This window comes from Hemitrygon akajei, chromosome 3, assembly GCF_048418815.1.
Source record: "Hemitrygon akajei chromosome 3, sHemAka1.3, whole genome shotgun sequence".
NCBI lineage: Eukaryota > Metazoa > Chordata > Chondrichthyes > Myliobatiformes > Dasyatidae > Hemitrygon > Hemitrygon akajei.
The window spans coordinates 208,893,989-208,960,586 of record NC_133126.1 but is presented as its reverse complement, the minus strand read 5'-3'; the positions used below and the strand labels follow the sequence as shown (position 1 = coordinate 208,960,586).

Below are 66,598 nucleotides of genomic sequence, written 5' to 3'. Positions count from 1 at the left end.
CCCTCTGTGGCAAAGCATTCAACAGATGAGCTACCAATTGGCTAAAGAAATTTTTCTTTCCCTCTCTTAAACGGACGGCCCTCTATTCTGACGTTGTGCTCTCTGGTTCTTGACTCACACCCCTCCAGAGACTTCTACCGAGACTTCTCAGCATTCGATATGTTTCAATGAAATTCGCTACCACATTATTCAGAACCATCCTGTATATTCGGGAACGATAAAGAGCTCCTAATGCGTTAACCCTTTCATTCCCGGAATCATTCTCATGAACCTCCTCTGTATCTTTTCCAATGCCAGTGCATCATATCTTAGATCAGCAGCCTAGAACTCCTCACAATACTCCGCACGGTCTGACTAATGCCTATAATACCCCACTATTATACACCATTATTGCCTTGTTCTTATATTAATGTCCTCTCACGAATGGTCACATTACGTTTGTCTTCCTCACCACCGACTCAACCCAGAGGTTAACCTTTACGGAATCCCACACAAGGCCTGTAAAATCCCTTTGCAACTCTGCTTTTCGAATTTTATTTCTGTTTGAAAATAGTCTACGCATATAAACCTTTGGGTAAGTGATTTTATCGATCTCTTTAGAAATGCTCTATCCCTTTTTCCGCATCAGGACGTTACTGTCAGGCCCATTCCGATTTGCGTTTCACAAGATAATGCTGAGACTTGGGGTTGTATCGCTCTCGTCCTGTCATGAAATCATGAACAAACTTCTGCTCTCAAACCTCTGCAATGGGGGTTCCCAAGCCCGACTGCGAAAGAAGGAGGGTTTGACATTGGTTTCACAAACCCATACTGAAAATTCCCAGAGCTAGAGAAACACCAACAGAAACTACAAAGTAAAAGGATCTATATAGAGAGAGGATATAGCTGGGGATTACCTGAAAGAGTGGCCCAGGACTTGAGAGCTCTTACAAACTTTGTCAGCAGCCTATATCCCAGCATGGCTGATGGGCTTAATTAACTAAGATGTTTCCAAGTACTTTCAAGACAGGATTTCACAGCAACTAGAAGGAAACTACAGTGGTGACAGTAGCTACGTCAGCAGCTTTTATGTTAGGTGATTTGATTGTTGTCTTACAGATTTTCTGTCGGAATAACTTTGGCAAGAGAAATCAATTGATTTAACAGCAATACTTGCATAATGCTCATGAAAGGTATCACTGTTGAGGGGGAGTTATTCAAACAAAGGAACTATTATATCGATGGTATCACCAGTCTCCATCATTGTTAGAGTAGCTCATATCCAGGCAAATAGAATGTATCCAATTAATGTATTCTAATACATTAAATTCTAATTAATGATATATATTGGGGACAAATCTTGGGGGTCTCTTCATCGCAGAGTTGTCAGCTCCTTACTGCTCTTGTAGTCACACTGCATATGTGTAAATCAGTATGTAGAGTCTAACTAAAGCAGGGACAATGCTGAACCTGATTTTGGGAATGAGACCAATCAGGTAACTAACTATTCAGTAGGAGACAATATATCGGGAAATGTCCATCATAAAGTTTAAGGTAGCCATGGGTAAAATGATCACTGACCTTGCCTGAGATCATTAAACAAGACGTAGCAAACTACAAAGTGTTTAAGCAAGAACTGGAGAGAATTAATCGAGAACAGCTATTTTAGGGCAAGTCCATATCGCAGATGTAGAGGGTGTTTAAAGGCAAACCGCAATGATAGCACCCCAGTAAGAGGGAATGACAGTATAGCAAGATAAAGGAACCTCGGATTTCGAGAGTGCTGGTATGTTTTGTCAAGCACAGAAAGGAAACTAAAATAAAATAGATCCCTTCAAGGCAATTAAGAAGATGGGTTCTATGATTTTATGGTTTTATATATTACCTCTATGTCTTTCTGTATTTTATGGCTATCTAGTGAAGACAATTCTTAGAGTTGTGTCTACTTACATTCTTTGATAATAAAATGAACCTTTGAATCTTTGAAGATAGGAAAGACCTAATGAACGGGATTTGGAGATCCATCAAGAGTCATGAAATGACATTGACAAGCAAAATTGAAAACAAAATTAAGACATTTTATATATAAACCAAGAGCAAAAGGATTGCCAGGGAGAGGTTTGAACCGCTCAAGGATACAGGAAGAAATATGTACTTGGAGGTGGAGGATGAGTAATTGATTGTGCGTTGGTATCTACAAAGGAGAAGGACGTGAAGGAAAACATGGTTTCTAATATGCTATAGCATTTGGATAGAAAAATAGACGTATTGTTGGATCTATTGAAGAAGATGAAGGTGGATAAGTTCCACCAAGACCATGACTTATTTTGCTCTCTTCTGATGAGACTATTGTGGAGTAAAGTTTTATGGAACTTACCTTCCATGTTTTCAGTTTGGTAGCCATGCAAATTACCGTCCAGAAAATATTCCAATTTATCGGCTGAGCTGATGGATTGCGAATCTACTGATGAAAGAAAGACCTGGATTTAATGCAAAATAATTCACTCATATTGAAAGATAAGTGATGCATCCTGTTTAAATATAATTACCGACTCCAGGCCCAGTCTCCTGAATGGCGATCTCCTCATAAAACGGCTCAGCAAACTTGTGCAGAGTAGGCCGTGACTTCTCATCGCCTGAAATACCAAAAAGGGATATTTATCCGGTGAACAAAACGGACAGAAATTTCATCTGTTATTGTCTTTTTTTTCTTTACATCCAGCAGAGGGAGAGAGGGGGAGAGCGAGAGAGAGAAAGAGAGAGAGAGAGAGAGAGAGAGAGAGAGAGAGAGAGAGAGAGAGAGAGAGAGAGAGAGAGAGAGAGAGAGAGAGAGAGAGAGAGAAACGTGCACCCTTGCAAGCACGTATAGCTACTTATCTATTAAGTATACATTACTTAATTAACATCCTTCCATGTTTCTTTGTGTGATTAGCATTAAAAATAAAACCAGCTGCATCGTCCGTGCCTTCATCAAAATCATCTGCAGAAGTTCCAAAGTCCGCTCTCAGTGAACCAACGATGCTTACATAATCTCAACCACACTGAAATATTTGTCTGTACTAACTGTTCTCTGTTAAGCAATCATCAACATGCAGCAGTATTCGGGATTGTCTGCTAAACATTGGGTAAGCGGACTAGTGTTTTCTCTCTGTAGTGAAAGGGTGATAAGAAGTGGCTTGGTGGAGGCATGTAGAATGATAAGAGGCATAGATCAAGTGGATATAATAAATATTTTTCCCAAGCCGGAAATGGGAAATACGAGGGAGCATAATTTTAAGATGATTGGAGGGAAGTATAGAGCAGAAGTTTTTTTTTACACAGAACGGCGAGTGATACGTCTTGATACGGGTTGTGGTGGAGGCAGATACATGAGGGATACTTACAAAACTCTCAGATAAACATACCGATGATGGAAAAAAATGGAGGGCTATATGGGCGGCATGGGGTTTATCGAAAGTAGAGTAGGTTAAATTGTCGGAACAACAACGGAGGAAGAAAGGCCTGTACTGCGCCGTAATGCTATGCGTTCAGTAAGTAATGTCACCCCAATTCCCAGAATGTGCTTCTTTCTGCAACAACCTCCGCATTACTTCAATGTGTTGTTTCTTCCGTCCATCTTGCGAGCAGATAAGCCTGACAGCATCCTTTCGCTTTACATGCGCTGCATGCAACAGTACCGCCCAAGCTGCGCTGTAGCACCATCTTGTACTTTCTAGCTCATCTTACCAAGGAAAAATACATTTACAATCCACGCCTAAATAGTCGAGACCTGAGTATTCCAGACTGCTATTTAGAGTCTGTTTATGCGTTTTCAGACTCTCAATTCATGAAAAATACCCTATGGCAGGGAATCAACATAATGAACGTTAAATTCGTTCACAGTTATTCATCACGGCTTATGAGAATACATTTACTAACCATTCTGGAGCTGTCTTCGTTGGCTTTTTATCAGGTAGAGAGAAACGATGACCAGAAGAGAACCAAGAATGAAAGGGATGGCGTAAATGAAGGATCTCAGATTACTGAAAGTAGGAGGATGTGGCTGGTGATCTGAAAGAAAGACGTTAATCGAATTTAAATATATTTTGTCAGGAGCAGCATAGAAGCGCCCAGCGCCAGAAACCTCGTTTCAATTCCACTGCCGTCTGAAAGTCGATTGTACCTACTCCCCCTGAAAGCGTGGGTTTTTTCAGACTTTCCAGAGACGTAGGGGTTATTAGGTGAATTGTTCACCTGACCGTAATTGGGCGGCGCGGATTTGCTGGGCCAGAAATACCTGTGACCTTGCAATATCTCATAGTAAATGAATATTACAAAACATGCCTTTCATTAAATCATGGATTCAGCTATCAGAGCAGACATAAATTGTCAGCCTGCACTAAGTGACATTTCCATGCGTCTGTCAAGATATGATATTAATTCTGAACATTATAATGTTAAACGTAAACTTAGAAATACTTCTCAGTGAGGATAAAGGTCTATAAATATCAACCTCACCCAGGCTTGTTCCGGGAAGTTCGAAGTACTGCGGAGATTTCAATTTGAACACCAGCGGCATCACAGGGGTGCAAATAAAGTGTAAAATTTTAAGAGGTAAGGAGATGCAAAGCCGGATTTAAAACATGGGCTTGAAGGGAATTAAATGCTCAAAGAAAATTACAGATATGCTGAGGAAGAAAATTGCGTTGAACATGGATGTGGAACGGCACCAGCTGCTGAGGACTAAACATAGAAACATTGAACACCTCCAGCACAATACACAGAGGATCCACAAAGCAAAGCAATGTCCCTGTGGACAACCAATGCTGGAAAGGTTAATTTTGTGATACCCATTCGAAGATATCAGGGTTTCTTCTAGGATTGTGTTACAGTGATATGACGAGAAAGTAAGTGGAATTGACGAAAGTAGAAATATAATTCGATTACCACCAGAACATATCACACCGACGGTTTCTTTGTGCCCACAGTCATGTCGATGCAATGTAGAAAATTGGCAATCCAACAGAAAATTCTCATTCCCTTTGCATTTGACCTCGTCCATCCAAATAGTGCTGTTGCCAAGGGGGAATAGCATCCCCACGGAAGCCTGGTCTGGATCCCCACAGTTTAATTGGCGACAGACGACAGCAGCATCGTATCTGTCCCATGAATCGTCACAGACCGTTCCCCACGTCCCACTGAAGAAAACTTCAATTCTTCCAGAGCAATTATCGAAACCCGCCACGAGCCGCAGGTCTGAAACAAAAATGCACAAGTTCTTATTTGAGAACTAACTTGTATTGGAAGTCCTATGTACCCACTTCTACCTCTCAACTTCTAGGGCTGAGTCATGTGTTTAATACTTTGGGATGCTAATTGTTCCTGGATGCAATCGGACAATAAAATCGAATAACAGGTTTGATAGAATATGTTGATCCACTCTGATGTTGTCAATAATTTCATTCGGTAATAAATGGAGTCAATATTATTGAAAACAAATAGGCATACAGGTATGTAATATCCTATATTGCCCTGTCACGCTGGAATTCAGAACTTAGCAAAAGATGCACCAGGATTTGTAATGACATCATTATATTCTTTGCATTTAACGCTGAAGTAATTTTTTGCCAACTGAGCTGCATGCCGGTAATGTCTGGCACAAAATTTTCAGTACTTCTGCAGATAAACTTCGAAATACTCTCTAAATTTAGTATATCTCGAACTTTCAATGACAAAGCGTTCAGCAAGATCTTCTATCGTTTTTGCTAAAGCAGCAAATTGGCCTATATTGTACTTAAATGTTCCCTTGCACTGACACGACAAGAAATGAAGTGAGGGCAGAAAAGTCAAATTGAGGGAGGAAAAGTCTGCATCCTTCTGAGATCAGGAACAGAGAAAACGCCTTAAAACAAGAAGCATGACAAAAAAAAACCACAGATGCATATATGTTAAAATATCAGTAATTACTGGAGGCTTTTGGAAATGGGTTGATAATCTTCTCCTTCTTGACCTCCTCAATTAGCGGTTTCGCTGGCCATATTTCTGTAAAATATTCAACTCATCATTTCAGTGAAATATTCCAAAAGCATGTCCTTACATTTAGAGATAAATAATATAATAAAGATATCAATAACTTAGTTAGAGTGCAGAGAAATTTGTCAGTTATGCTGCCAGGATTTGTGGATATGAGTTGTAGGGAAAGGGTGAATATGTTAGGCGGTTACACCCTAGAACGTAGAAGAATGAGATGAGATTTGTGAGAGATAACCGCCATTATGTGTGGCTTAGATAGGATCCATTCAAAGAGGCTTTTCCACTCAGGTTCAGGTAGACTAGAACTACAGCTCATGGTTTAAGGGTAAAAGGTGAAGTCTTTAAGGGAAATATGAAGGCATATTTCTTCATTCAGAACGTGGAACGACTAGTCTGTGGAACTGTTGGAAAGGGTTTATTTCAACGTTTTAGAGAAATTTGGATAGGTCTGTGGATGGGAGGGAAATGAAGAGCTATGGTCCGGGTACGAGCCGATGGGGCGAGGAAGATTAATCGTTCGGCACGGGTAGGTGGGCCGGGAGGCCTGTTTCGCAGTCTATAATGCTATGACAATATAATTACCTGAACAAGTGATTCCAACATCCTCCTCGTGTTTGCAGTTGTGCTGGCCCCATGCTGAAGATGGGCATTGCCATAAAAGTGAGTCGCCCAACCGACATCTCACGTCGTCCAGCCAGATCTGTCCAGTCCCTTCTCCAAATGCAGCACTGTTCTCGACTAATTTTGCCGATCCGCAGTTGAGCTGGGAGCAAACGACTTGTGCATTCTCAATGCCAAATGAATCAGAGCAAACTGTTCCCCATGTTCCGTTAAAGAAAACTTCAAGTCTGCCCTGGCAGGGATTTTTCCCATCTGCCAACCTTATCTTCCTGTGACCTGAAGAACAAAGAACAAACCTGATTATTGATTATATCTTCATGTTAATAATTAATTGTGATGTGGGTATATGATGATCAGGGACGTGCAGTACCTCTAACGATGGGGATTATGATGTCCGAACTCACCTTTGGACACTCAGCTCTCACCCTTGACCCGAAGTAGCTGTTTGCATGCGACACCGGCCACACAATGGTGCACCGCTACGACAGGCAAGCTAAACCAGGCGAGATGGGCCGGCGGGACCCGTATCGCAGTGAGATATTCACATGCCTGCGCTAGCATGCGAAGACAGCTCCGTGAGAGTAGACATATAATATCTACAGTGAGATCCAACGGCCAGGAAGGGTGCATTATTTCGATTCAAAACCAGTGTATTATGCCTGAACAATGGGATGAGGGAGGATTTGCTCGTGTAGACTGGGAACACAGGCTATATTGTGAGATGTTTAAGGGACAGTGGAAAGCTTCCAAAGAGATTTTCACGGTGCTCAACGAAAGTATATTCCGCTTAAAAGCAAGGACAGTAAGGGTGGGGAGAGTAAGCCTTGGATAACTAAGGAAATAAAAGAAGGCATCAAACCAGAAGCTTGTGCACATAAAGTTGTCAAGACTAGTGGGAAACTAGAAGATTGGAAAAACTGTAAAAAAACAACAAAGAATCAGGAAGCGATCAATGAATAAAGGGAAGCCAGATTATGAAAATAAACTAGCACAAAGTAAAAACGGACAGGAAAAGTTTTTCTAATTTTATAAAGCGGAAAGGAGTGGCTAAAATGAACGTAGGTCCCTTGGAGGACGAGAAAGAGGAATTTATGTTTTGAAATGACGGAATGGCAGAGGCTTTGAATAACTATTTTGTGTCAGTATTCATGGTGGAGGACACGTCTAACATGCCAAGAAGAGATGCTATAGATGCAAAGGGAGATGAGGACATCTGTACAATAGCTATCACTGAAGAGCTAGTGCTGAGTAAACTTTTGGGCCTGAAGATAGATAAGTCCCTTGGTCCTGATGGAATGCATTTTAGGACACTGAAAGAAATGACAGAAGTTAAAGTAAAAGCTTTCGTGAAAATTCTCTTGAATCTGGAGAACTCCCGGCGGATTGGAAGAAGCCGAATGTCGCGTCATTGTTCAAAAATGAATGTAGGCAAAATGCAGCTAACTATAGGCCAGTTAGGTTAGCATCTGTAGTTGGGAAAATGTTTGAAGATATCATTAAGGAAGAAATAGCGAGGCATCTGGAAGGAAATGGATCCATCAGGCAGACACAACATAGATTCAGAAAAGGTAGGTCCTCTTTGAGGATATAACGAACGCAGTGGATAGAGGGGAACAGATGGGCATTATTTACTTCGATTTCCAGAAGGCGTTTGATGAGGTGCCACATGAACGACTTAACCATAAGCTAAAGATACATAGAGTTGGAGGTAATGTATTACCAGGGTGGAGGATGGGTTAATTAATAGAAAACAGCGAGATGGGATACATGGGTGTTTCTCTGGTTGGTAAACAGTGGAACAGTGGAGAGCAGTGTACCTGAGGTGCAGTGGTCATGATATGCATTAACGATCCGGAAGAGGGGGCCGAGTGTATTGTATCTAAGTTTGCTGGTGATACCATATTGAACGGAAAAGCAAGTGTTTCAGAAGAAACAGAGCGTCTGCAGAAACAAATAGATAGGTTAAGTGAGTGGGCGAGGGTCTGGCAGATGGCGTACAATGTTGGTAAATACGAGCTCATCCACTTGAAAAAGGGAAGAGCAGATTATTATTTCTGGTCTTCCTTACATGAGGAAGGATACAGTGAATCTGGAGGTGTTGCAAAGGAGATTTACCAGGTTGATTCCAGAGGTGCAGGGGTTAGACAATGAGGAGATAATGAGGCACCCTGGACTGTACTCGCTGGAATTCAGAAGAGGAGATCTTATAGAAATATATAATGTTATGAAAGGGTTGATAAGATAGAGGCAGGAAAATTGTTTCCACTGCCAGGTGATACCAGAACTAGGGAACATAGTCTCAAGATTAGGGGGAGTAGATTTAGGACGGCGATGAGGAGGGACTGCTTTTCTCAGAGAGTGGTGTTACCGGCCCACTGAAGCAGTGGAGGCTCCCTCATTAAGTTTATTTAAGACAGGTGAGATAGATGTTAGCATAGCAGGGCAATTAAGGGTTTTGGGAAAAAAATGGTCGGTGAAGATGAATCCATAGCCTGATCAGCCATGATCTTACTGAATGTCGGAGCAATCTCGACGGGCCAGACGGCCTATTCCTGCTCCTATTTCTTATGTTCTTGTGCTCCTATGTTTAAAGGACACGACGAGGCACAGAACTGGTCATTTACTGCAACTACGGAAGACCAGTTTGTGCGAGTACTAATACCAGAGGACTCGGACTTTCAAGCTCGAGAGAATAGAGTTGTCCCAGTACAACGTCTTTTCAATTAAAATAATACTCTCCCGCACAGGTTTCCTATCATTGTTGACGACGACGGGTAAAGAACAACCTTAGGCCATAACGAGCTTTCATCCCAGAAGCGCAGAAAGGTTTATGTCTGTGACTCAAATTTGCAGTCCTTGCACCGTCAAGTTGTTGAGTGCAATCTTTCGGAAACAATGAATCTTAACTGCGTGATCTGATATAGTGCTGCGTTTTACTGGATATATTTCCATAAAGTCATAACCTATGCTAACAGAATTATAAATATGAGAAATTCTGTCGAAGCTGAAGTCCAAAGCAACACACACAGGTTGCTGGAAGAACTCAGCAGTTCAGGAAGTTTCAATGGAACCAGTAGACATTTCAGGCCGAGACCTTTCTTCAAGACATTTGCAATTTTCCAGTCTTCTGAAACCATTCCAGAATGCACTGATTCTGGAAAGATCATTGTTAATGCCTACATGATCTCTTTAACAACGTCTTTCAGAACACTGGGGTGAACGCCATTTGTCCAGGTGACATATACCTTCAGACCTTTTAGTTACACAAGAATCTTCTCTCAAGTTCTGGTAACTTCACCCACTTCATGACCCACGACACCTGTAACTTCCACCACAGCGCTAACGTCTTCCACCGTACGGACTGATGAAGAATATTTATTCAGTTCGTCTGCTATTTTGTTGTCGCCTGTTACAACTCTACAGCATCGTTTACCCGCGGTCTGGTATCTAGTCTCACCTCTTTTTTACACTTTATGCATCTGAAGAAACGGTTCCTAGCCTCTTTAAAGCTATTGGCTAGCTTGTGTTCTTATTCCATGTTTACCTTCTTAATCCAGTTTTGTGTTGGTAGCTTCCGACTACCTTTTGCTCTATTATATGCCCTCTCATTGTCTATCATCCGTTATAGTTTGTAGGCCACATCCTTGCTACTGTTTGCGGGTCTGAATACAATTCTTATCAGGGAATGTTTACCTTTGCAATTCCTTAGCTTTATCCACTATGATTCAACAGTTTCCGACTCGATGTCATCTCTTTCCAATAATTGGATTTCATTTTTTACCAACACAGTTATGCCACACCCTCCGCCTTCCTGCTTGTCCTTCAATGCAATGTGTATCCTTTGACATTATGTTCCAGCTGTAATCGTCTTTCAACCACGATTTAGTGATACCTAAAAAATCCTATCTGATAATCCGCAATTGTGCTGCAAGTTCATCTCCCTTATTCTGTGTACTGTGTGCATTCAAATACTCTATCTTCAGTTCTGTATTCACTCTTTTCGATTTTGTCCATCATTCACGTTGCAGCTCATCCTGGTGACTGCAATTTTGCTGTATCAACAGCGTCAGCTTCTCCTGACTACACATTGCCTCTATTTGCAAACCGGTGTCGACATCTCCAGCACTATTATCCACCTTGTTTCCGATACGTCTTGCACTGACGTACATGCTGCTCAGGACACCAGTCACACCTTGCTCAATCTTTTGATTCCTAGCTGTGTCTTCCAACATATGCCTCCACTTCCTCTCCACAAACTGTTCTGGTACATTGACTCCCATCCATTGACACCTCCAGTTTCAACGCCACCATGCAGGATCAACAAACTTTTGGGCTAGAATATTAATCCCCCTCCAGTTCCGGTGCAAGCTACGCCTTCTGTACAGGTCCCACCTTCCCAGAACACAATGATCCAGAAATCCTATGTCCTCCTCTTACACAAACTCCTTAGCCACCTATTAAATTGCATGGTCTTCCTAGTGGTGCCCTTACCTGCACCTGACACGGGTAGCAATCCTGAGATCACAACGCGAGAGGTTCTTCCCTTTAACTTAGCACATAACACCCTGACATCCCTATTCAGAATCTCGTCACTCGTCCTGCCAATGTCATTGGAAACTACGTTGACCACGTTCTCTGGCAGTTCACCTTCTCACTACATGATGCTGATATATCTTAGATCCTAGCACCTGGGAGGGAACGTACCATCCGAGAATCTTGTTCTCGCTCACGGTACCTCCTGACTGTTCCCCTAAATAACGAATTCCCTATCACCATAGCGTACGTCTTCTCCTTCCTTCTCTTCTGAGTGACAGGGCCAGACTCAGTGGCAGTAACCAAAAACCAGAAACGCATACAACTTGATCAGCAGAGATCTATAAAAAATAATCCAAACACCAATATGTGTCGATGAAATCTTGTCCCGAAACCTCGATTCCTCCAGCAAGAGCAAGTGAGAGGGAGAGGGGCCTCGCTCAAACGCTGACAGACAATGTCGAACATACCGCTCTTGTTTTCTCTCTCTCGAAAGGATAGAACAGTATCCTTTCCCTTTAGATTGCCACAGGAATCAGAACGAATAAAAAGAAAACATAGTATTATTTTTCGATTTGTTTGTAGTTCACTCATTGAACCTTTGTTGGTTTTATGGTAGTGTTGGGGGTTTTTCAATAAAATAAATAATGCCACTCTTATCGATTATCATCATGAAGTTATCTTACACCGGTATGTCAAAAATAGACTTCATCACAGTGAGAGAAACACATATCTCATGCATTAAGGAACTCCTCACCCGAACAGATAACTCCAGCATCTTCTTTGTGAATGCAATCGTTCTCGCCCCATGGTCTCGCCGGACATTGCCACAAGGCTGTATTATTCACTGAACACTTGAGGTTGTCCAACCAGATTGGACCTGAGCCTTGGCCAAACCAACTGGTCTTGGTGGCATTAACAGCATGTCCACAATTCATTTCCTTGCAGACAACATCTGCATCTGTTAAATCCCAAGCATCATCGCAGACGGTCCCCCAGATTCCGTTGTAATAAACTTCTACCCGTCCGGCACAACGACTTGAACCATTCAACAGCCTTACGGGAATATCATCTGCAGCACGAAATAATAACATTAAATGAATTGGCTTTCTGGAAACAACTTGACTAAGGCTTGTAATCAAGCAGGATGAACAGATAATTGTTAAGTGTAACTTCATTACTCTACTTAATATAAATTCACAAAGCATTGCTCAGTTATAAGAAAGGAGAGGGATGCGTTATGGGTGCTTGCGATCTTTAACCTGAAGGTCAAGCTCAAGATTGTTTAATTTCATTTCCAGTACACAATTCAATAATAATATTTTTCTGCGGTTCCGATGCAGCTGTTAAAAAAATCTCATAAGATAAAGAACACAATAATAAACCTGCAGAATAAATATAAAATAATGTCTATAATGTGACACAAGGCACAGGACTGTTTGTACATAGGTTACTCTGACAGGAAATGATAAAGCAGTGGAGGTTGGGTGTGCGAAGGGGTCTGTTGGTGACTGGAGTTGTTGATCAGCCTGACTGCTTGCGAAAAGTAACTATGTTTGTGTCTGATGTACCTGACGTGGATACTACGTAGCCTCCTCCTGATGGGAGTGGAGTAAAGAGTCAATGAGCAACCACCTTTCGCAAACTGTTCCTTGAGCAACTGAGGGTATTTGCGATGGATTACAGATTGATCACATCCATTCAACATTCCTCTGCACTTTTTTCGAAGTGCAATCCTTCTTGATTCCTTCCAGTCTGTGGGTCAATTTTTCACAGACTTGATCTGGCAGAACTGCATGACTTTTGTCTTCATTTAGCTGTGATTAACGTGATTGTGAACTTGAATTAGATCAGTTTGGGGCGATGCTCAATAGTAAAGATAACTGTAGATTGTGTATACATAAGAGGTTCTGCAGATGAGTAACACTCACAAGTTGCTGGAGGAACTCAGCAGGTCAGGAATAATCTTTCCAGGAATACAGCGTGTTCGTTTTGGGTCTAGACCCTTCATCACGACAGCATTGTGGAAAGGCTAACAGTAACAGTATTAGGCAGATATTTGCCTCTCTTACATAAATGGAAACAGGGGATCAAGAGGGCTAAAGTGGTAATAAATTATCCTTCGCTATCATAACTCGGTGCGGAAGACGTGTCTTTTAAACCTGATTTCATTGTTCAAAAGGCAAAAAAAGGTCACAATTGCAGTTTGATCCAGAAGACCACAGCAAAGGGATCCATGTGAATGACATATTAGCACGAAGAATACACACTCTATGACTGTGCAGTGTATATACTTTATGACGGAACAGAATGTTCTTACCAGAACAAAAGACACCAACATCACCACCGAGAGGTAAATGGTCCGTTTGTGTGAAAGTGCAGTTCCAGAGGTAGGATTCACCTCCAATACAACTGACGTTGCTCATGATCACAGGCCCTTTCCCGATTCCATACTTCCCGTGGTTGTAAACATTTACTGCGGAGCCGCACTTTAGCTGTCTGCATACCACATCTGCGTCTTTGAAATCCCACAAATCATCTGTTACTCTGCCCCAGACGCCGCTGTGATAAACCTCCACTCGGCCATCGCATCGGCCCTCTCCAGCAGCCAGCCGCAAATGCCAGTGATCCACTGTAAAATATAATTGGTTATCAATGTCCTTCGACCTTTAGCATCAGCATATTGTAAACAACAATTACACATTCACATGTGTCCAAGCTGGTCAAAATTAATTAAATTAGGAACTCTTGCAAATATGATATGCAACTGTTACTGGAAAGAAACAGAATAAAATGCTTAAGCTCTAACGTACTGTAAGACCATGTCCGAACTGCGGCGGCCAGACGACACCTGGAAGACTCAAGGATTGTGATGATTCAGATCATCCTGAAGGGACGGTTGGCCAGAGATTCGTGAATCTCAGATATGAATGTTACCAGAAATGTGCATCAAGATAGCAAGTTAGGTTACTGTGCTCCGTTCCTCAGAAAATAACTTCTAAAGACAAAACTGGATTTTAACAGTATCTGCTGTAGTCTTTCTACAACAACTTCAACCATCGAGGATAACCTGCTGCTGATGTTACTTGATTGGATGAATAAATCATCTGTCATTTTAGGCACATATGCTCAACAGAGATATTTACAAATTTTCAACGCTGCAGCTGCGCCGAAAACTCTTGGAAATGGCATTTTATTGCATGGGATTCAATTATTTAAATTAATTTGTGCATTATCTTGAAATTATTGTTAATTAACGGCCAAGAATGCAACTTGTATATGAGCCAATGTGGATTACAGATAATTAGTATTCAATAATTATCTTGTCGCGAAGTTTACGATGAGCTACATTATTATTTATATATTTTTGTATTTTTTAATATTTTTTTGTCAGGTTAACATAGATTGCACTAATTCATTAATTAATAGTGAATAACTGGTTCTCAATATTTGTAAATCATTGATGAACCACCGAGATATTCGGTTTTATTATAAATGCATATCAGCAGGTGCATTCTTAATCATTGCCGTAAATTGGTTAGTGAATTTCAGAATTGTTTCTCTGGCGCAGTGTCTTTGTTCTAGTGTATACACAGTCACAAGTGTATTAGTAACTTTAACAGCGTGTCACGTGAGAACACTGCAGTAGAAGTCTTCAGAGATGTGTTGTAAGCTACATCCTTGTAAGTATATAAAACCACGAAAGTGGAGAGGGATTGCTGTGAAATTCCATGTTTCACAGCTAGAAACCGGTTTGAGGTATGCCAAATGACAGAGTTCCACACTGCTATATCTGTTTCCGTGACTACTTTATGTCATGTACCAGTGATGATAAGGTATTTTCTGAACATCACAGAAATGAACTAGTCCACGTGACTTCAGACTGGGTGGACAAAGAAGAGGAAGTAGATGCATTTGACATGGACTTCCAGAAGGGCTTTGATCAGATGCCATACATGAAACTGCTTAAAATGATAAATTCCTTTAGCGTTCCGGAAATATTCTGGAATGGATGAGGAATGGCTGACAGGTAGGAGGTAGTGAGTGGGAATAAAAGGGGCCTTTTCTGGTTTGCAGCCGGTGACTAGCAGTGTCCCTCTGTGGTCTTTATTGGGACCGGTAGTTTTAATGTCAGAGAAATGTATACAAATACATCCTGCAGAGGATACGAAGAAAGGTGGAGGGATAGGTAGTACCGATGAAGATATACGATTGCAGCTGGACTTAGCCAAATTGGAGCAATGGACAAAATAGTGGCAGATGGAATACTGTGTTAGGAAATGTACGATAATACATTTTGATAAAAGGATCGATAGTGTGGACAATTATCTAAATGCGGAGAAGGTTCAAGCTTCAGAGGTGCAGAAAGACTTAGGACTCCTCGTGCAAAACCCTCAGAAGATTAATTTACGGGTTAAACCTATAGTAAAGAAGGCAAATACTACGTTTGCGTTTGTTTCAAGAGGAATAGTTTGCAAATACAAGGAGATAATGCTGAACCTTAATAAGGCACTAATTAGACCGCACGTTGAGTAATATTGGGCTCCGTATCTCAGAATGGATGTGTTGTCATTGGCGAGATTAGGGTATCCTGCACAAGGACTCCCAAGTCCCTTTACATCTCTGCATTTCGAATGCTTTTTCCATCTAAATAATAGCCTGCTCGTTTATTTCTTGCATCAAAGTGCATGACCATACACTTTCCAACATTGTATTTCATTTACCACTTCTTTGCCGGTTCCTCTAAACTATCGTAGTCTCTCTGCTGGCTCTCTGTTTCCTCAACACTACCCGCTCCCCCACCAATCTCTGTATCATCGGCAAATTTAGCCGCAAATCCATTAATCCCATAGTCCAAATCTCTTACATACATCGTAAAAAGCAGCGGTCACAACACCGATCCCCGTGGAACTCCACTGGTAACCGGCAGCCAGCCAGAGTAGGTTCCCTCTATTCCCCCTCTCTGTTTACTACGGATCAGCCAATGCTCCACCCATGCCAGTAACTTCCCTGTAATTCCATGGACTCTTATCCTGCTAAGCAGCCTCATGTACGGCGCCTTGTCAAAGGCCTTCTGAAAATCCAAGTACACCACGTCTACTGCATCTCCTTTGCCTATCCTACACGTGATCTCAAACAATTGCATTAGGTTAGCTAGGCAGGATTTTCCTTTCAGAAAACCGTGCTGGCTTTGGTCAATCTTGTTATCTGCCTCAAGGTGCTGCGTAATCTCACCCCCAGCAATCGATTCCAACAACTTCCCAACCACTGATGTCAGGCTAACAGGTCTATAATTTCCTTCCTGCTGCTCCCCACCCTTCTTAAATAGCCGATTAGCCTTTGGAATTTTCCAGTCATCCGGTACAATGCCAGAATCTAGGAATTCTTGACTGATCATTGTTAATGCCTCCACAATCTCTCCAGCTACTTCCTTCAGAACCCGAGGGTGCATTCCATCAGCTCCAGGAGATTTATCCATCCTGCAGACCATTAAGCACCCTGACCAGCTTCTCAGTCGTAATTTTCACTGCACGTACTTCACTTTCCCTGACCCTCTTGAATATATTGCAGATGTCTCTCACTGTGATGCAAAATACGCAGTCAGTTCCTCTGCCATCTCTGTGTCTCTCGTTACAATATCTGCAAAGTTAATTTTTATTGGTCTTATAGATACCTTCAACTCTCTTTTACCCTTTATATACCTAAAAAAAGCTTTTAGTATCTTCTTTGATATTAGTTGCCGGTTCCTTTCATATTTCATCTTTTCCTTGGTGATGACCTTCGGAATCCCCGTCTACAAGTTTTTAACAGCTCCCGAATCCTCTACCTTCACACTGGCTTTGGCCTCCTTCTATGCTCTCTCTTTTATTTTTACTTTGGCTCTGACTTCACTTAACAGCCACGGTACTGTCCTTCTTCCATTCGAAAATTTCTTCTTATTTAAGGCGAAATTCGATCATTTCCTGATCGTTCAAGGTATCAAACGATATGGCGAAAAGGCAGGTGCATCCGGATTCAGCCATGATTGAATAGCGGATCAGTCTAGATGGGCTGAATGGCCTATTGCTCCGCCTATAATCTTATGGTGTTATGGTTTTCCATTCGTTATCACACACACTGAAAGGACTCCAGGACAGACTGCCTTCGGGCGTTCAACATCCATTCCTGGGCATTGGAAATCAGGTCTCGGAGATATTGGGCCTTGAATCGCCAGTCTCGGGCTTGCCTATGCTCATAGTCTCAAAGACTCTTCGCCGTGAAAAGCAATTACAATCACGACACCATCGATGAAAGTAAACTTTCCACCCGGATAGTCAGGGCCTTCATTCTCATAGATATTCCCAGTGTCCGCTCCCGATCCTCTGCTTACTTTACCGTAACAGAAGCTATTTTTTCATGTTTCCAGAGCTGATGAAGGGACATTCACTACAAAGCCATATACTTTTTCAGCCTCTTCAGATGCTACAGGATGGGTTAACGATCAGCAGAATTCCTTTCTTCTATTTAAGATCTCCAGTATCTGCAGTTCTTTCCAATTTTCTACTTCTTATTCAGGGCAAAGCAGATTGACTCAGTATCCTGGAATTCCAGTTGCATAACCCTGTATTTAGCACATGGAGTTCCAGGATACTTAACATCATATAATTTTCTATCAGCGCGGACCACAATTAGGAGGAATTCATTCAGCCAGATGAAGTCGTGGAATTAATTTTTACAGACGGTCGTGGATGCAAAATCATTGAGTATATTTAATGCCTAGTTTAACTGATTCTTAGTTAGTAAGTGTGTCAACTGTTGTGAGGAGAAGACAGGAAAATCTGGCTTGGAGGGATAACGGAGAATCGGATTTGATGGGTCGAATGGCGTAGGTCTGCTCCATTGTCTTACGGTCTTATAACGCCAGCTGATTACACGCTTTGCAGCTCTCACGGTATTTGAATATACAGAGGAAACGGCAATTTCCATAGTGTAGCATTAATTACTGCAAGGCAGTTATTATTATATATTTTTATTATTTTTCTCAGCTCAAGCTAGTGAAACCTGATGTAGAGGCATAGCCAAGTATATTCATTTCTCAACGGCTAGCAACGTTCGGACTATTCAAGTGATGTTTAATATTGTATCTTTCTGGAGAACTATGCAGATTTTGCTGTGTAGTCCAAATGGTTAAATGTTATTGTGGATGCGTTTGGGATGATACTAGTTGTAGATATTACTATTGGGACAATGTATACCCTGCTTATGTCTTTAGGTTTCCTTATTTAATTCGGCAGATTTCTGGTGATTTTATCTTACTGATTTCTGTATGTGATGTGTGTTTGGAATGGCTCGACCTATTCTGTATCTTAGTCTTGCTTGTTTATCTGTATTACCATATCTTGATAGTTATTATGAATTGCCCTATCTGTAACAACGGATTTGTCGTAGTATAATTTGTGGAATTCTGACTCTAAAATCAGATCAGCATTATATTTATAATAAGGTATGACATATTTCATGAGTTTGTGTTTTAAAGCAAGAATTTGGAGAATGATGTTTGCCAGTTGATTGTGTTAACCTGCTGCATGATCCTGTAATGTGTTGGATTGTTTCTGGTTTCACTTGGCATGTTCTGCATTTATCATCATTAATTTGTTGTTCTTTTATTATGTATTATTGATAATACTTTTGTGTTTTTCAGCCTTGCCAGAAGCAACCCTTTGTTTCTGGAAAAAACCTCAGTATTCCTTGTTCATGTTCTATTGTGTTTCAATTTCCTCTTTTAGTCAGCATATTTCTTCTGTTTTTCATATATAATTGTTTATTATTATGATTATTATTATTTATATATTTAAAAATTGCTCAAGCTTGTAATCCCTGTGATATGGTCATAGCCAACCAGCTCAACGACAATTACGAGGCGCTTTCGGACTATTCTAGTGGTGTTTAGTATTGCGGCTGTCTGCAGATTTACATAGATATTACAGTGCAGCCAAAACGGTTTTATGGTATTGTGTAGTGAGGTTGGGATGACTCTAGTTGCTATTACTACCGGTACAATGTGTACCTTGCTCATCTTCCAAAGTCTTCCAATTTCTTCTTTTAATTCAGTAAATCTTTGGTGCTTTTCACTTTCTGATTTTCCAAAAAGATCGGAAAATCTGTTTTATTGTTGAACACATCTATCTATCCACCGACCTCACCAAACACCCCTAAATCTGGGTTCTTGCTTGTTTATCCTGTATTTTTACATTCGGACGGTAATTTTATATTGTCCTATCTCTAATAAGTGATCGATCATAATATAATTTGTAGTATTCTGACCCTAAAAATAGATCAGAGTTAAATTTTTTACTGAGGTGAGACTACATTTATGACTTTGTATTTTAAAGTAGGATTCTGATGACTGATGTTTGCTACTTGATTGCCCCTGTATAAATAAACAGATTGTGCTAAACTGCAACAGGATCCTGTAATGTGTTGGATTGTTTATGGTTTGCCCAGCATTTTCTACAATTATCACCTTTAATTTGTTGTTCTTCAGGTGTATATTCTGATCTTTTTTTTGTGTTAACAGCCCGGAACTGTATTGCCACAAGGAACTCCCTCCCACTGTTTTTGGGAAGCGGTCTCCAACACAGAGTCAGGCGTGGGACACTTCCTTGTCGACACCTGGTCTCTAAGATTGATGGGATGTCTTCCTAGAGGGTCATGCTCTGCAGTAGGTTAATATTTACTGCAACAGTTGTGATGTGTGATGAGCAAACCAGGTGGAGATGGGGTCCAGAGTTGACTCTCCTGTGAACTATGCTGATAATGAGAGAGAGAGATGATTTAGTATTTGGCTTCTTCGATAATTGTTACCTCTAAGACAACGGAAGGTTTGCCTGCAACTGCATCACCTCACCCCCCCCCCCTCTCTCTCTCTCTCTCTCTCTCTCTCTCTCTCTCTCTCTCTCTCTCTCTCTCCCCCCCCCTCTCTCTCTCCTCTCCCCCCCCTCTCTCTCTCTCTCTCTCTCTCTCTCTCTCTCTCTCTCTCTCTCTCTCTCTCTCTCTCTCTCTCTCTCTCTCTCTCTCCTCTCTCTCTCTCTCTCTCTCTCTCTCTCCCTCCATAGAACATAGAATAGTACAGAACATTACAGGCCCACAATGTTGTGCCGACCCTCAAACACTGCCTCCCATATAACTCCCCAACTTAAATTCCTCCATATACCTGTCTAGTAGTCTCTTAAACTTCTCTAGTGTATCTGCCTCCACCACTGACTCAGGCAGCGCATTCCACGCACCTACCACTCTCTGAGTTTTAAACCTTCCTCTAATATCCTCCTTGAACTTCCCTCCCCTTACCTTAAAGCCATGTCCTCTAGTACTGAGCAGTGGTGCCCTGGGGAAGAGGCGGTGGCTGTCCACCCTGTCTATTCCTCTTAATATCTTGTACACCTCTATCATGTCTCCTCTCATCCTCCTTCTCTCTAAGAGTAAAGTCCTAGCTCCCTTAATCTCTGATCATAATCCATCTCTCTAAACCAGGCAGCATCCTGGTAAATCTCCTCTGTCCCCTTTCCAATGCTTCCACATCCTTCCTATAGTAAGACGACCAGAGCTGGAGACAGTACTCCAAGTGTTGCCTAACTAGCTTTTTATAGAGGTGCATCATTACACCGCGTCTCTTAAACTCTATCCCTCGACTTATGAAAGCTAAACCCCATAAGCTTTCTTAACTGCACTACCTACCTGTGAGGCAACTTTCAGAGATCTGTGGACATGTACCCCAGATCCTTCTGCTCCTCCACACTAGCAAGTATCCTGCCATTTACTTTGTACTCTGCCTTGGAGTTTGTCCTTCCAAAGTGTACCACCTCACACTTCTCCGGGTCAAACTCCATCTGCCACTTCTCAGCCAACTTCTGCATCCTATCAATGTCTCCCTGCAATCTTTGACAATCATCTACACTATCTGCAACACCACTAACCTTCGTGGCGTCTGCAAACTTGCCTACCCACCCTTCTACCCCCACATCCAGGTCATTAAGAAAAATCACGAAAAGTAGAGGTCCCAGAACAGATCCTTGTGGGACACCACTGGTTACAACCCTCCAATTTGAATGTACCCCCCTCCACCACGACCCTCTGCCTTCTGCAGGCAAGCCAATTCTGAATCCACCTGTCCAAACTTCTCTGGATCCCATGCCTTCTGACTTTCTGAATAAGCCTACCGTTGGAACCTTGACAGATGCCTTACTAAAATCCATGTAGATGACATCCACTGCACTACCCTCATCTATATGCCTGGTCACCTTCCTCAAAGAACTCTATCAGGCTTGTTAGACACGATCTGCCCTTCACAAAGCCATGCTGACCGTCTCTGACCAGACCATGATTCTCTAAATGCCCTTAGATCCTATCTTTAAGAATCTTTTCCAACAGATTTCTCACCAGAGACGAAAGGCTCACTGGTCTATAATAATATATATATTTGCATTTTATAGTACTGTATTACTTAGTTTGTTAATAAACACTTTTAGTTACAGTAATAGAACATAGAACATAGAATAGTACAGCACATTACAGGCACAATGTTGTGCCGACCTTCAAACCCTGCCTCCCATATAACCCTCCACCTTAAATTCCTCCATATACCTGTCTAGTAGTCTCTTAAACTTCAGTAGTGTATCTGCCTCCACCACTGACTCAGGCAGTACATTCCACGCACCAACCACTCTCTGGGTGAAAAACCTTCCTCTAATATCCCCCTTGAACTTCCCTCCCCTTACCTTAAAGCCATGTCTTCTTGTACTGAGCAGTGGTGCCCTGGGGAAGAAGCGCTGGCTGTCCACTTTGTCTATTCCTCTTAATACCTGACTCCAACGTATTATTCAATTTCTGCTGGTTTGGTAACCCGGTCACGGGGTACCTAACATATTGGGGGCTCGTCGGGAATTTGATTATCAAATTGAGGGGGCTGTTGAATTGATTGGGGTAAATTCCCTTATCTGATTTGGTTGTGTGGAAAACCGCAGAAATGGAGTTTGAGGTTAATAAGTTTGTACGTATCCAACCCCTGAGGGGGTAGACGAGGCTAAGAGGGAGATACTGGTGTGAATTGCTCGGAAGTTAAAGGTTAAGCTGACCACTCGCATGAAGAAGGCTCAGGTACAGCTGTTACTAGCACATCATTACGTAGCCGAGGGGAAATTCGAAGAAGGGGAGTTGGAGATGTTTGTTGAGGGTAAAGGCTGAGGCTGAGGTTCAGCTTCAAGCAGAGAAAATAAAGTATGAACATGAGTTCCGGATAAGGAAGCTGGAGGCAGAGAAGGAAAGAGAAGAGGCTGAAAGACAAAGGGAAGGGGCCGAAAAGCAGAGAGAATAAAGGGCGAAAGAGAGGCAGTTTAAGCTGGAAAATTTAAAGGCAATGCAGGATGGGGGACAAGTGCTAGACCCAGCCAATGGGTTCAAGGTTAGTCAGGAGGTTAAGTTGGTACCTCCATTTGAGGAGATGGATGTGGATAGGTACTTCCTCCATTCTGAGAAAGTTGCTAAGAATCAGGACTGTCCGAAGGAGAAGTGGGCCGTTCTGTTACAGAGTGTTCTTAAGCGGAAGGCTCTGCAAGCCTATTCGACGTTGTCCACAGAGGAAGCAAAGAATTATGATGATGTAAATGGGGCTATATGAGGATTTACGAGTTGGTTCCTGAGGCATACCGGCAAAGGTTCCGGAATTTGACAAAACCATGGGACCACACATATTTAGAGTTTGCCCATGAAATGCACATGTACGTTGAGCGTTGGTGCGCCTCAAAAGGGGCCAGTAAGGATTTGGACAAATTAAAACAGTTGATGTTGATTGTGCAGTTTAAAAGCTGCGTCCCTGAGGGTATGCTGACGTACTTGGATGAGGAGGAGGCAGAAAATCTGTCTGCGACTGCCAAGTTAGCAGATGAGTATGCCTTAACCCACAAGGTAAAATTTCCTCCGAGTAAGAGCTACCAATGGGGTAGTAGGGATGGTAGAGAAGGACCACTGGTGAAGTCAGAGAATAAGTCAGGGACTAGGGGAAAGGGTAAGGAGGAGGAAAAGCAGACTGGAAGGAAGTTTCCTAGTTTTATGTGTTATAATTGTGGGAAAGGGTGTTCGGGTCGAGGAAAAGGAAAATAGAAATATGTCAAAGAAGTCCTGCTGTTCAGGAGGATTTAAACTAATGTGGCAGGGGGATGGGAACAAGTACAGAGAGACCGAGGGGTGTAAAATGCGGTTAGAAGCAAAAAGTAGTAAGGTGAAAAGTAAAAGTGGCAGGCAGGCAGGCAAAACCAGGGCAAAAATCAAAAAGGGCCACTTTTCAACAAAATTTTATAAGGGCTAAGAGCGTTGCACAAACGAGCCTGAAGGTTCTGTGTGTCAATGCAAGGAGCATTCGTAACAAAGTGGATGAATTGCATGTGCAGATATTTATTAATGAATATGATATAGTTGGGATCACAGAGACATGACTCCAGGGTGCTGAGGAACAGGAGTTCTTGGAATGTATGCGGGATGGTTTTCTGAACCAACATGTCGAGGAACCAACTAGAGAGCAGGCCATTCTAGATTGGGTATTGAGCAATGAGGAAGGGTTAGTTAGCAATCTTGTCGTGCGATACCCCTTGGGTAAGAGTGACCATAATATGGTGGAATTTTTCATTAAGATGGAGAGTGACATAGTTAATTCAGAAACAAAGGTTCTGAACTTAACGGAAGGTAACTTTGAAGGTATGAGACGTGAATTAGCTAAGATAGACTGGCAAATGATACTTAAAGGGTTGATGGTGGATATGCAATGACAAACATTTAAAGATCGCATGGATGAACTACAACAATTGTTCATCCCAGTTTGGCAAAAGAATAAACCAGGGAAGGCAGTGCACCCGTGGCTGACAAGGGAAATTAGGGATAGTATCAAGTCCAAAGAAGAAACATACAAATTAGCCAGAAAAAGTAGCACACCTGAGGACTGAGAGAAATTCAGAGTCCAGCAGAGGAGAACAAAGGGCTTAATTAGGAAAGGGAAAAAAGATTATGAGAGAAAGCTGGCTGGGAACATAAAAAACTGACTGTAAAAGCTTTTATAGATACGTGAAAAGAAAAAGATTAGTCAAGACAAATGCAGGTCCCTTACAGTCAGAAACAGGTGAATTGATCATGGGGAACAAGGACATGGCAGACCAATTGAATAACTACTTTGGTTCTGTCTTCACTAAAGAGGACATAAATAATCGTCTGGAAATAGTAGGAGACCGAGGGTTTAGTGAGATGGAGGAATTGAGGGAAATACATGTTAGTAGGGAAGTGATGTTAGGTAAATTGAAGGGATTAAAGGCAGATAAATCCCCAGGGCCAGATGGTCTGCATTCCAGAGTGCTTAAGGAAGTAGCCCAAGAAATAATGGATGCATTAGTGATAATTTTTCAAAACTCCTTAGATTCTGGATTAGTTCCTGAGGATTGGAGGGTGGCTAATGTTACCCCACTTTTTAAAAAAGGAGGGAGAGAGAAACCAGGGAATTATAGACCGGTTAGTCTGACACTGGTGGTGGGGAAAATGCTAGAGTCGGTTATCAAAGATGTGATAACAGCACATTTGGAAAGTGGTGAAATCATCGGAAAAAAGTCAGCATGGATTTGTGAAAGGAAAATCATATCTGACGAATATTATAGAATTTTTTGAGGATGTAACTAGTAGAGTGGATAGGGGAGAACTGGTGGATGTGGTATATTTGGATTTTCAAAAGGCTTTTGACAAGGTCCCACACAGGAGATTAGTGTGCAAACTTAAAGCACACGGTATTGGGGGTATGGTATTGATGTGGATAGAGAATTGGTTGGCAGACAGGCAGCAAAGAGTGGGAATAAACGGGAGCTTTTCAGAATGGCAGGCAGTGACTTGTGGGGTACGGCATGGCTCAGTGCTGGGACTCCAGTTGATTACAATATATATTAATGATTTAGACGAAGGAATTAAATGAAGCATCTCCAAGTTTGCGGATGACACGAAGCTGGGCGGCAGTGTTAGCTGTGAGGAGGATGCTAAGAGGATGCAGGGTGACTTGGATAGGTTAGGTGAGTGGGCAAATTCATGGCAGCTGAAATTTAATGTGGATAAATGTGAGGTTATCCACTTTGGTGGCAAGAACAGGAAAACAGATTATTATCTGAATGGTGCCCGATTAGGAAAAGGGGAGATGCAAAGAGATTTGGGTGTCATTGTACACCAGTCATTGAAAGTGGGCATGCAGGTACAGCAGGCGGTGAAAAAGGCGAATGGTATGTTGGCATTCATAGCAAGAGAATTCGAGTACAGGAGCAGGGAGTTTCTACTGTAGTTGTACAAGACCTTGGTGACACCACATCTGGATTATTGTGTGCAGTTTTGTTCCCCTAATCTGAGCAAAGACATTCTTGCCAGAGAGGGAGTACAAAGAAGGTTCACCAGGTTGATTCCTGGGATGGAAGGACTTTCATATGAAGAAAGACTGGATCGACTAGGCTTATACTCACTGGAATTTAGAAGATTGAGGGGGCATCTTATTGAAACGTATAAAATTCTAAAGGGATTGGATAGGCTAGATGCAGGAAGATTGTTCCCGATGTTGGGGAAGTCCAGAACGAGGGGTCACAGTTTAATGATAAAAGGGAAGCCTTTTAGGACCGAGATGAGGAAAAACTTCCTCACACAGAGAGTGGTGAATCTGTGGAATTCTCTGCCACAGGAAACAGTTGAGGCCGGTTCATTGGCTATATTTAAGAGGAAATTAGATATGGCCCTTGTGGTTAAAGGGATCAGGGGGTATGGAGAGAAAGCAGGTACAGGGTTCTGAGTTGGATGATCAGCCATGATCATACTGAATGGCGGTGCAGGCTCGAAGGGCCGAATGGCCTACCCCTGCACCTATTTTCTATGTTTCTATGAAAGCTGGCCACATAACATCTAAGTGTCTAGCTCCAAAGAAAGAGACAGGAAAGCGAAAGGGGCCAACCCCGACTGCCTGCATTAAGCCGGCTGAAATGTCGCTAAAGGAGGATGAGCCAAGCCGAGCTCAGGAGTGATGGGAGAAATTGCTTTTGACCGGGTTGGTATCTGTGAAGGACGGTTCAACCCCAGTGCCAGTGTGAATCTCGAGAGACATTGGGGCTTTTTAGTCCCTAATCCTAAGCAGTGTGTTGGACTTTAGTGCTGAGACCCAGACTCGTGACGTGGCGATAGAAGGGGTTGGAAAAGGGACCGAGGCAGTGCCGTTGCATAAAATATGTTTGAAGTGTGAGTTGGTATCCAGATCAGTCACGATCGGGGTGCGGTCTGCACTCCCGAAACGTGATGTGGATGTCTTACTCGGGAATGACCTGGCGGGGAGGACGTGCTCACAACAGTTCAGTTTACGAGTAAGCCTGTAGGTGCTGAGGACCCGCCCACAGATTCAGGAGTTTATCCCGCTTGCGCAGTAACCCGAAGCATGGCGAAAAGGGCTGTGGAGACAAACCCTGATGTAGTTGAGGCAGACGTTGATTCAGCTGAGACGTTTTTACCGTCCCTGTGTCAGAAGGGGTTAGAGGACAGTGAAGCTAAGGAGAGTAAGGGGGCCGAGGCAGATTTATCGTTGTTAAAGAAAGACTTTGTGGAGGACCAGAGTAAACATGAGAAACAGATAGATAGATAGATAGATAGATAGATACTTTATTCATCCCCATGGGGAAATTCAACTTTTTTCCAATGTCCCATACACTTGTTGTAGCAAAACTAATTACATACAATACTTAACTCAGTAAAAAAAATATGATATGCATCTAAATCACTATCTCAAAAAGCATTAATAATAGCTTTTAAAAAGTTCTTAAGTCCTGGCGGTAGAATTGTAAAGCCTAATGGCATTGGGGAGTATTGACCTCTTCATCCTGTCTGAGGAGCATTGCATCGATAGTAACCTGTCGCTGAAACTGCTTCTCTGTCTCTGGATGGTGCTATGTAGAGGATGTTCAGAGTTATCCATAATTGACCGTAGCCTACTCAGCGCCCTTCGCTCAGCTACCGATGTTAAACTCTCGAGTACTTTGCCCACGACAGAGCCCGCCTTCCTTACCAGCTTATTAAGACGTGAGGCGTCCCTCTTCTTAATGCTTCCTCCCCAACACGCCACCACAAAGAAGAGGGCGCTCTCCACAACTGACCTATAGAACATCTTCAGCATCTCACTACAGACATTGAATGACGCCAACCTTCTTAGGAAGTACAGTCGACTCTGTGCCTTCCTGCACAAGGCATCTGTGTTGGCAGTCCAGTCTAGCTTCTCGTCTAACTGTACTCCCAGATGTGGCAGCTGGAAGGTCCAGTGTTGGACACTGATGATTTCTGTAGCTTGGAAGAGCTGCTTGCAGTTGAAGAATTTAAGGAATGTGTTCCTGATGATATAATGGCATTCCGAGATGAAAAGGATGCCGCTACCTTGAGGAAGTCTGCTGGGTTAGCAGACGAGGTTGTTTTAACCCGCAATGTTTAGTTTACCTCGGATGGGAGTTGCCCAGAGAGCAGCTGGGAGGATCAGGGGAACTTGGAATTTGAGACTGGGACTGGTATTTAAAGACTAAAAGAGGCAGATGTTCCGTTTCCCTGTGTTCAGGTTGTTGAGGTACCTGTGGGTTCACAGGGTACTGAAACTTGTGTCGAGACTCAGGAAAGGTCTGTGGTATCTGACTTGGTTAAAAAGGAATGCAGTCCTTTTGTGTCAGATGGACTTGGTTCAGTGAGTAAGGGGTTAACCCTGCACCAGTGGAAAGTGAGGATTCTCAGTCACTTGTGTTAGAAGGTGTTCTAAAAGTTAGTGATAAGATAACAGCTGGTGATATGAATATTATTGTAGATATTCAGAAAAGTGTTACTGGACTTTTCAATAAGGTAAATTTAAAGTCTGGATCGGTTTCAGAAGCATTGACCATGCTGAAGGGTCAGTGATTAGGTAACAAGGTGCCTGCTAATCTGTTACAGCTTGTTTTGAAAATTAAATATAAACAATTTGGTGATGTTGTTCAAGTTTGTGATTTGGAGAGGCAAAACTTGAAGTGTTGTTTTGACCAAGAGGGATCACCTGCTGGTGTTAAACTGGAAACTAATAGACTTAAGGATCTTGAAGATAAAATTAATGACTTAAAATTAATAAGTTGTCTGGAAGTTCAGCAAATGGGCTTAGTTTGAAAAACATTAGTGATAAGCTAGCACCTGTGCAGGGGGTCTGTGAAATCCTTATCCAAACTGGTGAGCAAGCTAATCACATGATGGTTGAGTGTTCTGTGTCGAAGTGGAAAAGGGGCAATAGTTGACTAAACGCCACTTTGAATAACAGAATCTGGTTCTGCAGGAATCTGACTTTTTTTCCTGTGACAAAGCTTGTGAATGATAAAGACAATATCATGGTAGATTGACTGTTTGAATCTATTAAAAGTGAAATAGAGATTAGTATCTGCATACGCTTCTGTAATGTACTACATGATAATCACACATGTATTAGTTTAAACTCTGTAATATACACCTAAGTTAAAAATTATTCCACTGTAGAAAAAGAATTACTGTCACTTATTCTGGCGTTACAGCATTTTGAGGTTTATATTTGTCCGGCACAGAAGTATCCTGATCACAATGCATCGGTATTTTTCACTAACATAAGAATAAGAATAGGCGACTGCTAAGTTGGAGTCTGATGTTACAAAAATTTGATATAAAGATACCACATGTAAAGGAGACTGACAATATAATTGCCGATTGTTTATCTAGGTGTTAGATTTAAAATTATATCCGTGTTACTCTGTTGGTTAGTGACTACTTATGTATTATATTAGACTCTGTAACGTGCCTTACTATTGGATTTTCCCCCCCGTAAAAAATATTTTAAGGGTGGGGTGTGATGTGTGATGAGCAAACCAGGTGGAGATGGGGTCCAGAGTTGACCCCCTGTGAACTATGCTGATAATGAGAGACAGAGAGATGATTTAGTATTATGGCTTCTTCGATAATTGTTTACTCCACTCCAGGGACACTTTGCCTGCTTGTGTAGATTCCTGCTGAAACAGCAAGGCGGTACCAGGTGATGGACATGGACAGTTGATGGATGGATGGTACCCCAGCAGGGGAGATAAAAAGCGAGTCTGCTGAGACACAGGCAGGCACACCACGGGACACTGAAAGAGCATTGTGGACCCAGGCGAAGGTGGGAGTTTGGAGGATCGATTTGGAGGAATCGATCAGAGGCTCACAGTGTGTGAAGGCAGACCGGTGGGGGCTTGTGTGTGTGTCCACCCTCGCCTGGGTGACAGGCTCAACACTGAAGAACGGTCTGGCCTGGTTAGGAGGGGTCACAGTCGGTGACCACAACAACACAACAGGACAAGAAGACAACGGAAGGTTTGCCTGCAACTGTAACACCTCTCTCTCTCTCTCTCTCTCTCTTCAACGGTAGAACAGCAACTACCTCGACTTAAACTAAACTGAACTGAACTCTGCACCATCATAAGACTATTCATCTACCCCTAGACTTCGATAGAGCTTGGTTTTGATTCCTATTTCCACACCTGTATATATCATTGCTAACCTGTTTTATATATATATATTTGCCTTTTATAGCGCTGTATTACTTAGTTTGTTAATAAACACTTTTAGTTACAGTAATACCAGACTCCAAAGTATTATTCCATTTCTGCTGGTTTGGTAACCCGGTCACAGGGTACGTGGCACAATAATAACGTTTTTATTTTTATTGGCTGTGTTCTCATTTAGGTTTAGTGGTGTATACTTCTTATCGCAATTGAATATGCTCGCCTGGAGAGCTGATTCCTTTTTTCGTTGATGGAAGTATATCTTTACAAATTTTATGTGGATGATGTTGTAGATTTTTAATGTCATTTATTCCTGTTCACCCTTTTGCGCTGGATAGTGTCAACCTAAGAACATTCGATGTACATAATGTTTTCTGAAAGTTGTCACTTAAGTTATTATTTTTTCTTTGTAAATGTTCGAGATTAGTTTCAGACCAAGATATTATGCAAAAGAATATATTGAGATAGGTACAGCGGAAGTGTTTATTGCTTTTGTTATATTTTTACTGTTGGGCTCTGTCTGGTAGATTGTATTAACCACTGGGGTAAATTCTGTCAAAAAGTTTCTTTTTTGCACGGGGATGTATTTCCTTTCCTGATTGAAATCCCATGTACTTATTTTATATATTCATCCATCAGATTTATTGTATCGTGCTCCTCTGTTTTGGATTCTATTAGGTCTATTGCACCTATCTCTATTTGTAATATTCTGTATTTTTCCAGTCCAATTCCAAGTTTATATCTTTCCAAAATAGTTCTACTATTTGGATTAATTGTTTTAGCTTAACTGATGAAGAAGCATGAAATTTCAAATCCTCCATCGATAAAAGTTGTGTCAAATATAGCTCACTTCGTTGTTTCTGATTCGATATTATTATTATTATTATTATTATTATTATTATTATTATTATTATTATTATTATAAGCGTGGCCGATACTTAATTCCAAATCACCTACCGGAACAGATAACGCTGGCGTCATTTTTGTGTGTACACTGTTGTTCTCCCCATGATGAAATGCGGCAGTCATTCAAACGCATTTCATTACCGCGACATTCTGTGACGTCCTTCCAAATCGAGCCATTTCCTTCACCAAAGAATGCTCCCGCTTTCGCTGATAAAACCGGTCCACAATGGAGGTGATTGCAAACGACAGAGGCATCCTTTAAATCCCAGAAAAAGTCGCAGACCGTTCCCCATGTTTCGCCGCGTAATACTTCCACTCTCCCCGAACAGTTGTCCATGCCACCGATTAACCGCGGTCCTTTTTGACCTTTTGAGCAAAAACATCGGAAAAGCTGTTTTATTGTTGAACGCATCCATCTATCCACCGACCTCACCAAACACCCCACAACCACGACTTTATGATTCGAGTAGGACTATAAGGCGGTAAGTTATAGGGGCCGAACTACTCTATGTGGCCCATCGATTATGCTCTATTATTTCATCAGGGCTGATACAATTTTTCTCTCAGCACCAATCCCTTGCCTTCTCTCCGTATCCCTTCCTGCCCCGGAAAATCACGAATTTGTGAACCTCTGTCTTAAATATACACAATAACTTGCGCTCCACAGGCGCCTGTGGCAAAGAATTCCACAGATTCCCTGGCTAAAGAAATTCCTGCTCATCGCCTTTCGAAAGGCACGCCCCTCTCAGTGGCCACACCTTCTTCTCCCTCCCGTTTGGTAGATGGTTCCCTGGTCTATACTGTGCGGTGTATCAAGGCATCTTGCCGGATACCTAAGAAAATTCACGAGTGTGTGGATTTGGAGGCATCTGTGGCGCCTCAGGAGTTGCGCCTAGGGTGGGGTGCGCTAATACAACTAGAAACTCGGCAACGCAGCAGATTCGACAGTTGCGTTCGGGTATATGCACATGTCAGCTGGTTATTATTTATTATTGTGATATTTAACTCTTTTCTTTTTGCTGTTGTAGCGTGTGTGGGGACGTGAACAAAGTACAGCAACATTACACTGCCTGATTGCATTCGGCCTTGATTGAGAGAGTGGATAATGGAATGGACTGACATTGAAGACGAGCGGTATTCGCTTTATGTTTAGATATTTCCTTTCAGCGCGGTATTGGCATATAGTATCCCGTTTGAGAACACTAGTTAACGGCCCTGTTTTTCCCAGCGTTCTCAGAGTCGTCGACCTGCTGATAAAGTGCGTCGGTCTTTGTATTCTTGCTGCCCGGACGATTGATGAGGATAAAATTAACTTGGTGAAGAGGAGAGACATCTGGGATTAATGAGAATTGAGTTTCTTTGCGTCCTGAATGTAGGACAGTTTCTTGTCATTTGTACAGATCAAGAGTGACCTGTTGCTCCCTCCAACCATTGTCGGCATTCCCCAGGGCCTCCCTGACAGCAGAATTGTCGCGATTCCCAATATCGTCGTCACGCTCGACCGGAGTCAAGCGACAGGAGGTAAAACAAAGGGGTGCAGCAGGCTATCCGTAACAAAGATGACATTGGATGCATCCAACTCGACCATGCATGGCTGTGATGGATCAGAGTGTTGCAGCACAGAAGCTGTTGTAAAACGTCGCTTCAACTCCCAAGATGCTTGGTCGATACCATCTGTCGAAGGAATCCAGCCGAGTTCTTTCCAGTGAGTACATTTATGGGAGCCAAAATTTCCGATGTATTGGAGTAAAAGTTCGCAAGCCCTGTGAAGTCCCGTAGCTGTTTGACTGTAGATGATTTGAGCTACTTTGTAACGGCGTGAACTTTACTATTCTCCACCTGCGCAGTCAATGGGGTAAGACATAGCTCCGAAAGCATTTCTCGTGTTTGGAGTACAAGTTCCTTTCGAGGAGCCGTCTGTGAACCCTCCAGGAATGCTGGATGTGTTCCCGATGAGAACGGCTTTAGATAAGGTGTAGACTAAATATAGAAAAGCAAACTGTTTCAACATGTCTTTGAGCACATCGTTAATTAAGGCCTGGATAACAGCGGGAGCATTGGCAAAATCAAAAGGCAGCAAAAGGAGCTCATAGCGGCCATCAGAGGTGTTGAAAGCTGCCTTCCACTCATCTCTTCCTCTCATATTACAAGCATGGTGCAGATTAATTTTGGAGATTATTGTACTCTCTTGAGAAGTTCGAGTGTAGACACGAGCAGGAGAGAAGAGCGTAATGATTCTTCACAGTGATGTTATTCAAGGGCTGATAATCGATGTTGGGAGGGACCGTGATCCTGCCGGCGATGCTGATGGACCAATAAACCCCACGGCAGTTGCCTCCTTGAAGCACTGCTCCATACCACCGTTTCAGGACGAGAGAGAGGAAAAGGTGTCGTTCTTGAGGAGGGTTAGGGCCAGGTAGGAGGTCTAAGGTTAAGTCGTCTGTCGGGTATGAAGCAGGGAGGTGATTTTACTGAAACCTCAAGAAGATTCGCATATTAAGCCAGAATCCGAGGCAGGTCCATGTCCTTCGAGGGCACAGGACACGATTTAGCTGGAGCTGGACCCAGACTGGCAGATAACCACGCCGGTCCCCACTCTTTGAGTGCTTTAACAGACAGTGGGTTATGTTTAGATATTTAGTGAGTCCAAGCACATTTAGCAGTTCAAGCTAATCGACCCGATAGAAGAAGAGCTCTTCACTATGGTTGTCGTCGTTGCCGTTGATCATTTCTTTCAATTCCTGAGTTGGAAATCCCCACCTTTGAGCTACAGAGATGTCCAAGACATTCCCGGCTGCATCAGAGTCGATAAATTATTTAGTTTCATGGACTCGAGACCCCCACAACAGGGAAACTGAGAGCAAAACACAACTAGGGGAAACTGATTGCAGTGAGAGGCGACACAACAGGATTCTCCTCATTGCTGACGCACATCCATTTACCGGACGCATGGGAGATTCCGCCAGGAATTGTGATGTATAACTACAATAGAGGCAGGAAGCTGTTCAGTGCCTCTCTCAATTCTCCTGAAACAGGCGTCTACGCCTCACTTGCATTGGCTTCTCCGTGGACTGGGTACCTGGTGATCAGGGAGAGAGCGAGGATAGACGACGATTAGATGGCGTGTGGGAAGCTTAAGACATTCTTACCCTGCGCCAAAGTTTCCCGGTTGTCAACGTGAAAAGCCGGATTAATTAGATCATCCAGACAAACTTGCTCGTCACAGACAACGATCTTCTGTCGGATTTCTCGTTCATTCCACCTGGAAGGCATTGAGGAGAGATCACTCATTCCAACCTGCCTCTACTGCAAGCGTGCGGAATCTGACTGTAGAGGCCCACACCATCCCTCGACTTTCCGCAGATCCAGAAGTTAGTGGACAGACTGACCACGTAATGGAAGGGCAGAAACCCTTCTTAACTCTGCAACGAAATGCCAGAACGACTGGGCTGCAGTGTATCCTTGCTCCCGTAAGGCGTTGAACAGTTTGAGTGGACTAGGAGATTGACCACGTACGTCCATTTCTGTGTAGCATGACTAAAAAGTTACAGGCTGGTCTTGGAATGTCGGCTCGCATTGGGTAATGAAGTTTCGGTAGCCATCAAGATCCCCCGATGATGGGATATTGGGTTCTTCCACCGTCGCGTGATTCCGTGGTGGTCCGAAGGCAGGAGGCATCCCTCGACCAGGCGCGAATGTGGGAGCAGTAGTGTCAGAGGTTGTCGGGTAGCAGTAACCGAGAACCTGCTGGATGCTGGGAGTGGGACTGAGGCGGCCTGAGGCTGCTGAATTGCTTTGGCAAGAACGCTAATTGCTGTCAGCTGAAGCTGGCTGTCCGCAGCGACCTCGTGGACGGCAGTTGTGAGAGGGAAATCGCAGACACATCACTCCGATTGTTTGCGGTGAGTTTCCAAATAATTGCTGCGCGTGATGATTGCTGTTCCTCTACATGAGACTGGGCTTGGCGGCACGAGTCTATCTGCCTCAGTGCTTCAGTAACAGATTGCTCCATTCAGAACAGTTTCAATTTCCTGTAGCTTTTCTCCTACCTGACCAAAGAATCACAGGACCAAGATCAGCTGTTCTCCCTCTGCTGTGTCTGTCTTGTGTGTGCTTCGAGAATTGCAGTCACCACATTCGGATCTGGCCCAAGTGCGGAGAGAGAGAGACTGAAGCAGGTTGATAATTCATACATTTTAATGCGAGTAGTATTTTAAGGGAAAAGAGAACAATAAACGCTAGGCCAAACAGGGCAGTTATGTAAAACTCTCAAACAAGATGTCAACGCCGCGGCTGAAATAAAATATCTAAATTTAAATCGAATAGCACAGATCTTCAGCGTCAGTCGATTTGATAGACCACTTTCTCAGACAAGGTCGAGTGCAAGCATGCTGGTAACGTTGTTGTGTTTTGCTCAAGACTCGACAAGCGTTACAACGAAAAGAAGTGAATGAAGTACCGCAGTAATGAAATAATGACTACCTGATACGTGCATATTAAAGAGCGCAATTGCCGAATTCTTTTGCAACATTATTTTCTATTTGTTGTGAATACACACAAGAACATGAATTTTAGTGCATATATGGTGTCTTGAAAATAAATTTACTTTTGATCTTTGAAATCCAGAATTCCGATATACACCTTGTCCTCTGATATTTACTTCGTTGTTGAAGAGTTAGCATTTACCAATCAAATCGTCAGGACTAATGCATTATCGGTTATTTCTTCGGCAGTTTGAACGGGGCACAATTGCACACGCGCGTGAAGTCGGCCCCTGAGACAGCGAGCGACAGAGTTGTGGGAGACAGAGAAAGAAGGCTTTGGCTCGAGAGGCTTCGGCGAGCAGAGGCTGAGGACGAGCTTGCTCCCAGTGAGGTAAGGCCGGGTAAGTTCCTTTAATTAATTAATTTAGGATAGGTAATGGAGACAGCAGTTAGGGCAGACGAGTGCTCCGTCTGCAGTATGTGGGAATTCAGGGCGAGCACAATTGTCCCTGATGACTCCACCTGCAAAAGGTCTATCCAGCTGCAGCTCCTGACAAACCGTTTTAGGGAACTGGAGCTGGAGCTGGATGAACGTCGGATTATTCGAGAGGCAGAGGCAGAAACAGATAGGAGTTACAGGGAGATAGTCACCCCTAAGAGTCAGAAGACAGGTAGCTGGGTGACTGTCAGGAGAGGGAAAGGGAATAGACCGAATGAGCAGAGCATTCCTGTGGCCGCTCCCACTAATCATAAGTATATCATTTTGGATACTGTTGATGGGGACGACCTACCAGGGACAAGTTGTAGTGGTTGCGTCTCAGGCACCGAGACTGGACCCTCAGTTCAGAAGGGAAGGAGGCAAAAGAGGAGAGCAGTAGTGATAAGGGATTCGATAGTTAGGGGGACAGATAGGAGGGTCTGTGGATGAGATCGAGAATCCCAGAAGGTCTGTTGCCTCACTGGTGCCAGGGTCTCTTTTGTAGGGACCAATGACGTGCGTAGGAAGAGTGAGGAGGTCCTGAAACGTGAGTTCAGGGTGTTAGGCGCCAGGTTAAAGGTCGGACCTCCAGGATAGCAATCTCAGGAATACTACCAGTGCCACGTGCAGGCAGGTTTAGAAATAGTAAGAGAGCGCAGATCCACACGTGGGTGAAGACATAGTGCAGGAGGGAGGGCTTCAAATTTATAGATAATTGGGCAGTTTCCCAGGAAAGTTGGGACCTGTTCCGGCGGGACGGTTTACGTCTGAACTGGAAGGGGACAAATATTCTTGCAGCTAGGTTTGCTAGAGAGGCTCCAGTGGATTTAAAATAGATACAAAGGGGGAGGGGATCGAGAGTGTAGGAACAGATGTATGGGAGAAGGAAAAAAAAGAAGACAGTAAAGTTGTTTGCTCCGTTAGTGATAAACAGAGAGTAAGAGGTGGAGAATTTCTTAAATGCATTTAGTTTAATACTAGGAGCATTGTAAGAAAGGTGGATGAGCTTAGAGCATGGATTGATACCTGGAAATATGATGTTGTAGCTATCAGTGAAACATGGTTGCAGGAGGGGTGTGATTGGCAACTAAATATCCCTGGATTTCGTTGCTTCAGGTGTGATAGAATCGGAGGGACAAGAGGGGGAGGTGTTGCATTGCTTGTCAGAGAAAATGTTACAGTGGTGCACTGGCAGGATAGATTAGAGGGTTCGTGTAGGGAGCATATTTGGGTGGAATTGAGGAAAACTTGTAGGGGTGTATTATAGACCACCTAATGGGGAGCGAGAATTGGAGGAGCAAATATGTAAGGGAGATCAGATATTTGAAGCAAGCACAGGGTTGTGATTGTGGGAGATTTTAATTTTGCACACACAGGCAGGAAAGCCCATACTGTAAAAGTGCTGGATGGTTTGGTGCTTGTATAATATGTGCAGGATAGTTTTTTTTGCAGTAATGCATAGCGGTACCAACTAGAGAAGCGGCAGTGTTGGATCTCCTGTTAGGGAATGAGATAGGTCAGGTGACGGAGGTATGTGTCGTGGAGCACTTCGGGTCCAGTGATCACAATGCCATTAGTTTCAATATAATTATGGAGAAGGATAGGTCTGGACCCAGGGTTAAGATTTTTGATTGGTGAAAGGTTAACTTTGAGGAGATGCGAAAGGATTTAGAAGAAGTGGATTTGGACAATTTGTTTCATGTGAAGGATGTAATAGAGAAATTGAGGTCATTTAAAGGTGAAATTTTGAGGGTACAGAATCTTTATGTTCCTGTTAGGTTGAAAGGAAAGGTTAAAAGTTTGAGCCAGCCATGGTTTTAAAGGGATATTGGAAACTTGGTTCGGAAAAAGAGAGATATCTACAATAAATACAGGCAGCATGGAGTAAATGAGGTGCTCGAGGAATATAAAGAAAATAAAAAGAATCTGAAGAAATAAATTAGAAAAGCTAAAATAAGATACGAGGTTGCTTTGGCGAGTAAGATGAAAATAAATTCAAAGGGTCCCTACAGTTATATTAATAGCAAAAGGATAGTAAGGGATAAAATTGGTCCCTTATAGAATCAGAGTGGACAGCTATGTGTGGAGCCAAAAGAGATGGGGGAGATTTTGAACAATTTCTTTTCTTCGGTATTCACTAAGGAGAAGGATATTGAATTGTGTAAGTTAAGGGAAACAAGTAGGGTAGTTATAGAAACTATGATGATTAAAGAAGAGGAAGTTCTGGCGCTTTTAAGGAATATAAATGTGGATAAGTTCCCGGGTCCTGACAGGATATTTCCTAGGACCTTGAGGGGAGTTAGTGTAGAAATATCAGGGGCTCTGACAGAAATATTTCAAATATCATTAGACACGGGGATGGTGCCGGAGTATTGGTGTGTTGCTGATGTTTAAAAAGGGTCCTAAGAGGAAACCTAGCAATTGTAGGCCTGTAAGTTTGACGTCACTGCTGGGTAAAATAATTGAAAATATTCTTAGAGATGCTATATATAATTATCTGGATAGACAGGCTCTGACTAGTGTTACGTACCCGTGGCACGTGACAGTGGTACCCTTGTCACGTGACTGGGGTTGAAGCTATACTGGACTTGAGGTAATGGTTTTGTGATGGTGGAGTGACGTCATTTCCCCGCCAGTAGAGATCATGTGACAGGTTTTTTTTTACAGGGTATAATAGGAGGACCCCTCCCTGTGAGGAGGGGCAATTCGTGGCTGGATTTGCCATGTTGACTTCATGCCACTGTGTGATTTAATGTTATGAAGCAGTTTAGTTGAAAGATGAAGTTTTATCTAATGCCTAAAGTTTAAAAGGTCATTGCCAGCATTTTCTGTATAATACTGCTAGTTGAGAATCAGTGGAGAGTGAAGATCGGAGTTCGGGAGTTAAAAAATCGAGGAGAATCGATTTCGACGGTGAAACATGTTCGACCTTGTTTGATCCTTATTCGGAAGGAATTCGTTGACTGATCTCGTGTTAATCCCTGTGAAATAGCAGAAAGGATTGGGAACAGTGTTGTAAAGGAAAGGTCAGTGCCTTTAAGCCGTTTCATTTCACCTTCGTAAAATTCTTCGTGGGAAAAGTAGTTCGACTGGGAATTATAACAACACGACGTGAAAGAGAATTTAAATCATCTTAAAAAGTCTCTCCCTTAAATGGACTGTAAGCATTGTGAACTTTTGGCAATACGACTTTGAAGAACTGTTTTTGCAACATCGCTTTAAGAACTGTTTAAGCTTCATTGCTTTAAGAATTTTTGAAGCTGCCGCACAACAGCTGATTTCCGGTTACGTTAGTGATTTGTTTACTTTTGGGGGGTTTGTTTTCAGTGTTTAATAAATGTGTTATTTGTTATAAAATACCCTGCCTAACTCATATTTTTATTGTTGCTTGAATCCGTAACACTAGGTACAGTCAACATGGATTTGTGCGTGGAAAGTCATGTTTGACAAAACTTATTGTATTTTTTGAAGAGGTTACTAGGAATGTTGACGAGGGTAAAGCTGTGGATGTTGTCTATATGGACTTCAGTATGGCCTTTGACAAGGTTTCACATGGAAGGTTAGTTAGGAAGGTTCAATCGTTAGGTATTAATATTGAAGCAGTAAAATGGATTCAACAGTGGCTGGATGGGAGATGCCAGAGAGTAGTGGTGGATTACTGTTTGTCAGGTGGGAAGCCAGTGACTAGTGGTGTGCCTCAGGGATCTTTACTGGGTCCAATGTTGTTTGTCATATACATTAATGATCTGGATGATGGGGTGGAAAATTAGATTAGAAAGTATGCAGATGATACTAAGATAGGTGGCGTTGTGGATAATGAAGTAGGCTTTCAAAGCTTGTAGTGAGGTTTAGGCCAGTTAGAAGAGTGGGCTGAACGATGGCAGCTGGAGCATAATGCTAGTAAGTGTGAGGTGCTACGTTTTAGTAGGAATAATCAAAATAGGACATACATGGTAAATAGTTGGACATTGAAGAATGCCGTAGAACAGAGTGATCTAGGAATAATGGTTCATAGTTCCCTGAAGGTGGAATCTCGTGTGGATAGGTTGGTGAATAAAGCTTTGGGTAGGTTGGCCTTTATAAATCAGAGCATTGAGTATAGGAGTTGGGATGCAATGTTGAAATTGTTCAAGGCATTGCTACGGCCAGATATGTAGTATTGTGTCAGTTCTGGTCATCGAATTATAGGAAAGATGTCAACAAAATAGAGAGAGTACAGAGGAGATTTACTAATATGTCACCTGGGTTTCAGCACCTGAGTTACAGGGAAGGGTTGAACAAGTTAGGTCTTTATTCCTTGGAGCATAGAAGGTTGAGGGGGGACTTGATAGAGGTTTTTTAAATTATGAGGGGGATAGACAGAGTTGAAGTGGATAGGCTTTTTTCTATTGAGAGTAGGGGAGATTCAAACAAGAGGACATGAGTTGAGAGTTAGGGGCAAAATTTTAGGAGTAACACGAGGGGAAATTTCTTTACTCAGAAAGTGGTAGCTGTGTGGAACGAGCTTTCAGTAGAAGTGGAAGAGGCAGGTTTGATATTGTCATTTAAAGTAAAATTGGATAGGTATATGGTCAGGAAAGGAATAGAGGGTTATGGGCTGAGTGCAGGTCGGTGGGACTACGTGAGAGTAATCGTTCGGCACGGACTAGAAGAGCCAAGATGACCTGTTTTCGTGCTGTAATTGTGGTTATTATCCTGCAGTCATTTCTCTCGCCATGTAAATCCAGTTATATGAACGAGTGAAACACTCACCTGAACAAATAACGCTCACAGCATTTCTACCCGAACAGTTGCGTCCATTTCGTGTTGTGGTTGCGCAATCCCAGATAATGGTCTCATTGCCTTGGCATTCATAGGACTCCTGCCACATGGGACCACTGCCCTCTCCAAAGTATGCCCCTCCGATTACTGATATCACTTCCCCACATTTCAACGATCTACACACCACGCGCGAGTCCTCTAAATCCCAATCCGAATCGCACACTGTGCCCCAAGTCTCTCCATGCTGTATCTCCAATCTTCCAGAGCATTCGTCGTATCCATCAATCAGTCTGGGCTCTCTATGTCCTGTGGTGTATTAGAAGAAAGTAAAGTTCCAGATTTAAATTATAATGCACAGATTAAGACATGGCAATATCTAAAGGTGGAGATGCAGGAGCTCAAAGAAACACACTCAGTATTTAGGGAACAGCTTCTTTCTCTGCGCATTAGAGTTCTCAATGGACGGGGAACCCATGAACAGTACCTCGCTCTTTGTAATGTTTTATTTTCTTTTAAATTCATTAAAAAAGTTTTTTTCTCATTATAATCTGTATACTTTTTCTTTTCGTGTATTGCACCAGGCTGTTGATGGAAAACAACAACGACAACAACAACAACAAAATGACATTCCATATGCCATAAGACCATACGACCAGAAGATAGAGGAGCAGAATTAGACCAGCTTGCCTATCGAGCCCGCTCCGCCATTCAGTCATGGCGGATCCTTGACAGTGAGATTAACCTGGATCCTGAGATCATCTGCCGATTTAACTAGCGGCTCATTTGGAATCTCGTAGAGGAGCCAAGAGATCTAACCGTGTTTACTTTGGTAAATCATACCACCTGAGCGTGTTTCTTGTCTATACAAACAAGCAGAAGCTGAAATGGGAGGATTTACCACAGAATACACTTAAGTGCTGATTCAGGGAAACGGATGATCTTCTTTGTGCCTGAGAGCTACACTAGCCCATGTTTAATTGAGTAACTACCTACCTAGATGTGTTTGTCAGCATAATCACCAGCTGTATCAGGAAGTCTGTTGAGGACTCTGTACTGAACTGAATAATCTTGCTCTGAAGCCGGAAATCATGAATAAACTGACTGATAACGTTGAAGTCTGCAACATTCAAATCAGCCGACTCTGATCTTTGCAATAAATCGAGATACGGCCTTGGGAAGGGTCTCATGCATGCCAAAAAGACTATACTATACTAGACAAACCACGAGTGTCAGACCAGCCGTCAGTCACGACTGGGCTTGCATACCATTCCGGCGTATAAAACGAGGTCTGGCAGCATTACCGGCAAGAGCATCCTTGCCCAAAGAGGTTAATGCATTCTTTAAACGCTGAAAACGGGAAAGGATGAGTATGCCACCACCCACCCCGGGGCCCGAATTGCAGCTGAATGCATAGTCACTGTTGCATATGTAAGACCAGTCTTCCGAAGGATCACAACACGGATAGCATATGGCCCGAATATTCTCCCAGGCCGTGAATTTAACTCCTGCGCAGATCAACAGTTCGGCGCATTTCCAAACATCCCCCCCCCCCCGTTTCAGTACTGTTTAAGGGACACAGTGTAAAAAGTATAAATTCTGTATGCATTACGGATTTGAAGACAAATGGTTTGTCCGTAAGAAGTATGGTCTCTGAGAATTGCCAGCCGTATACCTTCAGCCTCTTCCTACTTGCTGTATATGTCTTCACAACTGTTGCCAAAATAATAATTTGGCGAAATTTTGTTATAATCTTTCACAGAGATCACACAATAAATATTGCGTTTAATCATAAGTATGTTATTTATATTACACAATGTTCCTCAATAACAGCTTGGGTTTGCTTCGGGTGCTCCAATTTCCTACCATAGTCCAAAGACGGACTAGCCAGCTGGTTGATTAATTTCAAATTGTAAAATGTTCTGTGATTAGGCTAGGGTTAAATAGGTCGGTTTCTGGGCGACCATGCCCATTGGGCCAGAAGGGCGCTGTATCACTAAATAAACAAATAAATAAATGCCAACCCCTTGTTTGTATTTTCTACTTGATAAATCCAGCTGCTACGTGGACCACTGCCTTCTGCGTTCAGACTGAATATCTACTTGTCCTTTGCTTCGTTTTTCGATATTTCGACATTCCATTCAATATTAGAATTTTGTCTAGACGTTGAATTGTCTAATCGGTTAGTTGCAACAAAATGGCCACATAAAACTTTCAGCCATCATTCTGATAGGATGGATGTGTGATAACTGATTAGTTCTTGCCCAGTTATGTCCTTCGGTGCTTTTAGTGGCCTGTTCCGATATTCTAACTTTATGGACAATACAATAAAAAGGAGTTTACCTGAACAAACAACGCCTGCTGTTTCGTTTTCCTTAGAGCAGTTACTGTGAGCTAAGGCTCTCTTTTCACACCTCCATGGGTCGCCCTCTGTACCATTACAACGGAATTCAGCTTGCAGTACGGGCCATTGTGAATGCCCAAATTGTGAATTCCCGGATGCTGATACTGCAACACCACAGCCGGCGAAGTTGCACACAGCCTCAGCTTCGTTCATATCCCAATGACGACCACAGATGATGATGAAATAAGGTAAGTAGTTGGTGATCTCCACTCGCCCTGCACAAGGGCTGCCTCCACCTGACAGCATCAAGTATTGCCCATCTGTTGTATAAAAACAAGAATGCATAGAGTTAGTCCTCTACAGATACCGCAAAATCGAATCATGACTCAAGGCATTCATAGAAGTTCAATTAGCTGACGGAAATATATGACCTTTATAAATAGTAAATAACGGTAAAAGATGAAAAAGCCACAAAACATATGAACAGAATTTACGCATTCTGCAAAATGAGTGGGCTCCACCAAACCGTGGCTGATCTATGACCCCTCTCAAACCCGTTCTCTTGCCTTGTCCCGTAGATTCTGATACCCTAGCTAACATAACACCTACCAACTTCTGCTTTAAGTACATACAATGACATGTCCTCCACAGTCACCTGTGGCAATCAGTTCCACAGATTCATCACACTTTGGTTAAAAAGAAATCCTCTTAATCGCTGTTCTAAATCAACGTCCCTGCATTCTGAGGCTGTGCCCTCTGGTCCTGGCTCCCTCACGAGAGGAAACAGCCTTTGCCCATCCACTCTATATGTGTCTTTCATTATTCGATCGTTTTCAATGAGAACCCTCCTCATTCTCCTAAATTCTAGCGAGTACAGATCCACAGCCATCAAGTACTCCTCTTAATTATGTCCGTCAACCTGCTCTGGACGCTCTCCAACGTCAGCACATTCAGCATTAGATTAGCGGCACAAAATTGCCCACAACCCCTCCATATAACCATATAACAATTACAGCACGGAAATAGACCATCTCGGCTCTTCTAGTCGTGCCGACGCTTACACTCACCTAGTCCCAGTGGCCCGCACTCAGCCCATAACCCTCCATTCCTTTCCTGTCCATATACCTATCCAATTTTACTTTAAATGACAATATCAAACCTGCCTCTACCACTTCTACTGGAAGCTCAATCCGCACAGCTACCACTCTCTGAGTAAAGAAATTCCCCCTCGTGCTACCCTTAAACTTCTGCCCCCTTACTCTCAAATCATGTCCTCTTTTTTGAATCTCCCCTACTCTCAATGGAAAAAGCCTATCCACGTCAACTCGATCTACCCCCCTCATTATTTTAAATACCTCTATCAAGTCCCCCCTCAACCTTCTACGCTCCCAAGAATAAAGACCTAACTTGTTCAGCCTTTCCATGTAACTTAGGTGCTGAAACCCAGGTAGCATTCTGGTAAATGTTCTCTGTACTCTCTCTATTTTGTTGATATCGTTCCTATAATTCGGTGACCAGAACTGTACACAATACTCCAAATTCGGCCTTACCAATGCCTTGTACAATTTTAACATTACATCCCAACTCCTATACTCAATGCTCTGATTTATAAAGGCAAGCATACCAAAAGCTTTCTTCACCACCCGATCCACATGAGATTCCACCTTCAGGGAACTATGTACCATTATTCCTAGATCACTCTGTTCTACTGCATTCTTCAATGCCCTATCATTTGCCGTGTATGTCCTATTTGGATTATTCTTACCAAAATGTAACACCTCACCTTTATCTGCATTAATCTCCATCTACCATCGTTCAGCCCACTCGCCTAACTGGCCTAAATCTCTCTGCAAGCTTTGAAAACCTACTTCATTATCCACAACGCCACCTAGCTTAGTATCATCAGCCTACTTACTAATCCAATTTACCACCCCATCATCCAGATCATTAATGTATACGACAAACAGCATTGGACCCAATACAGATACCTGAGGCACACCACTGGTCACCGGCCTCCAACATGACAAACGGTCACATGACCTCATGTGAGGTCTGACAAATACTTTATGAAGCCTCAGCATTAAAGACTTTCTTCTATAATTTAGTCCTCATGACATTAATGCGAACATTTCGTTTGCCTTCAGAAAACAAAAAGATGAAAAGAGTATCGGAGAACTACAGTCCCTCAGGGTGTAATGAGATTCCAATATCGATGGCTCAGTACTGATTTGATTAAGAGCATAGATATAGGAGTATGATTGACCTGTTTAGTCCATCGAGTCTGCACCGCAATTTTATCATGGCTGATTAATTTTCCCTCTCAGTCCTAATATCCTGCCTCCTCCGCGTACCTCTTCCTACCCTGACTAATTGGGAATCATCAACCTCTGCCTTAAATAAACCCTATTTAAGGCCTAGAACTGCTCACAATACTCCAGGTGAGACGTCACCAGTGTCTTATGAAATCTCAACATTATATCTTTGCTTTGATATGATGGTCTTCTAGAAATGAATGCTAAATCGCATGTACCTACAACGTCATGAATCAACCTGCAAATTAATGGAATCCTGTGCAAGAGCTCTCAAATTAATTTGCGCCTCAATATCTTTGTATTTCTCTCCATTTAAAAGTGGTAAATCATGTAAATTCTTCTAGCAAGATCCATGATAGTACAATTCATGGCACTGTATTACACCTGCCATTTCTTTGCCCTTTCTCTTGATCTGTCTAATTCCTTCTGTAGCTACTCTACTTCATAAAATCTGCCTTCCACTCCATCAGAAAAGGCTCCATTTATCCCCACTCTTTGCGGCTTGCCAATCAGTCATTGTTTCATCCGCGCTGGTATCTTTCCTGTAATGCCATGGGTTAATTAATTGTTAGGCAACCCTACGTATGACAATTTGTCAAAGACCTTCTGAAAATTCAAACATCCACTGATCCAATGTGTGTATGAAATCGTCCACTGATTCTCCTTTCTCTAACTTGCTTGGCATATTTTCAAAGAATCCCAACAGATTTGCCAGGCAGAGTTTTCTCCGAAGGACACTATGTTGACTACAGTCTACTTTATCATGTGCCTTCAAGTACTCGGAATCGATATCCTTACAGGTTGCTGCGGACATTCAAGCCAAGTCGCTGGAACTTTAGAGCATTCTGCTATCCACCACGCTACCGTGCTGCTCAAACGACTTATTTTAACTGCCTTCTGTTGTTTTTTAAATGCCAATATTCTTCTAACTTCTCAGTAATTTTGCTCTGGTATATATGCCCTCTATCTATTTTTTTAATGTTGGTTTTGACTTCCCTTTTCAGCCAGGTTGTGACAATAAGGAATACTTCTTGCTCTTTGGGATGTACATACCATGCGACTTCAGAAGTGTTTCCAGGAATTCGAACCACTGCATCCCTTTCGTCATCAATTTTCGCCAGATTCTCTCTCTTACCCCAAATAATTACTTTTAATCGACTGTAATACTGATACAACTGACTTCAGCTTCTCTTTCTCAGATTCTGTGGTGAATTCTATCATATCATTATCACTGCGCCTGAAGTTCCCTTTACCTTGAGCTGTTTAATAAAATCTGCTTAATTGTACAACAACCACTTCGGGACAAATGACCCGGTCGTGGCGTCAAACGCGAGTTGCTCTAAAAAGTCACCTCCTAGGCTTTCTACAGATGCTCTCTAAACGATTCAGCTCCGACCTAATTTTCCCAAGCTACCTGCATTTGAAAGTCCCCCGTGACTGTCGCAACATTGCCCTTTTGATATGCATTTTCTATCTCCCGTAATAATTTGTAGCCCACATCCTGACTACTGTTCAGGGTATTTTTATCCTTGCAACTCCTATGCTCTACCCGCGAATATTCAAATCATTCCAATCCTGTGCCACCTCTTTCTCATGATCTGATTTCTGCTTTTACCAGCAGAGCCAAACAAACTCCTCTGCCTACCTGCCTGTCCCTTGGATACAATGTATACCGTTGGACACTGAGCTCTTTGCTGTGATCTTCTGTCAGCCAGGATTCAGTGATGCCCACAACGTCATACATGCAGGTCTGTCACTGCTCTATAAGTTCATCTACCTTATTCCAGCCAGAACATCCTTTGAATTATAGCACCTTCAGACCTATATTCATCATTTTCTATTTTGTCTGCCATTTAAATTGTAACTCATTCTTTTTTTTTGCAATTTATCCTATGGTCAGCCTTTGCTTGTTTGCAGACTCATTACACACGGTCTGTTTGTTACCCAATTCCTGATCCGCAGAACTATCACAGGAAAATTAGGTTAAACCCTCCCGAAAAAATTCTAGCAAACGTGCCCGCAGGGTGTTGATACCACTCTTGTTCAATCTTAACCCGCCCCTTTTGTACAGGCCGTGCATTCTCAAAATAAAACCCCAATGATCCATATTTGAGCCTCTTTCCCCTCCACCATTTCCGCAGACACTCATTCACTTGCGAAATTGTGTTATTCTTACCTTTATTGATGCGTTTTTATGGGCAGCAATCCAGGAATTCCTACACTGGAAGTACTGTTTTTCAGCTTACTATCAAACTCCCTAAAATTTCTCTTCTAATCCTTGTACTTGTCTCTACATTTGTTTCGTTAAGTAGCACGACATCTAGCTGCTCATCGATATCCGTTAGAATGCCTGAAGCCCATCTATGACATCCTGACGCCTGGGAACATCCGAGTGTCTCTGTCGAGCCCGAAGAATCTTGTTTCTATTCTTCTCTGTCTGGAATCTCCTCTCTCCACTGCACTCCTTTTCATCTATCTTCTCTTCTGAGCACAGCACCACACTCATTGCCAGCGACCCGGTACTGCGGCTCTCTCCTCGTAGGTCTTCTCCCGTACAGTATCTAAAGTGTTATAGTTATCGTTGAGGGGAATGGTCAGAGAGCTCCTCTGCACAGGCTGCGCATTTCCCTTCCTGCAACTGTGAGTCACCGAGTTACCTGTCTCCTGCTACCTGGGAGCGATAATCTCCCTGTATCCCCTGTAAATCACCTCTTCATTTTCACATATGAGCCGGTCGTCGAGTTGCAGCTCCTGTTGCTTGATGCGACCTCTGAGGCTTCAGCTTGCTTCACCTGGTGCAGATGTGTTTATCCGGAAGACTGGAGGTAACCCAGAATTCCTACTTCTAAAACACAGTACAAACCACAGCTCATGGTGCCATTCACGGCACTGTCCTCATAGACCAGGAATAAAGAATTATGAACAAAAATGGAAACTTACCAGATACTTTAAAAGATAGCTCTTTTCTCATATTCTCACTTAGCGATTAGTGCCAGTCGAACTTCCAAAAGCCTGCACGAAGTACTGCCTTTGTAAACTTGATTTGGGAGATACCGTCCCCTCACCCCCAACCAGCCCAGGTCTGTTGTTTCTGGATGTGAACCGTCTTTGGGGATCTATGTGCCCAACTATTTAGCAAGTACAAGTGATGCAAGAAATGGTAAGATACCTTAGGTCGGCAGTGCATATTATTTCATTGTGTGGAATCATCGGCAAACTGGACTCCAAATGAAATACTACTTCAGCAGTAAACAGAGAAACATGCAAGCACCGCAGGTCATGAACTAGCAGACTTAGTTTTGGCTTCCGCACATGTTCATATTTTCAAAAGGAAGTGAATTTAAATATATATGAAAATTACATTTGGTTAATTAAAACATTGTAGCAAAATTAGGCCAAACAGTCTGTCGACTCTGTTCTGCCATGCCGTTATAACAAATTTATCATCTCTCTCTACCCCATTCCTGTACATTCCACACCCTCCATAACCTGGCTAATCAAGGTCCTTTCAACTATATTCCGTCAGTAGATTTAAATATACCCAATGAACCGGCCCCCACGGATGGCTGTGGCGATGAGTTTCATAAATCCATCACCGCCAACTGGAAAAAAAAACTTCTCTTCATTTCTGTTCTGTTCTGCCCTGAAGGAAAGCCATTGCATTCTAAGGCTGTGCCCTCTGGTCCTAGATTCTCCCTAATATGACACATGCTTCTCAAATCTATTTGTTAAAGTTGAATTCAAACGGATTCAATTCAAATAAGGATAAAAACCTTATCCATTTTTCATATACTTAATAGATTGTATACGGTCGTTGTCAGTATTTGCGCGTGGAACCATAGAGAAGGGCATTTCTTATCACGACTGCGGCAAAATTGCACTGGCTTATGCATCTTGGGATTGAAAAGGGGATAGAGGATAAACTATGAATCAGAGGATGATTTGTTTTACCTTGTCTGACCAATCGCTCTACGTCCTTGGATTGTCTACTTTCGCCAACACACTAATGCTAACATTAACGCTAACATTGGAAGGATTCCCGCAGTATCCAGACCGTCAGTTACAGGGAGATAGTCACCCCTAAGAGTCAGGAGGCAGGTAGTTGGGTGACTGTCAGGAGAGGGAAGGCGAATGGACAGAATGAGCAGAGCACCCCTGTGGTCTTTCCCATCAATAATAAGGATTCCGTTTTGGATACTGTTGGTGGGGACGACCTACCAGGGACAAGTTGCAGTGGTTGTGGCACCAAGACTGGACACTCAGCTCAGAAGGGAAGGAGGCAAAAGAGGAGAGCAGTAGTGATGCGGGATTCGATAGTTAAGGAGACAGATAAGAGGTTCTGTGGGAGAGATCGAAAATCCAGGATGGTCTGCTGTCTCCCTGCTGCCAGGGTCCGCGATATCTCTGATCGAGTTCTCAGTATTTTCAAGAGAGAGGGTGAGCAGCCAGATGTTGTGGTCCATGTAGGGACCAATGACATGGGTAGGAAGTTGGAGGAGGTCCTGAAAAGAGAATTTAGGGAGTTAGGTGCAGAGTTGAAGGACAGGACCTCCAGGGTTGCAATCTCAGGATTGCTACCCCTGCCACGTGCTAGTGAGGCTAGAAATAGGAAGATAATGCAGATAAATACGTGGATAAGGAGATGGTGCAGGAGGGAGGGCTTCATGTTTCTGGACAATTGGGCCTTGTTCCAGGGAAGGTGGGACTTGTTCCGACGGGGCGGGTTGCACCTAAACAGGAGGGGGACTAACATCCTTGCGGGAAGGTCTGCTAGTGCTGCTCCAGGAGGTTTAAACTAGATTTGCAGGGGGAGGGGAACCAGAGTGTTAGAGCAGATAGTGATGTGGAGGAGGATAAAAGTCATGCGAGAGCTTCAAGAAGAATGCATGGAGTAAAGCCAGATCTAACACATAAAGAGGATTTGGGGAACGAGAAACAGAATAAAGGGTGTAAAGGTAGTACGATAGAAGTGTTAAAGTGCTTGTACTTCAATGCAAGAAGCATGAGGAACTAAGGTGATGAAGTGACAGCTTGGATACAAACATGGAATTATGATGTAGTGACCATTACAGAGACTTGGCTGGTACAAGGGCAGAAAAGGATTCTCAATATTCCTGGATTTCAGTGCTTTTAAATGGATAGAGAGTGGGGAAAGGGGGAGACGGGGTGGCATTACTGGTCAGGGATACTATTACAGCTACAGAAAGGGTGGGAAATGTAGCAGGATCCTCTTTTGAGTCAGTATTGGTAGAAGTTAGGAACAGGAAGGGAGTAGTTACTCTATTGGGAATATTCTATAGGCCCTCTGGTAGCAGCAGAGATTCCGAGGAGCAGATTGGGAGGCAGATTTTGGAGAGGTGCAAAAATAACAGGGTTGTTATCATGGGTGACATTAACTTCCCTAATATTGACTGGCACCTGATAATTTCCAATGGTTTAGTCGGTGCAGAGTTTGTTAAGTGTGTCTTATATTGCTGTGGTTTTATGTAGTTTTATATTGCTCTATTTCTTCACTATTCTTGGTGCGGGTGTAATGAAACCCAATTTCCCTCGTGATCAATAAAGTATCTCTGTCTGTCTGTCTGTCCAGGACGGATTCCTGTCGCAGTATGTTGACAGGCCGACTAGGGGGAATGCCATACTAGATCTAGTATTAGGTAACGAACCAGGTCAGGTCACAGATCTCTCAGTGGGTAGAGCGTCTGGGGGACAGTGACCTACGCTCCCTGGTCTTTAACTCATCATGGAACAGTATAGAATCAGAAAGGACAGGAAAAGTTTTATTTGTGAAAGGGCAAATTATGAGGCTATAATGCTTGAACTTCGGGTGTGAATTGGGATGATGCTTTTGCAGGGAAGTATACTATGGACATGTGGTCGAAGTTTAGGGATCTCTTTCAGGATGTTAGGGATAAATTTGTCCCGGTGAGGAAGATAAAGAATGGTAGGGTGAAGGAACCATGGGTGACAAGTGAGGTGGAGAATCTAGCCAGATGGAAGAAGGCAGCATACGTGAGATTTAGGAAGCAAGGATCAGATGGGTCTATTGAGGAATATAGGGTAGCAAGAAAGGAGCTTAAGAGTGGGCTCAGGAGTGCAAGAAGGGGGCATGAGAAGGCCTTGGCGAGTAGAGTAAAGTAAAACCCCATGACATTCTTCAATTACGTGAACAACAAAAGGTTGACAGGAGTGAAGATAGGACGGATTGGAGATAACGGTGGGAAGTTGTACCTGGAGGCTGTGGAAGTGAGCGAGGTCCTCAATGAATACTTCTCTTCAGTATTCACCAATGAGAAGGAACTTGATGACGGTGAGGACAATATGAGTGAGGTTGATGTTCTGGAGCATGTTGACATAAAGGGAGAAGAGGTGTTGGAGTTGTTAAAATACATAAAGACGGATAAGTCCCAAAGGCCAGACGGAATATTCCCCAGGCTGCACCACGAGGCGAGGGGAGAGATTGCTGAGACTCTGGCTAGGATCTTTATGTCCTCGTTGTCCACGGGAATATTACTGGAGGATCGGAGGGAGGCGAATGTTGTCCCTTTGTTCAAAAAAGGTAGTAGGGATAGTCCGAGTAATTATAGACCAGTGAAACTTACGTCAGTGGTGGGAAAGCTGTTGGAATAGATTCTTAGAGATAGAATTTATGGGCATTTAGAGAATCATGGTCTGATCAGGGACAGTCAGCGTGGCTTTGTGAAGGGCAGATCGTGCCTAACATGTCTGTTAGAATTCTTTGAGGAGGTGACCAGGCATATAGATGATGGTAGTACCGTGGATGTGATCTACATGGATTTTAGTAAGGCATTTGACAAGGTACAACAAGGTAGACTTATTCAGAAAGTCAGAAGGCATGGGATCCAGGGAAGTTTGGACGGGTGGATTCAGAATCGTCTTGCCTGCAGAAAGCATAGGGTCGTGGTGGAGGGAGCGCATTCGGATTTGAGGGTTGTGACTAGTGGTGTCCCACAAGGATCAGTTCTGGGACCTCTACTTTTCGTGAGTTTTATTAACGATCTGGTTGTGGGGGTAGAAGGGTGGGTTGGCAAGTTTGCAGACGACGCAAAGGTTGTGGTGCTGTGGATAGTGTTGAGGATTGTCGATGATTGCAGAGAGACATTGATAGGATGCAGGAGTGGGCTGAGAAGTGGCAGATGGAGTTCAACCCAAAGAAGTGTGAGGTGGTACACTTTGGAAGGACAAACACCAAGACAAAGTACAAAGTAAATGGTAAGATACCTGGTAGTGTGGAGGAGCAGAGGGATCTGGGGGTACATGTCCACAGATCCCTGAAAGTTGCCTCACAGGTAGATAGGATAGTTAAGAAAGTTTATGGATTGTTAGTTTTCATCAGTCGAGGGATAGAGTTTAAGAGTCGCGGGGTAATGAAGCAGCTCTATAAAAATCTGCTTAGGCCACACTTGGAGTACTGTGTCCAGTTCTGGTCGCTTTATTATAGGAAGGATGTGGAGGCATTGGAAAGGGTACAGAGGAGATTTGCTTGGTTTAGAGAGTATGGATTATGATCAGAGATTAAGGGAGCTAGGGCTTTACTTTTTGTAAAGAAGGAGGATGAGAGGAGACATGATAGAGGTGTACAAGATATTAAGAGGAATAAATAGAGTGGATAGTCAGCACCTCTTCCCCAGGGCACCACTGCACAGTACAAGAAAACATGGCTTAAGGGGGGTTATTTTAGAAGGTTTCCTTGTACTTAAAGTGTGGTTGGTGCATGGAATGCATTGCCTGAGTCAGTGGTGGAGGCAGATACACTAGTGAAATTTAAAAGACTACTAGACAGGTATATGGAGGAATTTAATGTGGAGGGTTATATGGAAGGCAGGGTTGAAGGGTCGGCACAACATTGTGGGCTGAAGGGCCTGTACTGTGCTGCATTGTTCTATGTTCTATGTTCATTCTCACGCCATCGGTGCCCCAGAACAGTTCGAGCATCTCATTACCATGAGGAGCAGGCAGACGGAGCTACCTGGCCAGCGAAATCGAGCATTTTGATTCTAGATGGTTCCGCTTTAAATATGTTATTTTCTTCAAAAGCGGATTTTTAATTGCTTTAGCGAAATTTGCCGAAACAGTGAGATGAACCACGGACTAACAGGCGGAAAATAATATATTAGAGAGAAACCATCCCCATAGAAAAAAACAAATATCTCCAATATATATTACTATTGCAAAACTTAGAAAATAGAACATAGAAAATCTACAGCGCATTACATGGTTCGGCCCATAGTGTTGTGCCAACCATTTAATCTGCTACAGACGCAGCTTAGAACTTCCCTACCCCATAGTCCTTTATTTTTCAATGCTTCAGGTACCTGTGCTTCAGAGTTTCTTAAAAAAAATATTGTATCCGTATTGTTGCTAGCAGTTCCACGCACCCACAACACTCTGTGTGATCAACTTATCACTTACATCCCCTTTGTATCTACTTCCAAAAACTGTTAAGCTACGCTCTGGGGAAAACGCCTCTGGCTATCCATATGATCAATGCCTCTGTCAGGTCACCCCTCATCCTCCGTCGCTTCAAGAAGAAAAGGCCAAGTTCCTTCATCCTATTCTCATAAGGCATGCTCTCCAATTCAGGCTATATTTATATAAATCTCCTCTGCAATCTCTCCATAATATCTACATCCTTCCTGTTGTGAGGTGACTAGAACTAAACATCGTACTCTTAGTGGGGACTAACGAATATCTTGTATAGCTGTAACATTACCTCACGGTTCTTAAACTCAATCATACGGATGATGAATGCCAACCCACCATTCGCCTTCTTATTAACACTATCAACTTGCGTTGGAACCCAACACCTCGCTGATCTTCCACACTATCAAGAGTCTGACCATTAACATTATATTCCGTCTTCAAATTTGACCTACCGAAGTGAACTACTTCACACTTACCTCATTTGAACTTCGTTGGCCATTTCTCAGCTCAGTTCTGCATCCTATCAATGCCCCGCTGTAACATCTGACAACCCCACAGACTATGGACAACACGCTCAATTATTCTATCATCAGCAAACCAAACCACCCTTCAATTTCCTCGTTCCTGTCATTTATTAAAATCACAAAGAGGAGGGGTCCCAGAACAGGTCCCTGATGAACACCATTGGTCACCGAACTCCAAGCTGTTTATGGACAATCCACAACCATCCTTTGCCTTCTGTGGTCAAGCCAATTATGGATCCACAAAGCAAGGTCTCTAATGAGCTTGGCAAGGTGAACCTTATAAAATCTCTTCCTAAAATCCATATACACTACATCCACTGCTCTACCTTCCTCAATACGTTTTGTTACATTGTTAAATAATTCAATGAGTTTGGCAAGGCATGACCAGCCCTAGACAAAGTCATGCTGACCATCTATAATCAGATTATCTATCTCCAAGTGTTCACAAAGCCTCTCTCTCAACATCTTCTCAACAGATTGCTCACCACTGAAATTAGACTCACTGGTATATAATTTCCCGGGTTATCTCTACTCCCTTTCTTGAACAATGGAAGAACGTTTGCAGCCTTCCAATCCTCTGATACTTCTGCCGTCCCAATGTATGATGCAAAAATCATCAGCAGAGGCTCAACACTCTCCTCTCTCGCTTCCATTCCCACAGTAGCCTGGGGCATATCCAGTGCAGACCCGGCGACTTAGCTATCTTAGTATCTTTCAAAAGCTCCAGCACATCCTATTTCGTAATGTCTATACACTCAAGCGTTTCAGTCTGAGGTAAGTCATCTCCATAATTGCCAAGATCCTTTTCAGTGGTGAATACAGAAGCAAGACATTCAGTGAGTACCTCCGTTACCTCCTCTGTCTCCACGCACATGTTTCCACTCTCACTCATAATTGGTCCTATTCTCACATGGGTCGTCCTCTTGCTCATCACATACTTGTAGAATGTCTCGTAGTTTCCCTTAATCCTGCTCACTGATGTCTTTTCATGGCTCCTTCTGTCTCTCCTAATTTCATTCTTGTGCTCCTACCTGCTACCTTTGTAATGTTTTAGTGTTCTAACAGTATCTAGTTTATTACACCTTTCGGAAGCTTTCCATTTTCTCTTTACTGGATTTCCTAAATCCTTTGAACACTATGGTTCTTTTCCCCCACCATTCATCGCCTGCCACAATGGAACTTACCTACGCAGAACGCCATGCAAATCTCACCTGAACGTTTGCTTAACTTCCGCTGTGCATTCCCTCGAGAATGTCTGCTCCCAATTTGTACTCCCAAGATCCTGCTTAATGGCATTATATTTCCCTCTACCCCAGATAATGTTTTCCCAGATTTTCTGTCCATATCCCCCTCCAGGGCTATGGTAAACGAGATAAAGTTGTGATTTCTAATTCCAAATGTTCTCTCACTGAGAGGTCTGACACCTGACTATGTTCATTTCCGAATATCAGATCAATTATCGTCTCTCCTTCAGTTGGCTTATCTACCTATTGTGTCAGGAAAGCTTTCTGAAAACACCTAACATACTACACACCATCTAAACTCCTTGCTCTAAAGAGATGCCAGTCAACTTTAGGAAAGTAAAAATCACCCATCGCAACAACAATATCACACAAATTGGTGGGGGAGCTCAACAAGTCCGATAGCATCTGTAGAAATGAGAGAAATAAAAATCAGTCGACAGTTCGCTCCGGGAGCATTCATCAGGACACTAAATGAAGTGGGAAGACGACAGAATACAAAAGTTGGGTGAGGGGAAGGAGGATACCTAGAATCTGACAGGTGCACAGGAAAGGTAAAGGGCTCCAGAGGAAGAAATCCGGCAGGACCATACGAGAACAGGAGAGAGGAGGGGCCCAAGAGGAAATGATAGGCAGTTCAAAATATGTGGGAAAAAGAAGAGAAGGGTCGTGTTTTGGGAAGGAGAAATACACATTTATGCATTCAGGTTGGAGGCTAACCAAACAGAATATAAAGTGTTTCTCATCCACCTCTGCAACCTGAGGTCCGTCTCATCGTCGCACAAGAGGAGGGCATGAACCCACATATCGGAAAGGGAATTGGAATCAGGATTTAAACACTCGAGCACAGAGAAGTTTCGGTTTTGATGGGTTGAGCTGAAGTGCTCGACAGTTGTGTCCCCCAACTTTCGACGGGTTTCACCAATGTAGAGGAGGCCGCACCAGGAGCACTGGCTACAGAAGGCTACCAGAACATGTTCGCAGAAGTGCTATTTCTAGTATGGTTATTTGTATGCCAAGTGATGAAGTGGAAAACGTTTCCTATAAGCACCAGATGGCATACCCTGAGACTGAGGTACATCAATTTATAAAAGAGATGAGGAGGATTTTTTTTTTAGCCAAAGAAGGCCAAGTCAGTGAGTATATTTAAAGTGGAGGTTGATGTGTTCTTGATTAATCAGGGCATCTAAGGTTATGGAAGATGGCCGCAAAATGGGGTTGAGAATGATAATAAATCGGCCATATGCAGACTTGTTGCACTGATTGAACTAACACTGTTCATTGTGTGCTGGCCAGAAAAATGAAGGCAGGGACTTCTGAAAAGTGGTGGAGAGGTTGGCCTAAGTACCAGCACCAATAACCGGGTACACAAAGTCTAATATTAACAAAATTCCAATTAAAATCAAAGATCCACTCCCAAAATACAATACTAGCAGTTTTATTTTGCTGTTTTCTATGAGATGAAGAATGAAATTTATCTCAGAGTCTGCATCAGTCATTTCGTGAACTTCGGTTTGGTTCATTCCCATAAATACATAGCCTTTAAATCCAAGGATCAAAGTTAGTGAACGATAATATTAAAAAAAAACTGCAGAGTCCAAATACCTTTACAAACGATGACTGCGGTCGCCCCAGATTGGCAGTCCTCCTGGTTGGAAACAATGAACGGACACTCCGACAATGATGTCTCAGTTCCATTGCACTGAAGCGTAGCCAGCAGGGCAGTTCCGTCTTCGGATGCAACAGGTCTGATTGCTGAAGTGTCGTAAGACCCGCATCCAGTCTGTCGACAGTACCTTTGTCCATAGACTGCATTCCATGAACTGCTACAGATGGGCAACCACTGACTTCCGTATTTAATTTGTAAATCTCCTATGCAAGGTGCGAGCGGTCCCACAACTCTGACTTCTCCGAAATCTTAAAGAAAGAGATAATGATTAATGGTGTAATCTTTGCCCAAGTGATAAACTGGTTAAAACAACTTAAATATACTGAAATTAAACAAGGTAATTAAATAGTATTATTGTGTTCCGAACACTCGCCTTACTCCTCGCTCGCAGAAAATTCGGGAAAATTCAGCAGGCAAGGGAACCTTTAGAGTAATAGTCCTAGACAAGGAACTTAGGCCCTTCCAACCCATGGTGAAACCATTTAAACTGCCCACTCCCTTTGACCTGCCTAAAGACCATTGCACTCCGCCTCCTTGCTATCCATGTACCTATCCAACTTTGCATACATCATTTGTGCTTACAGCAAGTTACATACTCTCAGGACATTCTGAGTGAACAGATTTCCTTTTATATTCCCTTTAAACTTTTCACCTTTCACCCTTAACGCATGACCTCTGGTTGTAGTCCCACACAGCAGAATAAGTTGTCTGGCACGATGCCTGCCTGCATTTACCCTATGTTTTCCCGCTAATAATGTAGTATATTTCCATCTAATCTCCACTCAATCTTACACATTCCAAGGAATAAATTTCTAACCGATTCAATCCTTCCTTTTAGCTCAGGTCCCTCAGAGACGAACACATCCTTGTAAATGTTCTCTGTACTCCAGAAATTCATCGAAGTGGAGAAGCAGTCGACGTTTCAGGCCAGGACATTCATCGAGGTCCATTCTGCACGAACCTAATGAGTAACGTGCGACAGACTTCACGGTAATACACGAGCATTATGAAGAAGTTGGAGAGTGTCAGTAGGCAGAAGTGAGTGAAGTTGCTATTAATAAGAGAAGATTCTTGGGAAGCTGAAAAATCTGAAGGCAGATAGGTCTCCTCGTCAAGAAGGAATACACCATAGAGTTCTGAAAGTGCTAGCTGGAGCACATCATAGAGCTGTGAAAGTGGAGGTATTAGTGATGATCTTTCATGAATGACTAGATTTTAGAACAGTTTCGGGGGACTGAAGAATTACAAATGTCCCTTCACTCTTTCAGACGGGTAGGAACAGTAAACAAGTTAAATTATAGGCCGTATTGACTTTATTACTTGTTGGGAATATGCAGGAGTTTATTCAAAATGAGAAGGTTTTAGGAGACTTAGAGACACGTATTAGAGTAGGCCGAACTGAGTATGGTTTCCTTGACTGGAAAATCTTTCCAGGTAAATTCTGGAATTCTGTGTGAAATAATGTGAAGCGTAGAAAAGGAGCGTTAACAGATGGCGTATCCATGAATTTCCATAATGGTTTTGACAAGGTGCACAACTTGAGGCTACTTAACAAGAGAAAAGCCCATGGTACTCCAGAAAAGATACTAGCATGAATACAAAGGGAAAAATGTTGACTAGCAGAAAACAAAGAGTGGAAATAAAGGGGGGCTATTCTGCTTTGCTCTCTGTAGCTAGTGATGTGCCGTAGGTCTCCATGTTAGGACGACTTCTCTCATGTTATCTATCAATGGATATCAATCAAAGATTTGATGCATTTGTGGCCCAGTCTGCCGTTCGTATGATGGGTGTGGGGGCTGGAAAGGCGGTGCTGAGTAAGTAGGGACTCTGAGGAGGGACTTTGATGGAGTAAGAAAATTGGGAAAGAAGTGTCAGTTGGAATATTGTGTAAGGAAGAGTATGGTCTTTCTTCCTTCTCCCAAAGTCATGCACTTTTGGAGAAGGAATAAAGACAAAACTTATTTCATAAAAAGGGAACGCATGCTGGTCTGAGTTAAAAAAGAGACTTGGGAGTCCACGTGCAGCGTTTTGGAAAGGTTAACCTGCAGGTTCAATTGGTAGTAGGGAAGTCAGATGTAATATTAGCTTTCATTTCCAGAGCGTGAACGCAAATTAAAATGGCAAGACTTTACATGGCATTGGTAGAAACACACGTGGAGTACTGTGAGATGTTTAGATCGTCATAAATGAAGAATATACTGCAATTGGAGAATATCCAGAGAACCTTCACGGTTATGATCTCGGGACCGAAAGGTTTAACACAAGACTTAAGTATGATGGCTCTCCGCTTGTAGAAGTTGAAGTTCAGATGAATGAAGGGATAATGAAGGGATAAAAAACTGGATTTTGAAAGGGCTAGATAGAATGAAGCATACAAACATAGAAACATAGGAAAACTACAGAACGATGCCTGTCATCTGCCCACAATGCAATACCGGACATGCATTTACTTTAGAAATTACGGAGGATCATCTATAGCCCTCTATTTTTCTAAGCTCCATGTACCTATCCAGGAGTATCTTTAAAGACCCTATCGTAAACGCCTTTGCACCACCGCCAGCAGCCCATTCATGCACTTACCTCTCTTTGCGTAAAAAAAACCTACTCCTGACGTCTCCTCTGTACCTACTTCCAAGCACCTTAAAACTGTGCCCTCTCGTGCTAGCCATTTCAGCCCTGGAAAACAGCCTCTGACAATCCACACGATCAATGCCTCCAATCGTTTTGTAGACCTTTATCAAGGCGTCTCTCATCTTCCTACGCTCCAAGCAGAAAAAGCCAAGTTCACTCAATGTATTCTGGTAAGGCATGCTGCCCCATCCGGGCAACATCTTTGTAAATCTACTCTGCACCCTTTCTATAGTTTCCACATCCTTCCTGTAGTGAGGCGACCGGAACTGAGCACAGTGCTCCAAGTGGGGTCTGACCAATGTCTGTGTAGCAGTAACATTATCTCTCGGCTCTTAAACTCAATCCACCGATTGATGAAGTTCAATGCAATCTCTCTTAACCAAAGATTAAACCCGCGCAGCAGCTTTGATTGTCCTATGGGCTTGGACTCCGAGATCCCTCTGATCCTCCACACTGCCAATAGTCTTACCATTAATACTATATTCTGCCATCATATTTGACCTACGAAAATGAATCATATCGCACTTGTTTGGGTTGAACTCCAAATGCCACTTTGCAGCCCTGTTTTGCATCCTATCGATGCCACGCTGTAATCATTAACAACACCCCACACTATCACAACACCACCATAATTTGTGTCATCAGCAACTTTACTAACCCATCTCTCCGCTTCCTCATCCAGTCCATTCATAAAAATCACGAAGAGAATGGGTCCTAGAACAGATTCCTGAGGCACACCGATGGTTACCGATCGCCATGCAGAATATGACCCGTCTACAACCACTCTTTTCCTTCTGTGTGCAAGCCAATTCTGGATCGACAAAGCAATGGGATCCCTTTTGATCCCATGCATCCTTACTTTCTCAATAAGCCTTGCATGAGGTGCCTTATCAAATGTCCTGCTGAAATCCATACATACTAGATCTACTGCTCCACCTTCATAAATGTGTTTAGTCACATTCTCAAAAAAATCAATAAGGCTCGTAAAGCATTACCTGCCTTTGACAAAGCCATGTTTACTATTCCTAAATATATTATGCCTCTTCTAAAGTTCATAAATCCTGTCTCTCAGGATCTTTTCCATCTAATTACCAGCCACCGAAGTAAGACTCAATGGTCTATAATTTCCTGGGCTATCTCTGCTCCCTTTCTTGAATGGGGAACAACATCTGCCAACAACCAATCCTCCGGAATGTCCCCCATGGATATGTTTCCTATCGTGGGGGACTCTATGACCAAAGGGCACTCCTTCAGAATAGAATGTTCCTTGCAAAAAAGTTTGAGAAGCAATTTGTTTCGGCAGAGTCAAGTCAAGTCAAGTCAAGTCACTTTTTATTGTCGTTTCGACCATAACTGCTGGTACAGTACACAGTAAAAAAGAGGCAACGTTTTTCAGGGCCATGGTGCTACATGAAACAGTACAAAAACTACACTGAAACTACGTAAAACAACACAAAACTACACTAGACTGCAGGTCGGGCAGCATCCGTGGAAACGAGCAGTCAACGTTTCGGGCCGAGACCCTTCGTCAGGACAGAAGAGGGAAGGCGCAGGGGCCCTATAAAGAAGGAGAAGGGTGGTAGGTGCCAGGTGAAAAACCAGTAAGAGGAATGATCAAGGTGTGGGGGAGGGGATGCAGGGAGGGCATGGGCAGGAAAGGTGAAGAAAGAATGTAAGGGGAAAACACTATGGGTAGTAGAAGGAGGCGGAACCATGCGGGAGGTGATAGGTAGCTGGAGAAGGAGGCAGAGTTAAACTGAGATGGGGGAAGGGATGGGAAGGGAATTACCGGAAGTTGGTTCCACTCCCACCTCATGGTTCCAACACCACCCCACGACAAATTAGTTTAACCCCTTTCCAGTCGATCTAACAATACTGAGAGAATAAGCGCATCAGCCATGACTGAGTGGCGGAGCAGACTCGATGGGCTAGTTGGCCTAATTCTGCTCCCAAGTCTTATGGACTTCTGGTCTAACACTGCTGCAAGTATAATGTTCCCTCTTGACTTCTGGCGAAACACGTTCCTTTTTCCCCAGAAGAGATTCCTGTGATCCAGAAGTCTGAAACCCTGTCCCCAATATTGTTCTCAGTTTCTCTGAATATGGATGAACCCAGTGATAAGAGGCTAACAGTGATCAGCATTTTCAAGTGATGGGATCCTGGTTATTCAAAGGGATTTTCAGATAAACATTGCGGAACTAAGACGGTTTTGATTTTATTTTAGCTGCGAATGCAGCCGTTTGCCATTTATAAACAAAGTCGCAACATGTCAAAGAAGCATAAACTCTGGAACTTAATGCTATTATAATCGATTATATAGAGATTCGGGTGTGGATGATTTGCATTAGACATTAGTCTTACTATGCTTGTGTCGTTAGATTCGTTTAACAGCTTGACTGCAATAAATAGAATTATTGTAGGAGAGTCTTACTGACAAACAATCTTAATGTACGTACAACAGACACAAAAAGCTGGTGGAACACAGCAGGCCAGGCAGCATCTATAAGACGCACTGTCGACGTTTCGGGCCGAGACCCTTCGTCAGGACGTGTTAAGTAAGTAGGTGCCACATGTTTTTTTTTAAATTAAGCACTTAAAACCGTCTCGCCTTTACCTTTGCGTAATTGCACAAAAAAATGAGAAGAAAACTATCTGGATGCAGGAAAACGATAAAATGGAAATTCAAAGTATGTCTGGAAAACAATAAAAAGGTGATACAATAAACGTGCAGGAACAATTATGAACATTTCAGCAGGACCAAATGTGCTTCAACATCCGTGAATGTTACTGCTCATAGTGACAGTTCCGGGCCTTATACTGTATATAGGGCTGTATATACTTCCAGTTCACCTTTTGGCAAGGTGTGACATCTGCATCGCACCCAGGATCAGGGTCTCCTGAAGCCATGGGAAAAGGTGGTGAATGATCGTATGAGTAGCTTGTGTATATCACAAGTGCTGGTTATACGAACACTCGACCACTGACGACGGGCATACAATATCTGAGGATCATTAACAATGGCTGGGGTAACCGTCTTGTAAAGACATTGCTCAGAGGAAAACAATGGGAAATCCCTTCTGTAGATACATTTGCCAAGAATAATCATGGTGACTAATATGATCATGATTGCCCGCGTCATACGACATGGTACATAATGATGATGCTGATATTGTATGTGTGTGTGTTCGAATACAGAAAACTAGATTTGGTACTTATACAATTACGATATATTGCATTGAATATTCAAACTAGTGATATGGGTTATAGAGTCATAGAGTCATGGAGTCATAGGGAGATACAAGACAGGAGCTGGTCTTTCAGCCCATCCAGTCCATGCCGACATAATTTTAGATGCCTTCTCCTATTGACGTGCACCGGAACCAGAACCCTTATACCTACTGTCCATGTGGTTCTCCAAAATTCTCTTAAACGGTGAAAGCGTTCTGGCACGCACCACTCTTTCTGGCAGTTCATTCTTCCATCTGAGCAAAGATGTTTCCAATCAGGTACCCCTTCTGACCTTTCACTTTTAACCTATGAACTCTGACTGTAGTCATACTGAAATTTAGTGGAGAAAAGCCGGCTTGCATTTAACATAACCTCCCATCGTCTGCACTCAGCAATTCGATTTATGACGGCTAATGTGCCAAACGTGTTTTTTTTTCCTATCCCTATCTACCTGTGACGCCACCTTCAACGACATTTGGACCTGTACCTCCAAATGCCTTTGTTCAACGACACTCGTCAGTGCTCAATCGTTCAGCGTATAGCACAGACCCTGGATGGACCTACAAAAGAGCAAAACTGTACACTAGCTGCACTGATTGAGCGTCCATTTTGACCCAACCACCATCTATCATTTCGATTGCAATCTCATCTTCTGAAGTTAGCCAGTCAGACTGTCTTATTCCGCAATATTTTACACCTTCTGGGTCGCTCAAAAGATTAATCTAATTGTTCCATCTGTGCAAAATATTTGAAAGTGGATTCATCCACAGCCTTGCACAGGAGAATGAAGTCAGCATTGAAAGTTTGTTCTCTGAATGGAATTAAACCGCTTCCACAAATTTTTTATACTGCCCTTCGAAGATGTCATGATTATTCTTCGAAGTAATAATTAGAAAAACGCAGTACTTCTTTATCGCCCAGTTTAAATCACCAGAAAATTGGAAAGAAATATACTATTATTTCACATGTTCGACGCTTCCTGATTTGCGGAACTGTTTCAACATTTTAGGTGTTGTACTTGGCATTTCTACATCGGCAGAATCTTTCGTGTTTCCTAGATGGCTCGGGCCATCAATGGTAATATGAAGCAATAAATATTTTCTGGGTTAATAAGGAACAGTCTGTTTAATATACTATGGAACTATCGCTGGCAAATACACTTTGAGCCCTCCAAATGAAATACGTAGGAAAACAATACAATGAAAACGCATATTCACGGATCAGTCTGTTCTCTCTCCACAAATGCAGCACAGAATATTAGTTTTGTGTGTTATTATTACAGAATTCCATTAAATACTCCGCCTTTCCTATTAATGGACAGATTCCCACAGGAAAGCAATTGCTTTTACCAATAATATTGAGTTTGTTAAAATATATTTTCAGTTTGGAAACTTGAATAGCGCTGTTCTTTGCTAATTAGTGCTGCCTAGAGTCGGTGAAGTGCTTTTCCCGGTTGTCACCTATGCTAAAGGTGGTGAAGGAATCGTCTGTATGTTCTGAAAAAAAGCATGATTCAGTTCTCTAAAGATTTTAATACTGGGGATTACAATAATTACAGCAAAGACAAAATATTCTCAAGAAGGGTTTGATTGATTTTATAAATGGTTAAAAGTTCAGTATAACATCGTGGACTAAAAATCCCCGTGCGCTGCTGTACTGTTTTGGTTTCTCTGTTTTATAACAGGGAAAGTTCGCTGCATTGCATGGGGATCCATATGAAGACACTATGGATATCAAATATTAAAACCCGTGGAAGGAACAAGATGCTGAAGGAACTCACATGCGTGAAGAAACTGTCTGATTTCCTACAGCAATTCCTACACACACACACACACACACACACACACACACACACACACACACACACACACACACACACACACACACACACACACACACACACACACACACACACACACACACACACACACACACACACACACACACACACACACACACACACACACACACACTCTTGATGACCTGATGTCTCATTTGATGGGAATGTTAATTTACCAGCACGTTCAACTTCGTTTATCTTTATCCAGCCCAGAACAGAAGCTGAAAAACGAATTAGATCTCAAAATGGCGTTTGAAATACCTGCCGAGAATCTGAAAAGATATCTCGTTATTAGAGAATACTTCCTCGGATTTGTAGTACCAACATTCTCTACTAAATCCTTATACAATTTGGTTAGAAGGGTAAACTGTTAATTTCGTGAATTGCAATGAAATGATTCATTACTTTGATTAACATTCTTTTCAAGAGACTGGAATGCAGATTTATACAAATTACGGCGGAAGATAACTGCAAAGTCCACAATAGAACATCAACATAAATATTAATAACCCTGTGAGGAATCAAAAACAGCACAAGTTGCTGATTTCGACTAATTTTTGCAAACGGTCTGTTCTTTCTGGCAGTTCAGATGAATATAAGTTTTAGTCCTCGCCAGCAGGAAGGTACACTGGGCAAAATCCCGGATCACTGCACAGAACATGAAAAGTGCAATGACATTTATGTACAGCGACTCTTGTTTTTTTTGTGAACAACGAGCAACGACGGAATCATGCGCATTAACACGAGAGTGAGAGACAAAAGGATTTTAAAGTTACTGAACACGGCTGATGAGTTATAAGACTGATTCCTGATGACAAATCCATTGTATCTCTATTGTTACAATCCACTTCAATGGAAAATTACACTGCGTCAATGCTCTTTACCGTTGTTCTGTACCCTGCTGAATATTTTTGCATCCTAACCAGTATATTGAAAACTTTTCTATCGGGAAGAGTAGAAGCAATTCAGCAGCAGTCAAACTTCAGATGTTTTAACATACTGAATTGTGAACAGTTGGAGGAAAGCGGAAAATAAAGTTACTTACACCTTGGAATGTGCAGGATTAATACGAGTATCCACAGACCCTGCATTTCACTTTCTTGCACATAGATGAAGAAGAACTTCATCAATAGGTTTTCAGTAGAAGGAAGGTTCGGTTTGCTACTTGATTCAACAGAGAATATCTCTATTAAGTCATCTGAGGAATGCTCTTAAATAGGTAGAAACGAGTAGTGGAAGCGTTGCTACAGATTACCGGAATCGATAAACCAATGGTAACCATTGTTGCCATTTTAGGCAGAAAAAACTTGCAACAGGGATCTTTGAAGGGGTGTGGCTGCGGCCGTTCTGAATGCCCCGAATCTCAAAATGTTCCTAATCATCATCAGCTTAATTTTAACTGATCGCGATGCCCTCCCTTTTATACATTTCAAAGCAAACCATTCCTGATGGTATTACGGTAATCATATTTGAGAAGTTGCTTAACTTTGTCCAGGACTCCATTTCCATTTCTGCGCTTCTGTACAGCAAAAGCCCAGAACATTTTTTCTAGAATTCAGCCTCCTTGCTGGAACGCCCTCTCTGTCTTTTGGGAGTTAAAAGTCTCTATGATTCCAGAACTCCGACACCTACAAGAAGATTTTTGTAAGTTTTGTTAAAAAGTCCCTGCCTTTCTATTCCAGAATTTAAAATCACAGCATTGAGCATCCAGAGATGTAAAACACCCTAATGCTTCGAGGTAATTTTAAACAAATATTTTCTGCATTTGGACGCAAAGTCGGATAGCACCGAAACAGGCCCTTCAGAACATCGTAATCAGGCTGATTGTTAATGAACCACTCAGAGACTTCAACATTAACAGTGTACACATTACCGCAATCGGTATTATCTGCAACTGACATCATCCCGATGTCTCGACGCAATACCATTGAGCTATCATGCCTACACAGCAATACGTATGTAAATCACCAGAAAGCCGCAGTTCTAAACACCAGGGGCAAAAT

General features: G+C 42.6%; 1 protein-coding gene and 1 long non-coding RNA gene across 2 annotated transcripts; both read right to left on the bottom strand.

Moving 5' to 3' along the window:
* Positions 1-2,356: 2,356 nt before the first annotated feature.
* LOC140725809 (uncharacterized) lies at positions 2,357-4,010 on the bottom strand. The gene is made up of 3 exons (XR_012098468.1): positions 3,898-4,010; positions 2,529-2,615; positions 2,357-2,440 (listed from the first exon to the last, which is right to left on the bottom strand). It is a non-coding gene; the product is annotated as an uncharacterized lncRNA (long non-coding RNA).
* A 1,904-nt stretch (positions 4,011-5,914) lies between these two features.
* On the bottom strand, positions 5,915-30,896 carry LOC140724679 (scavenger receptor cysteine-rich domain-containing protein DMBT1-like). The gene is made up of 6 exons (XM_073039104.1): positions 30,783-30,896; positions 22,306-22,426; positions 13,547-13,777; positions 11,903-12,217; positions 6,574-6,888; positions 5,915-6,000 (listed from the first exon to the last, which is right to left on the bottom strand). Exons 1-6 carry the CDS (start codon positions 30,894-30,896, stop codon positions 5,915-5,917), a joined length of 1,182 nt encoding a protein of 393 aa, XP_072895205.1.
* Between the last annotated feature and the right edge of the window lie 35,702 nt (positions 30,897-66,598).

Excerpts from the sequence above, each read along its gene's own strand:
- LOC140724679 (XM_073039104.1), bottom strand. The coding sequence starts at position 30,896 with ATGCCTCTGTCGTTTGCAATCACCTCCATTGTGGACCGGTTTTATCAG. Across the intron at positions 13,778-22,305 it reads TCGAATTTCCCCTCGGCTAC|TGGATCACTGGCATTTGCGG; the intron begins GTAATGATGTGC and ends TATATTTTACAG. Across the intron at positions 12,218-13,546 it reads CAACGTCAGTTGTATTGGAG|ATGATATTCCCGTAAGGCTG; the intron begins GTGAATCCTACC and ends TTCGTGCTGCAG.